We start from the raw sequence: 72089 nt of genomic DNA, 5'->3' as shown, positions 1-72089 counted from the left end.
AAATTTTCATCTTTAAACTGTTAATATAGTGAATCATCATATTGATTAATTTCCAAATGTTAAACTTACCTTAAAAATTCTTGGAGTAAGTCTCAATTAATTGTGATACATGACTTTATATATTTTATATAGTGCTGGACTTGATTATATTGGTAGTTTTCTTCTCTACTAATGTCTTTGTCTAGGTTTTTTTTTCTTAAGATTTTATTTATTTGACAGAGAGAAATCACAAGTAGACAGAGAGGCAGGCAGAGAGAGAGAGGGAAAGAGAGAGAGAGGCAGAGAGAGAGAGAGATGCAGGACTCGATCCCAGGACCCTGAGATCATGACCTGAGCTGAAGGCAGCGACTTAACCCACTGAGCCACCCAGGAGCTCCACACTTTTATTCTTGAGTTAATTTGTGTCTTCTCTGTTTTTCTCTGGATTAGTCTAGCTTAAGTTTTATCAATTATATTGATTTTTTTCTGAGAACGAGTTATTGGTTTTACTTATTTTCTCTATTATTTATCTCATTTCCACTTCATTATTTCTGTACTTATCTTTATTATTTTCTTTCTTTTGCTTATCTTGGGTTACTTTGTGTATGTGTATGTGTTTTCCAGTTTCTTACATTAAAACCTGAGATCACTTCCTGAGACTTTTAACAATCTTTTCTGATATAAATGTTCCATTTTATAAATTTCACACAGATATTGATAACTATGTGTTCTGAATTTCGATATTTTGTGTTTTCATTTACATTTTATTCAAAATATGTTCTGCCTTCTCTTGTGATTTTATTTTTTACCAGTTATTTAGAAGTGTGCCATTTACAAAGAAGAAGTCAAACTCTCTCTATTCACAGATGAGATGATACTTTATATGGAAAACCCAAAAGACTCCATCCCCAAACTACTAGAACTTATACAGCAATTAAGTAATGTGGCAGGATACAAAGTCAATGTACAGAAATCGGTTGCTTTCTTATACACTAACAATGAAAATATAGAAAGGGAAATGAGAGAATTGATTCCATTTACTATAGCACCAAGAACCGTAAGATACCTTGGAACAAACCTAACCAAAGAGGTAAAGGATCTGTACTCAAGGAACTACAAAACACTCATGAAAGAGATTGAAGAAGACACAGAAAGATGGAAAACCATTCCATGTTCATGGATCAGAAGAATAAACATTGTTAAAATGTCAATACTTCCCAGAGAAATCTACACTTTCAATGCCATTCCAATCAAAATTCCACCAGTATTTTTCAAAGTACTGGAACAAACAATCCTAAAATTTGTATGGAACCAGAAAAGACCTCGAATTGCCAAGGAAATGTTGAAAAAGAAAAACAAAACTGGGGACAGTCATATTGCCTGATTTCAAGCTTTACTACAAAGCTGTGATCACTAAAACAGCATGGTACTGGCACAAAACCAGACATAGACCAGTGGAACAGAGTAGAGAGTGCAGATATGGACCCACAACTCTATGGTCAAATAATCTTTGACAAAGCAGGAAAAAATATCCAGTGGAAAAAGACAGTATCTTCAATAAATGGTGGTGGTAAAATTGGACAGTTATGTATGGAAGAATGAAAGTCAACCATTCTCTTGCACCATACACAAAGATAAACTTAAAATGGGTAAAAGACCTCAACATGAGGTAGGACTCTATCAAAATCCTAAAAGAGAACATAGGCAGTAAACTCTTCGACATTAGCTGCAACAACTTCTTTCAAGACATGTCCCCAAAGGTGAAGGAAATGAAAGCAAAAATGAAATTTTGGGACTTCATCAAGATCAAAAGCTTCTGCACAGCAAAGAAAACAGTCAACAAAACAAAGAGGCAACCCACAGAATGGGAGAAGATATTAGCAAATGACACTACAAAGGGCTGATATCCAAGATGTATAAAGAACTCCTCAAACTCAACAACCAAAAAACAGATAATCACATCAAAAAATGGGCAGAAGACATGAACAGTTGCTTCTCCAAAGAAGACATACAAATGGCTAACAAGTTAAAAAATGTTCATCATCATTAGCCATCAGCGAAATAAAAATCAAAACTACACTGAGATACCACTTTACACCAAATAAAATGGCAAAAAAATTAAGAAGTCAGGAAACAACAAATGTTGGTGAGGATATGGAGAAAGGGGAAACCTCTTACACTGTTGGTGGGAATTCAAGCTGGCATAGCCACTTCAGAAAACACACATTGAAAAATACAATTGGGAAGATCTCAAAGATCTCCCTCAAGAAAACAAAATAACTAAGAGATTTAAAAAATATTTAAAAAGAGGCACCTGGATGGCTCAGTCAGTTGAGCTTCTGATTCTTGGTTTCAGCTCAGGTCAATCTCAGAGTCATGAAACTGAGGCCCATGTCAAGCTCTGTGTGGCTGGGCATGAAGCCTGCTTGGGATTCTTTCTTCCCTCCTACACTTTGCCCTTCTCTCCTGCTTGTGCATATTCACTCTCAATAAATAAATAAATAAATAAATAACCTGGGTAATTCAAATACTAGAAAGTACAGGAAAAATGGAGAGGGGAGCAATATTATGGTCCATATATACAATGGAATATTATGCAGCCATCAAAAGGATGAATACCCAAATTTTGTATCAACATGGATGGGACTGGAGGAGATTATGCTGAGTGAAACAAGTCAAGCAGAGAGAGTCAATTATCATACGGTCTCACTTACTTGTGGAGTATAAGGAATAACAGAGTGGACATTAGGAGAAGGAAAGGAATAGTGAATTTGGGGTAAATTGGAGGGAGAGACAAACCATGAGAGACTTCGGACTGAAAAAATAAAATAAAAAAGTTTTTAAAAGTGTACCATTTAATTTCCAAACATTTAGTGATACTTATGCTGTTTTTCTATTGTTGATTTCTAATTTAATTAATTTTTGTCAAAGACCATATTCTTTGATTTCAATCCTTTTAAATTTATTAATGAGTTGTTGATTTATGGTCCAGAATTGGATTTTGCTTTTTTTTTTTTTTAATAGAATTGATCCTAACATGCAATTGCTATGTTAAAGACTATGATTGTTTTTATCTGTAACAGATATTGGCTAATTACTTTCTGTAAAAACATAACAATTTATACTGTCATTTTCCCATATTGTCTTTATTATAAGATCTTACCAATCTACTCTATTTTTCCCCAAATATTTGTTTTGTATCTCCCAGGCAGCATGTGAGATTAAGGGATATCTCATAAGTATGTAGTCCATTTTTTTATATGACTTGCTTGTTAATATTCTTTGTCCAATGTTTAATTCTATATATGTAATTTTTCTTTTTTTAATTGAATTTTATTTTTTTTCAGTGTTCCAAAATTCATTGTTTATGTACCACACCCAGTGCTCCATGCAATATGTGCCTCCATAATACCCAGCACCAGGCTCACCCAACCCTTCACCCTCCTCCCCTCCAAAACCCTCAGTTTGTTTCTTAGAGACCACAGTCTTTCTGGTTTGTTTCCCCTTCTGATTTCCCCCAGCTCACTTCTCCTCTCCATCTCCCAACATCTCCCATGTTATTCCTTATGCTCCACAAGTAAGTGATTTTTCAAGGATTTTTTTGACTCGTTTGAATTTGGAAATATTATTTATGGAAATGATACAATTTTATCCTTAATGTTTCTTTTATATTGTGTGTATATGTGTGTGTGTGTGTGTATGTGTGTGTAATATACTATTTATAGAATGTCTATAATGGATCAGGTACTTCACATATTTTTTTTCTTTAATCTTAAAACAACCATCAAAGAACAAATACATTTACTTATATACCATTAGTATGTGCCTGGTACTAGTATTTCAGCTTTCAAATTGTTTTTTGGGGAAACTGAACTAATTGTAGTTACTTGCTAAAGTCTATACAGGAAGTGACTTGGAGAGCTGGGTTTGAACTCAGGTCTATCTCCAAAACCCATGTCCTTATCACTACAACATACAGCCAGCCTTCTCTTGAATAAAGAAGAAAGGTCAAGTGCCAGTGATCTTTTTTGTTGCTACTGAATTATATGTTCATGGAAAATAATGAGTCATTTATATATAAATTTTGAAGTTATTTCACTAAAGAAGTCATGGAATACTATCATCAAGAAATAAGGTCATGAAGTCTCAGACATTCAGAGCCAAATTCTATCCTCCTATCATTGGCCAGAGATCACATCTACTCTGTCCCATCCATAGTGTATACTTTTTCCGTAGACTCAATCTTACCAAATACTATGCCAACCTTTTTCCTCTCATACTAGCTACGGCTTCAGTGGAAAAATTCCAGAGTTATCTATACAAGGTCAAGGTCCAAGAGCCTGGGCTGATTCATGAAACATTCAATCACAGTTTCCACCACAGGCCATGATCTGTGCCCATTTAGATGAGCCACAGAAGTCAGAGAGTTGAGGAATCCCATTTGGCAGAATGGCAATAAGTAGCCCTTCAAAATGTTTTGCATGCAATCATTATTATCTTAAAATCTGGAAACCGAGGGAGTGAAAGAGATGCTTTCCCATTATCCTTTTATTTTCATACAAGCAATTTGTGCTGCTTTGTCATTTCCTAACACCATGCATTGCAAATGCATCAAAGCTACTGCTATCACTCCTCCATTATATGATGGCTGCTGACCTCCTCTCATACTGACATCCTTCTACCACATTCTGTCCCTTCATTAACATGGGCTTGGGAAGATATACTAACAGCCTCTCTGGTTGTTTGGGTCTGTCCAGATAATTCATCCTAGTGAAGAGTTTTATATCTCCCTTCATGTTATTGCTACCAATAAGAGTATTTAATGGTTTCAAATGAAACAAAAACAAAAACAAAACTGGCAACTCCGTTATTCTTGGCTCTACAGAGCAAACAAAATAACATGGCTTGGCCCTATTAAGATCTGTTGAGTGACAGAAACCAGACTCTAAGTGCTTAATTGTAAATCCTTGCCAGGCACTATTCTGGGCTCTAGGACACAGCAGTGATCAAAACAGGGAAAAATAAATAAATAAATAAAATCCCTACTCTCATGGAGCTTATATTCTAGAGGGAAATAAAGGTGTCCATTTAAAAAATATGGCTCCCAGCTCTGTCACCTACAAGCTATAGTGTTTGTAAATTTCTTAAGCTGGAAGTTACATCAACTCTCATCTTCCTCAGTAGGGGAATGATTATAGTTAGGGTAGTTTTGTAAGTAAAGTGATAATATAAAGTGTTTTAGCATAGGGCCTAGCATATAATAAGCCCTTTATATAAGTGGGGAGATTATTATTATCATTATTACATTTCTATTTGCCCCTATTTTCTGTGACTTTATACACATTATTTTAAAATTGCATTTTAATACTCTTAACCTAACCAGATAGCCTCAGTCTGATTTTCTGTATATATCTGACAAAATTCCAACCATATTCCCCCTCACATTATCTCTTTCAACCACACTGTATTTTCCTTATTTTGTTTAAATCCTTATTAAGTTAAAATGGATCACAGATGTCCTCCCAAAACCAATTTGTTCAGCCCAAAGTTAACCTCCTTCTGCATATAATGCTGGTCCCACAAGAGAAGGATGTTATATCTTGGGTGATTCATGCAGATGGAAGCAGTCATGAGAAACAAGAGAGTTGTAGATGCTCTTGCAGACAAATAGACAGTCGTATGCATCACAAGGCAGGATGCTAAGGGACAAATCAGCTCAGAAACACTGACTCTCTGTCACTTCTACTACTTGGAGGAAATGAATGGAAAAAAAAAAGGACTGATAAAAGGTGCTTATTTAAAACACTATGTGGGGTGGGGAGAGGTGAGGGAGATGAGTGGAGAGTGTTCACCTGAAATTAAGAAACCTGAGGTTCTAACCTTCCCTGTATCCCTAACCTAATGCATAACACTGAAAAAGCCCCATTCTCTCTGAGCTTGTTTTCTTATTTGTAAGAATAACAGGCTAGGCCTATCTAAGGGACCTGACGCCTTCTAAATTGCTGTGTTGATTTCTGCTGCATATTTATTTTTGAATGAGAAGCCTATAAGAATAGAACTTTTAAACCACAATTTCCTTTCATCAATAGTATTTTTTTTTAAGATTTTATTTATTTATTTGAGAGAGAGAGACAGTGAGAGAGAGCATGAGCGAGGAGAAGGTCAGAGAGCAAAGCAGACTCCCCATGGAACTGGGAGCCTGATGTGGGACTCGATCCCGGGACTCCAGGATCACGCCCTGAGCCGAAGGCAGTCGTCCAACCAACTGAGCCACCCAGGCGTCCCCCTTTCATCAATAGTATTCATCAATAAGATGGAAAACACGTAAGAACCACCTGACAGGATTGCTATGAAGGTCAAGTCGGAAAATATATGTAGAGTATTTAGCATAACGGCTGGGATGTTCATATATTACCAATATACACTGTCCTTTTACCTTGAAATCTTGAAATCAGAGTGTGATCCTGACAATGTATAATAATCAAATAAAAAAATTAAAATGATCTATATTTTTAAAATATTTTATTTATTTATTTGAGAGAGAGAGAGTGTATGTGTGCAGGGAGAGGGTGGCGGGGGAAGAGGGGAGAGGAACAGAGGGTGAGGGGGAGGGAGAAGGAGACTCTTTGCAGAACCCAGAGCCCTATACTGGCTCAATCCCAGGGGACCCTGAGATCATGACCTGAGCTGAAGTCAAGAGCGTGGCTCTTAACTGAGCTACCCCAGTCCTCCAAAATGATCTATTGTTAAAATAAACTACCGTAGAGGGAGGGAAAAAAGTAAACAAATGTAGATGCAAAATTAAAATCTCTGGGTATTTGGGCTTATGAATATTTTTGGTTCATCTTTTTACTTGAGAGATAACCTGGCTTTTCTTGGCATTGAATCCTAGTTCTGACACCAACTGTGTGACTTTAGACCAGTTTTATAACCTCTCTGTAAACAGAAGTGTCAAAACACCTCCTTACTGAGAAATGAGTTTTTAATCATGAAGCACATATTAAGCACTATTTGTTAATAAAAATATTTTCCAAATCTGTAATAATGGACATATGCAGTCCTAAAGTTGAATGAACTTTCTTTTATAAAGCTATGATACTACCCCTAATTTAGTAATTTAGTACATTTTTACAAAGTGCTTTAAACTGACTGACCGTCACAATAACTCTGTGAGGTGGGTACTATTTTCATCAGAGGGGATAAGCGCTAGAAGAGAACTGTCCTAGTCTCCCCAATCTCACCAAGGAACAGGGTGGAAACTTGCCCATCCTTAAGGGCCTCCCCTAGTTTTTTGGCCTCAGCAGATAGCACACCATGAATCTCCTTTGCCCAAGGGCTAAGGCTGCTCTGGATGATCACGGTCAAAACTGGACTAATCACCCCTTCTCACCTTTTTCTCTTTCTGGCATCCGCGCAAGAATCCAGCCCATGTGCTCCTCTTGCGTGCTCCTCTTGCGTGTCCTCTTCTTAGAACTAACTCTCCTTTTAGGTTCTCATGTAGGGCAAAGGGATGGGCTGGTGGTCCAAAGACTCCATTGGAGTCTTGGCTCTGTCTTAAATTCCACGAAACTTTGCATATATTACTTGATTCTCGTTTCAAACTTACATTTAAACCTCAATCCACTCAGAGTTTCTGAGAATTTTTGTCAAAGTGAGAGTGACAAACCCATTAAGACATTGAATGCACGTTGTCTGGGAAAAGTTAAAGGAGGTGAGGGGTTAAAATTCCATCATTCCCTCCAGACCATCAAGCTGGACACCAAAGAGTTGAGATCACTCAGAACTTGCCACCTCTCCATCTCCCAGCCTGCTCCATGATCCTCTGACAGACCAATGTAGGGAAATGCCCTTCTGAGGGTCCAAAAAAAGTTCTAAAATTCAAGAGTAGAGTTTTTTATTCTTTCGATTTCCTGTAGTTGGATACAACTATTTGCATTAGGCGGAGTCCCCAATGCTTTTTCACCTCAATAAAAGCCAGCAAGAGGATTTTTCAGTGTGTTCTGTATATTTTCTGCTATCAAGGAATAAGAGGGGAGAAAGAGAACTCATCTACAGAATGATGTTTGTGTGTTTTCACTTATTCTTACTATCCAGAGTAATCTCAGTTTGGAATTGTTCAGCCAGAAGACTATCAAATGTAATAAGAAAATGCTTGCAACGTTTCTTTTTGCCTTTTTCAGAAATTGCCTGTTCTGACACTATTTAGAGCAATATTAGTGTTTTCAGAAAAATGTTACTTGGTGGCATGCATATTATTTGGCCACCACTTTAAAAATTACTCTAACTTCTAGCTCATGACCAGTTAAATTTATGGCATGACTACTTTTTTTTTAAAAAAGGAATGAATAAAAAGTCTCACTGGAAAGCTACACATTTATTTTTACCCTAAGCATTTTAAACTTGAGAAAGAAAAGGAATGCATTTGTTATTTTGACCTTTTACCCACCTATTTGCCTTGTAGGTTGCATTAGTAATTCCTTAACATCTACTAAAACTGCTAGTAGTTATTTATATGAAGAAACCATTTCTCAGCCGGTGGTTTTCCTTGATTCCTTCTGAAGGAGACATTCCAATTTTCTGGCTCAAAATATTAGCATCAACTGGAGCAACTGTTTTCAGTATCACCAAGTAAAGTTCTACTTAGCATAAGAAGAAAAACGGCTGTCTTCTATTGAGCGACTCACCAGTTACTCCCCTGGAAAGAGTCCTATGTATTGTTTGTAAAAATCACAACTTTGTAACGTAGATATTATTATAATTCCCACTTTACAGATAAGAAAATGAAGATGCTTGTTTGAGATCACACAGCCAGCAAGTTACAGAGCCTAAATTAAAGAATTCTCTGCGATTCGCCATAAGTCACCAATTCCTCTTATAATTGAATAGCGATCTCTGCAGGCCAATATGACTGATTTGGGGGTTTCTGATTTTTAATCAACTCTACTTATAAGTTTCTATAGTTAGAGTCAGAGGAGTAGACGGAAGTAGTTTGGGCTCTGAAATCTAGTAGACTTGAGTACAAACCTAGCTCCACCACTTGGCAGGTACCCGGCTTTGGAGAAGTTACTTAATATCTATAACATCACCTCATAAAGTTGGGAAGATTAAGTAAAGTCAATCTCCTAAATACTGAACATTCCCTGCATGGGGTATGGGCTTAATAAATGGTATGTCTCTTCAGTCTATTTTTAACAACAGTATGCATTTTAAACTGCCTGAAAATATAAATATTCAAAAGCAGTTGTTTTAAGACTTGCTAATGCTTCCATTACTATATTTCTTTTGTTTTGTTCCTTATCGCCAGGGACATAAACCACATTCTTACAGAGGATTTGCAGGATTTGTAAGAGGAGCTGCTTCCTTTGATGTATGGGCAAGGAGGAACAATTCTTTTTCATCGCCAGAAAAATAAAGGTACTTTCCTTCCTCAGATGCACAAGGTTTCTATTATGTGAAAGCAAATTGAATGCAGGTCCGACAAGATTTGGCACAGGGTCTAATAACAAATGAAACAGAACTGGGATCCAATGTGATTTATCACTGTAATTTTTATACATATCAAAATGGAAAACTTTTTTGGTGTTGGAATGAAAAGGTGAATTGACTGTCCTGTTAAGAATCAGCCAGTACTTTTCCTAGGTCATTTTAACTGAACCAAAGAGATATTAACAGGACGTGAAATGCTAGCTATAAACAAAATCTAACCAACACCCATAAACGTAATGGGATTAGGCAGTAGTTGCTTTGAATGGTGGGCAATGTTGCTTTTCTACAATATCATGGAGAACTGTGTTTAGTAGGTCTGGGAAGAAGTGACAGTTGATTTAACCCAAGGATTTCATGAAAAGGAAATCTCAGCAGACCTGAAGAGCGTGCAGATCAAGACCAATATGCTATCTGTAGGGAGGGTCCTCCAAGGAGTCGTCATTGGTCTTACCCTAATGGAAAAGTCCACAGAAAACCTGTCACGGGAAGAATTTTCTTTTTTGTTTTTTTCTTTTCCCCCACTATATTTTGTGGCCCACTTGCAATGTGCCACTGGATGGGGCTTTTAATCTTCTCCATTCCATAACTTTTGTCCTAAATAAGTTTTGTAATCACATCGTTCTCATGTGAATCCCACTGGAATAGTCTTTCACTGACAGTTGCAGATTTTAAGAAACTTGGTGACACTAGGAAGGGAAATCTATCTGCATCCTTCCTAGGTATTTATGTATTTATACATCTCTGAAGCCATATAAATACAGTGTTGCTCAGGCCAGCAGCTCTGTCAGAATGATGATGATACATAACTCTTCCAAATGACTTACAGTTTCTAGAGGACTTTTCATACAAGCAAAGAAGGGGAGACTGTTTTCCTGGGCGCATAAGTTATGTGGGGTTTTATGCTGTGCGTTTCATTCAGCTCTCAGCATTGCCTAGAAGATACTTGCATCCACATTTTTAAATTGAGAAAACTAAAGTTCAGAGAGGTTCAGCAACCTGTTCAAACCACACAGCTGATAAATGGTAAATTCTGGGCTGGAACCTAGGTTTTTGTAATCTAAAGAAATTGCTGCAGGAAGGTAAAGTTAGAAAGAGTAACAAATATACAAGATATTGAAGTCCAGGCAAGAAATTTAGGCTTCAGTATTTATTTTATAGGTGAAAGAAAATTATTCAAGGCCCCACGCAACGGAATGTCATGAGTCTTTGTTGTTCTCTAACCCAGCTTTGGGTGCCTTTCCTTTTTTGTTACTCTGCTCATCCCTATCTACATTCCTTCCATTCACTTGTATTCTTCCATCACATGAGGAAGATTCTCAGATTAACGCCATTTAATAGATGAGAACATCAGGAATCAGAGAGATAAGGGAGAATGCCGAGGGCCAGAGCCAGGCAGAGATGGGATTAGAACTCAGGTCTCTCTGGACTCACTTTTTTAAAAGGTTTTATTTATTTATTTATTTGAGAGAGAGAGAGAGACAGAGACAGAGACAGAGATAGTGACAATGGGCACGAGGAAGCAGAGGGAGCACAAGTGAGCAGAGGGAACAGAGGGAGCAACAGACTCACCTGCTGAGCAGGGAGTCTGGGGCAGGGCTCCATCTCAGGACACTGGGATCATGACCTGAACCAAAGGCAGACGCTTAAGCGACTGAGGCATCCAGGCGCCCCTTCTGGGCTCACTCTTAATTGCAGTACTTAGCTTCATGTATCCACATGCATAAATATGTATGGTAATAAGTATTTGAATACATAAGGTCATACAAAATTTCAGCTTCCTGTAAACCCACTGTTAAAAAAAGATTTCCAAACACTATACATTGCAGGCAGAGAATATGCAAAACACCATAATGACCTATATAACATGAGGAAAACAGCAAAAACTAAGGAATACAAATAATGTCTGAAATAACCAAGCTGAAGTCATGGACTGCTTAAGGTTATTGGACTCTCTCACAGATATCTTAAAAGGAGTGCCTCCATGTGGATGCTGACTAGTCATCATTTTTCTAAGCTAATATCATTGCTGCGTGGAATGTCATAAAGTTTATGAATAAAGAAAATAATTCTAGAATCCTCTACAGGAAAAAAAAAAGTACATTCAAGGAGAAGTGGATTTTTTTTCCACTTGTTTTTGCTTTATCATGGCACATTAACTTGATGAAAATTTCCCTTGTGAATATGAGGAATTGTTTTGACCCTCTGTACTTGTATGTTTATTTTGATGGTTCTAAATTTAGCAAAGCATTATTGTCATCATTGATCCTAGAGAATTATTCACCTGTTAGTGAGTCAATAGTTGCATGGGTTTATGGTATCATGAGAGATATTGACTGTCAAGTTTATTTATAGTAATTGATGATTTTTTAATTGTTCTCTGTTCCTGTTCCTAAAATAACTAAGCAGTAATGATCACTTCACTGGATAAGAAAAGGCTCATAAGTCAGAGAGGAAAGAGCTTCGGGTTGTGTGTACTCGAGGAGAAATAGGACATGCTTAGCAAGCTCCTGGAATTATTCAAACCCTGGCAAAAGCCGAGGCAGCCGTCAGGAGCCAAGCTGACTGCTCTGTCCCATGCGATGTCCCTGCCTTTCCTGTGTGAAATCATTTCCCCCTTTTCTATGTCTCCATCCTGATTTAGCCTGTACCACCTTTCACAATGGATGAACTTCTTCCTCTACCACAACATCCAATACATAGTCAGTCACTCAATTAGTACATCAGATTACCTAATTCGTGCATGAAACTACTTCCCCTGTCATACCCTGAGCTCCTTAAGTGTGGAAGACTGTGTGTTTATGGACTTTGCATTCCCAGAGACTTGCTTTTGCATGGACCTTCCCATGTGCTCAGAAGAAATTTGCTGAGAGACAGTATAAGCAATGGTAAGACTTTGAAGCTAATCGACCTCTGTTCAAATCCTGGCTCTGCTATTGACTCGTCCTATAACCTTAAGCAAGTTGCTAATTTCTCCATGCCTCACTTACTTTATCTTCAAAATGGGATAGCAGAGAACTTACAAGGTAGTCATGAGAACTAAATGAGTTTCCACAGGTAAAGTGCTTTAAACAGAGGAATATTAAGGCTATTAGTCATGGTAATTACCAGTAGCTGCCATAACAAGCAAACCTCAATCTCCGTGGCCCAATAAAACAGAACATAGTTTCTCCAGTGTAGCTGGTCCATGCCAGCTGGCTGTTCTCCAGGTAACAATTCTGTGTTCTAAATCCCTCTTTCATGTAATGCCATCATCTTTAACTCATGGTGTCCAAGATCCCACGGAAGGGGAAAAAAGAGGATAATTACATTTGGAATGGTTTCTGGAGGACTAGACCTCATAATGACATGCATCACTCACACCAAAACCAGTCTTAAGGTCCTACCTAGATGCCAATGGTCTGGTCAACATAGCCTTCATTATGTGCACAGTCACAGAGTGAACCAGTTTAGTGAAGGCACAGCATTCTCTCTGCCACTGAAAAGGGTTCAATAGATGCCAGCCACTATTTAAAAACTTCAAAGCTTGGAATGCCTGGGTAACTCAGCCGGTTGGGCATCTGCCTTTGGCTCAGGTCATGATCCCAGGGCCCTGAGATAGAGTCCCATGTCCGGCTCTCTGCTCAGTGGGGAGTCCGCTTCTCCCTCTGCCTGACGCTCCCCCTGCTTGTGAACTCTCTCTCTCTGAGAAATAAATAAATAAACAAACAAACAAATAAATAAAATCTTTTAAAAAATATTTCAAAGCTCTAAAATCATACAAATAGATGTATATAGCTGGGGAGTTAAGTTTCAGTTGGTTAAGTGCCATGGTCATAATTTTAAATTCAATTGTTTTCTGCATATCTCTTTGTAGGATCCTGACACCATTCTGCTATACTTGATGCTATCAGCTCATCTGGGACCTTTAAACCAGGGGTCACAAAGTCCTACTGAGGGAAGACAAGTGACATAAATAAACAGCACAACAGAGGTGGGTCAGGACTGCAGGGTTCTAGGGACCATCACGTGCTCTGTCAGACACCCTGGCAGTAGTTAACAAGAACACCATCCTGAACTTCCCCGTCCTCCAATGTCTCAAGAAAGTCAGAAATCAGGATTTTTTTTTAATTTTTAAAAGATTTTATTTATTTATTTGACAGACAAAGATCACAAGTAGGCACAGAGGCAGGCAGAGAGAGAGGGGAAAGCAGGCTTGCTGCTGAGCAGAAAGTCCAATGCAGGGCTCAATTCCAGGACCCTGAGATCATGACTTGAGCTGAAGGAAGAGGCTTAATAGTTTGCCAACAAAAGGACAGTCCCTTTCTAAGAAATGTGAAGATAATAGGTTAAACATATTATTTTAAAACAATCTGTTAAGATGGTATGTTGATGACAGTTAAGGCAGATGAAGAGATGCTCAGGAAAGTAGTGTGAGAACAAGACCAAGAGATGTATAAAGAAAGTAGTCAAAGGCTAGAAGCTGTTTTTGTTTTTGTTTTTGCCTGGAAGTTAGGTTTAAGTGACTACCGTCTCACCAGCCCAGGGTATGGGCCTCACTATGCAAGCCTTGAGTGTGTTCTCCCTAATATTGGGATATGGTCCCATTGATAGGATGGCCGGTAATTGTATGGACTCTGGAACCAGTGTGCCTATGTTTAAAGCCCAATGCTACAACTTAAAAGGCTGTTAACCCAGTTCCTCCATTTGTAAACTGAGGATACTATTGGTATCCACCTCAAGGCTTGTTTAGCGGTTCCCATGAGCTAATAAATGTAAGAACATATACTTAGAACACATCTCTTGTATAGTAAGTGTTTAGTAAGTGCTAGTCATTACTTTTCTTACCATTATTACCTCTGGTATGTGGGCTGAACTTGATCTGTGGGCCCCAAGTTTGCAATTTCTGCTTTAAACCATGGCAACTGAGATTCAAATCAGAAAGCACTTAGCCTGTGATAAAAACAAGCATTACAGATAGCCAATGCTTCCTGGAAAATGCCTGGCCCCTTTTGCTTTGCCTTGCCTCATCTTTACTTTTTTCTTCCTACTCCAATTCTGCTTCTACCTGGCTCTTGACCTCTGTAGTTATATCTCCAATTTTCAACTCCATTCTTGCTTTTTGCCTTGACAATGTTATTTTTCCTGGCACTTTATTTCCCCTAGATAAAGCTTATCACTCACCATGACTTCTCACTCTGGTCTGCTACTACCCTTCACTGGTCTGCTACTACCCTTCACTGGCCTGCACTACCCTTCTCCTGGCTAACTCCAGGAGAAACAAAGTTTGGAGAAGTTAGGCAATTCAACCCAACCAGGATCTGAATCGGGTCCTAGGACTATAGCCAAGGATCCCCAAATTTCAGCCATACTACACTCAGTCTTTCTTTTGCTGCAGCAGAAAATTGAGTCTCAGCTGATTTTGAAGTTAGCTTATGAGAACAAACCCCTTAGCTAGGAGGTCAGTCCAATCCCAGGATTATCTCAATAGGCCTTTGCTGTTCTCAGCTCATTACTGAGATATGCAAAATTCCCATGAGGTGATAGAGTCTTTGTCTCTTTATGACAAATGGCCATACACTGAAAGATCTAATTTTACTGAAAGTTAAAAAAAAGAGTTAAAAATTTTAGTGATAGTAAGCTATCAGCAATAGAAGTTGGTACATCTCAACAAAATTAAGAGGATACTCATAAAGAGCTGAAGATTTCATTCAACAGCACTGAGGGTCTATGCACAGTCACAAAATGATGGCCCACTAGCTAAATCTGTTGAGTTGAGGAAGGAGGGAACATAGTGTTGAAAGCATTTGGATCCTCTTAAGTACAAGATGGATTCTCCAGTGGGCCTGAACTATCAGCACTCTTTTCTGGAGTTGGAGCTCTCTGGTCTATTATATAGAATAAATGAGTATGAAGACTTAAGCTCTTATACATAACATTTTGTGTTCCTTCTTAGAGATGCTTATGAATTTTGCTACCCTATGGCTTAAACAGCACATAATAGCCATTTGAAACATTCCAACAAAATGCCTCTTTTCCACAAATCTATAAACTCATTTTAAACAGCCATGACCCTGAAAGAATGTTGTCTGAGGATCAATGAAACATCTTGTTAGTTCAGATTTAGGCTTACTTCATATGTTTACCCAGCATCTGCCAGACAGTGCTAAGAACTTTCACATACATTTCATTTATTCTTCACAATAATCCAATGTTCTTTAAGAACACCATTCCCATTTTACAGTCTGGGAAACTCTGGTCCAAAGAGAGTTAGTTATTTGCACAATATCATACCACTAGGAAATGGTGAATTGGGAATTCAGACTTAAATTCGGTGCTCTTCATCATTTCGTGCTGCCTATCACTGGTGTGATTCAGCCCTTGGACATAATTTTCAAAAAGACAAAAGAAGCCTAGGAAATCATCCATCCATTAAAAATGATTCCACTGTCCCTCTATATACCTTGCCATGACTGTGATGGAGGAGAGCATCAGTTGTTTGAAATATTCAATAACGGTTCCTTGGATGGTAGTTCTAATTTTAGCTTCCTGTGGACCCTGTTTCTTCAGGCAATGAATAATTTGCATGGCAAGTTTACTTCTGAGAAAGACATTAGAGTTGAAACCAAGGACACTTAGAATAGTTTCATAGGAAAGCTGGGTTTAAGAACTGCATTAAAACTTGCTAAAAATTCTACATTGATGGCTCACTATTGATTATGTACTTAACCTTTTTATAAGTTTTCAAGTGTCTATTAAATCCTACTTCAACGCAATAACCATTTATAGTTCCATAATGATAATGGTAAGACAATGACTTTTTAAAGCTCATTTGAAACTGTATTTTTATTCCTAGTAATAACCTTTGTTATTCCTTGGCCATTCTCATTGCAGGCTTTCTACATATATTAAAAAAGTAGGGGGAGCAAGGAATGAGGCTTTACTCTCATGTCATCAGACTGTTCCATCCACTACCTTCCTTGGTGCAGTCAACTAATAACCCTTGTCCATTTTCCCTAATTTTTGAGGATTTTCACCCCTGTTTCACTGTTACCCTCTTCAGTACTAATTTATCAGAATTCTTGCTGAGTTCTGTAGATCATAGCCTTGCCAGGTAGTAAATATTTTAGGCTTTTGGGGCCAAAAGACAGCAACAAGAATATTATGTAGGTACTTCTATAACAAAGCAGAAAACTCCTGCCCCATCCCACTCACTCCATTTGCCCAAGTCTTTCATCATAGTCGGTTTCACCCTCTCATCTGGATCATCTCTGTGATCCAGATCTCAGAAAACTCTTTCCCTCTGGAAAGCCTAGCCATTTCTGTTTGGGCAGTTGACCAAAGGTGATTCTATCACTTGGTACCCTGCATTTGCCAAGCATGAGTCTTGAGCAGCAATGAAGTATGGCCATCAAGCTGGATGGGTTGGCACTGGAAGTAGAGGTAAGCACAATATGGGGATGCACCAGTTCATCTCTGTGGCTTACAATGCTAGCCAGGTCCATCTGAGCCAGGGCCATATGAAACCATTTGGTGGGCCAGAATGTGACAGATTGGGCTATGCTTTTCTAACCCCTGATGTAGATTATCAATCCAATACATTGGTCTCTCAATCTCTGAACCTCTTTTCTTGTGATGATCTTGTCCTCACCCCACCTTTGACATTCATTCCCATGGAAATGTCTTCTCATCACCAAAAGTTGCAACCACTCCCCAGAAATTCAATTTTAAGTTCCCCCTCTGTTATACCACCTCCTATCTTTCCAGCACATTCCCTCTAGTCCTCCAACTGCAACAATCCTTCAACCCATCAATTTGGACAATCCAAAGGTCCTTACCTTCTTTTCATTGTATTTTAGTGTCTTCAGGTTTTTCCAATCTGGCTTAAAATCTCAAGGATCCAGATCCATTACTTCCTTCCACACATCTCTAACTCTCTTGCCGTGTTCTGACTTCATCATCACAGTGGGCACAACCTCAGCTCTGCCTAAATACCATTTTCTGTCTACTCTAAACTGTACACACACACACACACACACACACACACACACACACAGCTGAACAGAGCTAAAGAAAAACACAATCATGCTGGCTGATTTCACTTTAAATTCATAACCTCTCCCCACCAGTGGCCTGTGGGTTGCCTGACAGCCCCACATTCTTTCATCCTTCTAGGTTAGTATTACATGCCTCCTCCCCTTTCCTCCAAGTTCTAATATCTGCTCATTCTCAGTTGATAAACATGCTTCCTACTTTACTGAAAAAAATCAGAAGATATGATTCCCACAAGCTCACACCACTACAACTATCCACCCACTCACATATGTGCTCAGAAAGTTTCTTTTGTCTCCTAAGTATGCTCTGCCTATGTTTCTCCCTAAGGCCAGACTATCCACTTGTGCATGAAATCCCTTCTACTTTGCCTGCTCAAAAACATCACATCCAGAAATTAGTTTCTGTCTCTGTTGTATCATCAACTTTTTCTCTTTACTGGGTCATTCTTGCAAATGCACAAGAATGCTGTCACTTTTATTGGCTTCAAAAAGACCTCTTAACTCCATAAGTCCTAAAGCTACTTCCCCATTTCTCTGTCTACAGTGATTTGTATTGATGCTTATTGGTAGATTCTGTCTCCAATTTCCTCTCTTTTTTATTCTGCCTTCAACCCATTCAAATCGGGCTTCACCTCTTGTACTCCACCAGAACTATTCTAGTCAAGGTCATTGGCTTCCGAATTGCTGAAGCCAAAGAGCCCATTGACTATTACTCACCTTAGTTCCTCATCTTAATTGACCTTTCAGCAGTATTTGGTACAACTAATCATGCTGTCCTCCTTGAAACTCTTCCCTCACTTATGTTCCAGGAGACCACACTTTCCCAGTTTCTGCCCACCTCACTAATGTGTCCTTCTTACTCTTTATTGGTTCCTCATCTACCCAAAATAAGAAGTGACCAGGAGTCCTTAGACCATTTCTCCAACTAATGTCACTTTTATGGGGATCTAATCAGACTTATGACTTTAAATACTATCTTTACACCAACAACATCTGGAGTTATATCTCTAGCATAGACCTCTTCCTTGACTTTAGATGCACAAAACCAATTTTCTATTCATTGTTTCTTGGATTTCTTAAAATGTGCCTCAAACTTAACATGTGCAGGGGACTTTCATTTCTAACAATAGTTACCTGGGCATCTTGATAAATTTTATTGCTGAAAAATAACTAAAAGTCCATTTTTTTCTTAAAAACAATATCAAGGAGCATCTGGGTGGCACAGTCAGTTACGCATCCCACTCTTGGTTTTGGCTGAGGTCATGCCTGCCTCAGGCTCTGAACTCAGCAGAGTCTGCTTAGGACTCTCCCTCTTCATTTGCCTCTCCCCACCCCGCCATGCTCTCTCACACACTCTCTCTAAAATAAATAAATAAATAGGTTTTTTTTTAAAGTATCAATAAACTGATAATAAACTAAGTTCGAAGACTGAGAGAAAGCAGGAATTCTGAAAAATTAACAGAGCACTGAAACTTTAATGTTCGGGTACTCTGCCCAGAAGCACAACTATAAAGTACAATATTCATAGTTGACATGGTGCATGGAAAAGTTAAAAAACAAAAACAAAAATCTAAGCTTGCCTGAGATGAAAACTCTAATAGGCAATCTTTTCTCCATAAAACTGAAACCCCAAAAGGCCACATCATTGGTTTATGGGTGATATATCACCATATATATTAATATATGGAATACACACACACACACACACACACACACACACTGTTCTTGGCTGTCCTAGGCTCTTAGCATTTAATATAAAGTTTAGGATCCACTTGAAAATTTCTACCCCCCAAAACAGCTAACCTGCTGGATTTTAATTGGAATTCTGTTGAATCTATAGATCAACTTGAGGACAGCCGCATCTTAGAAATACTGTTACGCATAAACATGATATAATTCTCCATTTATTTAAGACATCTTTAATATTTCTCAGCTATGTGCTTAATTTTCCAGTTTTCAATATAGACGTTTTAAATCTCTTTCAGTAAATGTATTTTTTTTTAAAGATTTTATTTATTTACTTGACAGCCAGAGATCACAAGCAGGCAGAGAAGCAGGCAGAGAGAGAGGAGGAAGCAGGTTCCCGGCTCAGCAGAAAGCCCGATGTGGGGCTCGATCCCAGGACCTTGGAATCATGACCTGAGCCAAAGGCAGAGGCTTTAACCCACTGAGCCACCCAGGTGCCCCTCGGTAAATGTATTCTTAAGCATTTGATACTTTTAAAGTCTAATGTAAATGATAATTTTTAGATTATTTTAATGTTTTTATTCCTCTAATATAAAAATGTAATTGATTTTTGTATATTAACCTTTTATCCAGTAATCTTGCTAAATCAACCAGTTTTTGGAATTTGTTTGAACATTCCTTTGGATTTTCTGATCACATGTGTTTTTAACTTTATTAGTCCTACTAATTTGACATTAGTCCTATGAAGAGTTCATTTCTACTCCAGATTTTACTTTTGTTTTGCTGGGGAGAAATTAGAGTAATGTGAGAAAACAATCTGGAAGAAGAGTAACACAGTAGAAAAAAGGTATTCTAGATGAGTTTTCTTTTTCTACTCTTACCTTTTTCACTTCTCATTTAGAATCCACTTCAAGGTTTGAAATCTTCTGGCATATTAAAAAAAAAAGTAGAAAAAAAAAGTAGAAATTCCCAATAACATCCCTGGAAATTGTTCTAAAAATCTCCTTCATCTATTTTTTCCCTCTACTGTCTATTATGCTTGTATTCCGAGGGCTAGCAGATTAAAGCATATCTTCTATCAAATTTTTCTTTCTTTCATAAAATCAGGAATTACCTAGATGGCAATGTGAATATAATGGAAGATACAAGTTATAAGATGTTTTTCAGGTCTCACTGAAGAATAACACAAAAAAGTGAAGAGTCCAAGTTTTGGCATTCTAAGCCTTAGGTTCAAATCCTCTCTCTTCCAGTGACCTGCACTAGAATGCCTTTGTAAATCTCGTTTTTTGGACCTCATAAGGGAGATATTAGTTGCCTCCTCTCAGGGGTGCTGTGAAAGTTCAATAAGACAACACATATTAACCCCCTAGCCCAGAGTCTTGTATGCCAGAGACATTCAATAAGTATTAATTCTGTTGTCAGCCCTATTGTTTTGAGATATGTCACATGTAACCTTTCCCAAGAAAACTTGAAATGTGAGTCACTGGAAATTAATTTGAGATCTTATTAAGTTTATTTCATGTTTTGCTATTTTTAAACTGTAACCACACCTCAAAATGTTATTAATTTCAAGAAAACTTAAAATCTGAGTAATTTGCTATCACCTCAAAGAAAAGTGGTGATAGCAGCTGCTATAAACTCACATCATTCCACTTCTGTTAGATCCTGATACTTTACTGCATCCCTAAATAGCTCCTTCCTATTCCTTATAGCAGCTCTTTTAGGCTGTCTCCATTCTTCTCAAAACCCTAAGAACATCACAGTCACATAAATCTCAGCAGATCTGAAAAAATAAAACCTATCAGCCATGAAACTCCCTTAGAACCTCTCCCTCCCCATTTTTATATGTCTGTCTCTTTTCTTCTTCTGGCTTATTTTCTTTCTCATTGCAAGGATATTTTGTACTTCTTCCTAAGAAAATCCCTTCAACTGTATCCTTTACCTCACACTCTTTATCTCCCCACAAACTTACTCAATCATTTATTTCTCCCATATTTCACACTCCTGATTTCTTCGTCTGAAGAGGCTCTTCCCCCGTCTTGCCAACAAACCATGAGTTTGATCTTTGCCTCATTTCCCATTCTACATTAGTTCTTTGGGATACTTTCATATTCTAGCCATTCTCTTTTTCTGGTAACTCAAATTCTCAGCTCTGGCTATGACTCCATTTGTAAGCTCAAGATCAGTATTTCCTACCACTGCTCACTTGGCATTTTTACTCAACTATTCCACCCTAGTTCAAATTCAAATAGACCAAGATGGAATTTCGTTTATATTCTTCCATCCGTCCACCCTCATTTGGGCTTGAGTCTAAGGAACACTAGGCTCTTTGTGCTGGGCTAGTGGAAAAGGGAGGAATTAGAACTGGGAGTCCTAGAACTATTGGAGAGAACTCAACTATCAAGCCTACCCAAATGTGAAAGGCAAAACTGCACTGGAATGGCACATATAAGAAAAACCAATATAGTGGGAACAGGAGTCAGCAGGCTAGAACAATGTAGGAGTTAGGCAGGTGGGAATGTGTTGCTCCTGAGTCATCCTCCTGGTAGGGAATGCAGTTCCAGTCAATGGTTGAGGGTACAAGAGAAGAGCTTGAAGTAATAAAAAGCTGGCAAAAGCTTATAGATTTCCAATGCCCAGTTCAACAAAAAGGTTGGAGCTCATGGTATTTTTTTTAGTCCAATGATAGAATTGGGTGCAAGATAAAAAGTATGGCAGGTCCAGCAATCCCACTTCCGGGTATATATCTGAAGGAAATAAAAACACTCTCTCAAAGAAATAGCAGCATCTCCATTGCAGCATTATTCATAATAGCCAAGACACAGAAATGACCTTAGTGTCTGATGATAAATGAATGGATATGTGGTCTAGATCAATATACAATGGAATTATATCCAGCCACTAAAAGAAGGAAATACTAACATTTGCAACAACATGGGTGACTCTGGAGGGTATTATGGTAAGTGAAATAAGTCAGACAGACATAAAGAAAAATACTGCATGGTCTTACTAATATGTGGAATTTAAAAAATCTAATAGAAACAGAGAGTGAATTGGTGGTTACCAGGGGCTGGGGATCAGGGAAAATGTGGAGATGTTTATCAAAGAATATGAACTTCTAGTTATAGGATAAATAAGTTCTTGGGTTCTAATGTACAGCATGGTGACTATAGTTAACAATATCGTGTTGTATATTTGAAATTGGCTGAGAGTATATCTTATGTGTTCTCACAACTAAAAAACAAAAGGTAACTATATGAGGTGATGAACGTGTTAACCACCCTCACTGTGGTTATCATTTCACAGTACCAAATCATCATACCATACACTTTAACCTTACACAATGTTATCCGTTGATTATACCTCAATAAAGCTGGGGTGGGGGAGGAAGATTGGGTTTGAATCATAAAGGGAAAAAATACAGAAGCTGTAGATGAATATTCTTTCGATGCCAGCCTTATGAAGTCCAGACTAGGGGAGCCAAATGTATTCTCTCAACAGATCTTTATTAAGCACTTACTGTGTGCAAAGCAATGTAAGCCAGGGACTGGGAATGTAATTGTGAATAAAAAGAAATGGATGATGCAACAGTCCTTTCTCTCAGAGGCAGCTTGGAAAAAGTTATAAAATAATAAAGAGCTGATTCCTATATGGAGTTGGGGGTAAGATGCCAAGAAGGGAAGTGCATTGAGAAGCACCTAACCCAGAGTTACAAAATCAGAAAATAAGTGGGGAGCATGTGTTAGGTTAGCTGCTAGCCTAGCATCTTTGAATGTTTTGGAATCCTCAGGAAACTTTCAGCCTTTTGTATCCCTATTCCCTGAGATAGGACCCAGAAAACTTGCCACCCCAGCCTCTTTTGTTACTGAGGCACAGGTGTGTTCCCTAGGCTACAGTGATTAGACTCATCTCCGAGAGGTTTTTATTTAGATTTGAGAAAGATGAATACTAATTCTTCCCTCCACGGAACCATTTGGCCTTCAAGGCTCCCAAGCCGTAGCAGGTACACTGGTTGGAAAGTCAGGTTCCTGAATCAGGTGTAGCATCATTGCTGGCAGGCAGCTGCAGCTCTAGTCAAGTCGGGTTCCAAAGTCAAGCCAATGCTCCAAAACTTTATGAGCCACATAATAACCTTTCCCATTTAAAAACAGATTTGTTTTCTACCACTTGCAACTAAAACCAAAATGAAACAACAACAAAAAATCAACTCTAAAAAATATACAAGTCAAGTGACATCCAAACTGAGAGGTGAAGGAAAATGAGGCTGCTGTATGATCTACATGAAAGTTGTTAAAATAGTAAATCCTAAGAGTTCTCGTTTATAAGAAGAAAGGGTCTTTTTCTTCTTTTTTTTAAGATTGTATCTTAATCTCACAAAACAAACTGAGGGTTGCCAAGGGAAGGGGGGCAGGGAGAGGGTGGTTGGGTTATGGACATTGCAGAGGGCATATGCTCTGGTGAGTTCTGTGAAGTGTGTAAGCCTGATGATTCATAGACCTGTACCCCTGGGGCAAATAATACAATTTGTGTTAATAAAAATAACAAATTTTAAAAAGATTGTATTTTACAAGATGATGGTAGAGGTTAACTAACCTTATTGTGGTAATCATTTCAGAATATAGATAAGTCAGACTATTGTGCTGGACACCTGAAAGGCATTCAGTGCTATCTATCAATTATGTCCCAATAAAACTGGGGAAACAAGGGGAGTGAGGAAGGAAGGTGTTTGCCGCTGAAGGAATAAGGCCCAGGGAAGAGAGAAAGAGAACATGGGATACTTAAGGGACTGAAGAAGTTCAGTGTTATGGAAGATGGTAAGTTGTGAGAAGTAAGACTGAACAGGTCAGCAGGGGCCTGGCCATGAAGGATCTCACGAACCAAGTGAAGAAACCTTTTAGCAAAACTTACTCAACAAGTGAGCTGCATTGAGGTTATGGCTGAAGATCTCATTGACAAGCACCAAGAGGTAGGGACCAGCTTAACCATCCTCCTAGTCCTGTTTGCTGCCTCCAGGAATGATGTTCTCCCCAAAACTCCTTAGCCAAGGCTAAGTCTTATCACCTTCTTCTCCAAGGTAGACATTGCAAAAAAGAGAAAATCCAGAGCAAGGCATCTATCATGAAATATTTTCCAAAATTGAGCAGCAAACCACGTATGAGAATTTCATCCAGCAGAGGTGTCCAGCACCTCTGGACTTTCAACCCAGCATGAAAGTGTTAAGAAAAAAATTTGGTCATAGCATTTCCTCAATATTTGTGTCAGTGTTTTTGACTAGGGAACCCAGTTCATATTTCGTTTACCACACCTGAAGACCCACTGTCTATTCTAAACATGGTGAACCAGAACAGCACCAATCACAAAGATCAATTTATGAGTTGAATACTAAAGACTATCACAAAGTCAGCCCAATGAACCTGAATAGTACTTGAAAACTTTAGATCAGTGTGTTCTCAGGATATTAACAGATACTCTCATAAAATGGTTCTAAAATCAAATAACATTGGAAAACACTTACTGAAGCAGTTTATGTGCAGAGAGTATGTTTAATATACACCAAACCCCCATGACAGAGAAAGGGTATGTAGCATGTTCCAAATTCACTTGATTACTACCTTGCCTGGGTCAGGATAGGTGACCCACAGAACCCATCCTTATGTTATTCTTTCTCTTTAATATGACTTGTAAGTCATTTAATGCTGAGTCTCAGAGCAGTTTTTACTTGCAGAGAAAAAAACTAACCAAAAAGCATAACTCAGGTCATGTCACTTAAACCAGTATCTTCCCATTTCACTCCAATGTTGTTTCCCTTTTTATGAGAAAGACCTAATTCCACCTACCTAATATTTTCCTTTTCCCTGGGGCTTTTTATTTCCTTTGTTTTTATTAGTTACTTCTTCCCTGTGGTGTTGCTCTCCCTCTGTCTTGGGGAAGAGTTCCTTCATTAAGTTCACCTAGAAAATCTACACTTCCCAGGATCCAATCAGATTTTTCACATTCTAACTTGGGTCTCCCAAATTTTCCAATTTAAGATACATACACTCAGATTTAAACAAAGCTAGGACCTTGAGGGGGCAGGGAAAGTTTCTTAATGAGGTCATTTGTTTTAAAAGGCAGACACTATGGATTAAAAATAAAGCTTAAGGACCAAAGATCAATTATAAATCAATGTGGGGTAGGCAGTAAAGAGAGAAATCTCAGACCCTGAATATGCTTCAAATCTGCATCTTGAATGAAAAATTTGCTTCCTGGTTCTGGCTGTTCCAACATAAGGAAAGGAATCAGATTCACCTTGTTGCCTGAAATGGGCAGACCCTAAACAAACATAAAGATGTTGCAGGACCTTCCATTGTTGCCTAGACCAGCAATTCTCAGACTTGAACTGGCATCACAATCCCCCTACGACCCAAATTGCTCCTACCTAAGAGTTTCAGATTCAGTAGCTCAAGCATTTCTATCAGGTTTCTAGGTGATATTGAAAATGAGGACCACGCGTTAGAAACCAGTCCTAGAGAGTGGGAGCAAATCCCCTCCTGACAAAGCACTTGTGCTTCTACTCTTCCCCCCTCCCTTTTTTTAAACAGGTGAAAGGCTTGATAGCAAATGTTAAAGAGTGGATGTTTGGGTCAGAGAGATGCTGGCTTCATTCCCAGATGAGCCACTCACTCTCTGGGGTCCTGAAACCATTTTATTTATCTTGGGTACCCCAATTGTCCCATGTGCTCAGTAAGGTAAGAGTAGCCCTCACCACATAAACTGTTGGGAAGACTGAGGAGGACAAAACTCTCAACAGAGATGTTGGCTCACAGTAAAACACTGAATAAATGGTGATTGTACGAGTATTGTTTTGTCAATTTTCAAAAAATGCTGGTGATATCCAGCCCCTAAACTCCAAGTACTAAGGAAAGAGAATTTGGGTGTTTAAACGTTAATCAAAAATCCAACCGACATATGAAGTCACCAGTCCTGCAGGATGCAAACCGAGAATTATTATAGAAATCACCCCCAAATTACTGTGGTGGTGGGTGTCGTTGTTGTTTGAAGGTTCTTTTTGGACAGAGGAATATTTTCTCTAACTGGTTTTGCCTTTAGATGGTTTCCACCAAAAACGGGAGTTGGAATTTTGAGCTTCTAGTCAAAAAATTCTGGAAGGTTTCCCTTATAAGCCCTTTACTAATCATAAAACAAGTTATGAATCCTGTATTTCTTGGGTGTCTTCAGGTCTCGGTGTAAATATAGATCATCAGTTTCCTTCTCCCTGGTCTACTCCATTCCCTCACCAGACTTTGTTAGAACTCCCTGCTGTGTGCCTATATGGAGCCTTGCACCCTTATCTCTTGATATTTTACACATTGATTATCATGTCATGCATTATTTGGGATAATTTGCTTAAAGTTGGTTTGTTCTCATCTAACACACTTTTCAAGAGAGAATTGTGTCTACTAAGTTCCCCACTGTACCCCCTAGAATAGAACCTGGCAGGTAGAAAGCCCATAGTCAATATTTGATGAGAGTCAGACCAAATAACCAAATTCCCAAGAAGTGTGAACAGCAGAGTGAGAAAGGCAATTTATTTTTTGTTTGTGTGCCTATTCTAATCAGCATACTTCAGGAATATATTTGAGAAGGAAAAATAAGCTGTAACTCCTCCAACATGTTTTTGATGATTGGGTATTAGAATTTCCCACTAAATTAATGACTTTATTAATCCATTTTAATAGCCTGAATCAAGAAACAGTAATATAGAAACTTTCTTACCCATAGTAAGAAAGAACTGGGCTTTTAGGTTTTATATACATTAGAAAGTGAAATAGTGGTAAGGCATCTACATAGTACTTGGCAAACCTTCGCTCAACTCAGTTTTGGTTGTGTTTTGTTTTGTTTTGTTTTCTGTTGAAAACACTGGCCTTTTTCTTTATTACTTTGCTTGTATATTCCTTCCACTATGGATATAAATGTAAATACATTTCTGGGCCCTTGCTTTTCTTTTCTCATTTTAAATTACCTCTCCACTTCACCATAAATTGTATATTTGGAGTTCCATTTGTGGCCAAAATGCAATTGTTTAATTGTGCAATATGTAATTTGTAATATAATTATGCTGGCCAAATTATTTCCTGGGCTGCTCAATTACTGTGATTACATTTGTTAAGTTTATAAGCCACATGCTGTTATTCTCCTTTCTCTGTGGCTGGTAAATAGTTTTATTTTGCTTTTAGTTCTTGGGTTCAGGGCTTCAAGTGGGTGTCATAAGGGGGAGTGAAATTTGATATCTTGTTTTCTACCATTACAGCCCCACTTGTGTTAATGAAGATGGAAGCTGAAGCTGAAAACCACAAACGACTTTTACTGTTATGCATCCACTCAACACTTAGAAAGAGAGATTGATGATAGCACATTTCAAATTCATCTTCCAGAACATTCCATCTCATATGGGGAAAATGGCTAACATTTATTGAGAGCTTTCAAGGCGCCAAGCACTGGACTAAACACTTTACATGTGTTTAAATGTTCATCTTTGGAACAAACCTGTGAGGTCAATGCCATGATTTTCACTGTGTCTTAGCCTAGGTTCCCCAATAAGCAGAACCAATGCTGAGGGCTAGTGTGCAGGCAATTTAATTTGGGAAATGAATAAGGAAATGGAGAGTGAAACAGGGGAGTATGGGAAGCCAACCCAGTATTGTATTCTCTGGATGATTTACTCAGCAAGATACGGAGGTTCTAATAGGGGGGGAAGGCTGGGAGGAACTGTGCAGAAAACGTCCTAGAATTATATGCCTGAGACTCTGTGGAGGGAAATATTTTCTTCCTGGAATCTGTCCCTCTGGGTCAAGAGTTGTCCTGTAGGGTATTGGCATCCTAACATTTCCAGGGCTGCAATGCCTGAGAATAGTGAGTCCTGCAGGAACCCCATGTAGCTGCAGCACAGACGCTCTGGGGCAAAATGTAAATTCTGCCTGGGGCAGCCCACGCATTTTCATCTAGAGTAAGATGGTAAGCAATGCGAATCAGGGCACAGAGGTTTTCTATACATACTTTTTCTTTCATCCTTTTAAAATTTTTTTTAAAGGTCTCTTTTTAAAGAGAGAGAGAGAGCATAAGTGGAGGGGATGGGCAGAGGGAAAGAAAGAATCCCAAGCAGACTCCCCACTGAGTGTGGAGCCTGACACAGGGCTTGATCCCATGACCCTGAGATCATGACCTGGACTGAAATCAAGAGTTAGAGGCCTAATCAGGGAAATACAAATCAAAAACACAATGAGATACCACCTCACACCAGTCAGAAGGGCTAAAATTAACAAGTCAGGAAACGACAGATGTTGTCAAGGATGCAGAAAGAAGGGAGCCCTCCTACACTGTTGGTGGGAATGCAACCTGGTGCAGCCACTCTGGAAAACAGCATGAAGCTTCCTCAAAAAGTTGAAAATAGAGCTACCCTATGACCCAGCAATCATACTACTGGGTATTTACCCTAAAGATACAAATGTAGTGATCTGAAGGGGCACGTGCACCCAAATGTTTATAGCAGCAATGTCCACAATAGCCGAACTTTGGAAAGAACCTAGATGTCCATCAACAGATGAATGGATAAAGATGTGGTATGTATATATATAGATATATACAATGGAATACTACGCAGCCATCAAAAGAAATGAAATCATGGATGGAACTTGAGGGTATTACGCTGAGTGAAATAAGTCAATCAGAGAAAGATAATTATCATATGATCTCACTGATACGAGGACTTTGAGAGACAGGGTGGGGTTTTGGGGCGGTAGGGAAGGAAAAAAATGAAACAGGATGGAATTGGGAGGGAAACAAACCATAAAAGACTCTTAATCTCATGAAACAAACTGAGGGTTGCTGGGGGAGGTGGGTAGGGAGAGGATGGTTGGGTTATGGCCATTGGGGAGAGTATGTGCTATGGTGAGTGCTGTGAAGTGTGTAAGCCTGATGATTCACAGTCCTGTACCCCTGGGGCAAATAATACATTATATGTTAATAAAAATAATTAAAATAAATAAAAGAGTTGGAGGCCTAACTGACTGAACTACCCAGGTGCCCCTCTTTCTCTCTCTCTCTCTCTCTCTCTCTCTCTCTCTTTCTTTCTTACAACTTTATTGAGGAATAACTAATTCACAAAAGGAAACCTTTCATAGTTAATGTATACACTTTGAGAACTTTGGATGCATGACTGCTTCCATAATATCACTACAATCAATATAATAAGCATATCCATCATCTCCAAAGTTTCCCTTGAGTCCCTTGCTTTTTTGTCAGTTTGTTTTTGTATAAGAACACTTAAGATCTACCCTCTGAACAAATTTTGTGAGTGCACAACATCATATCATTAACTACAGACACCACGCTGCACAGCAGATCCTTGAACTTATTCATTTTGTATAACTGTAACTTAATACCCATTGAACAACTCCCCATTTTACCCTACCTCTATTCTCTGGAAACCACCACTCTATTTCCTGCTTCTACCATTTGACATATAGATACCTCACATAACTAGAATCATGCAGTATTTGTCCTTCTGTAGCTGACTTCTTTCACTTAGCACATCTTCAATATCCGTTCATATTGTTGCAAATGAACCATTCTTTCATCCTAGGGATTAATCCCACTTGATTATGGTGTATGATCCTTTTAATATGCTGTTGAATTCAATTTGCATGTATTTTGTTGAGGAGTTTTATATCTATGTTCATCAGGGAAATTGGTCTGTAATTTTTTTTCCTGTACTGTTTTTTGCCCGACTTTGGTGTCATACTCTTTTTCAAATAAGAAAACTGAGGCCTTGGAGAGGTTGCTCACGGATGTAGATGGAGCTAGTATCTGGCAGAGCTCAGAGTCTGGTACTTAAGACTTCAGACTGTATTTGTTTCCTAGGGCTGCTGTAACAAATAATCACAAACCAAGTGGCTTAAACAACAGAAATTTATTATCTCACAGCTCTGAAGGATTGAAGTCTGAAATCAAGGTTCCAGCATGGACATACTTCCTCTGAAGTATGTTCTGAAGTAACTGTTGTACTTCTTAGCATCCCATGTTTTGGGGAAACTTCATTCCAATTTCTGCCTCCATCTTTACATGATCATCTTCCCCTTATGTCTGTGTGCCTGTGTCCAAATTCCAGTCTTCCTATTAAAACAAAAACAAAAACAAAAAAACCACCAGCCTCATTAGACATAGAAACTACTCTGATCCAGTATGACTTCACCTTAAGTTGATGATACCTGCTTGCACATTAAATTGATGATTGATTAAATTATTTGGAACAATTTCCAAAGACCTATTTATATATTCTAGGTAGACATATCATTTTAGGGGGATACTATTCAATCCAGTACACAAACCAAGCTCCTCTCCTTTGAAAATATTCTTTTGAATTTTTTTTAGATATTTTTAAAATATGTTTTCAATAACTGAATATTGGCAATGTCTGAATACCCATTTCCTAGAAGAGTCAGGTGTTTATTGTTCTCTTTTAAAGAAAGCTTCAGCCAAAATCAACAAGACAGTAAACAGTAAGTGTTGGAGAGGATGTGGAGAAAGGGGAACCCTCTTACACTGTTGGTGGGAATGCAAGTTGGTGCAGCCATTTTGGAAAACAATGTGAAGATTCCTTAAGAAATTAAAAACAGAGCTACACTATGGCCCTGCAATTGCACTACGGGGTATTTACCTCAAAGATACAGATGTAGTGAAAAGAAGGGCCATCTGTACCCCAATGTTCATAGCAGCAATGTCCATGATAGCCAAACTGTGGAAAGAACCAAGTTGCCCTTCAATAGACGAATGGATAAGGAAGATGTGGTCCATATATACAATGGAGTATTATGCCTCCACCAGAAAGAATGAATACCCAACTTTTCTATCAACATGGATGGGACTGGAGGAGATTCTGCTGAGTGAAATAAGTCAATCAGAGAGAGTCAATTATCACATGGTTTCACTTACTTGTGGAGTGTAAGGAATAACACGGAAGACATTGGGAGAAGGAGAGGAGAGGAGAAGTGAGTTGGGGGGGAGTCAGAGAGGGAGACAAATCACGAGAGACTGTGAACACTGAGAAACAAATTGAGGGTTTGGGAGGAGAGGGGGTGGGGGGGATGGGTGAGCCTGGTGATTGGTATTAAGGAGGGCATGTATTGCATAAAGCACTGAGTATGGTACATAAACAATGAATCTTGGAACACTGAAAAAAAATAAATTTTAAAAAATTACATAAAAAAAGAAAGCTTTGTGTTTTATCTGCCTCAAATTTCTCAGATATCTCTCCAAAAAGATGAGCCTACCAGATGATCAGAAATCTTTGTAATGGGGCACCTGGATGGCTCAGTGGGTTAAGCCGCTGCCTTCGGCTCAGGTCATGATCTCAGGGTCCTGAGATGGAGGCCCACATCGGGCTCTCTGCTCAGCAGGGAGCCTGCTTCCTCCTCTCTCTCTGCCTGCCTCTCTGCCTGCTTGTGATCTCTCTCTGTCAAATAAATAAATGAAGTCTTAAAAAAAAAGAAAAAAAGAAATCTTTGTAACGGACCATGTTTTAGTGTTAATCCAGTCCCAGCCAGAGTTCACCTTGAACCCACAGCTGTTACAAGGATGGTTGAAGTCACTACCTAGGACAGATGGGCAGGCATTGGAGAAATGCCCAGACCTTTACATTGGATTCGTCAATTTGAGGAAATTATTTTTGGTCAGGTTCTGGTAAGTTTCGCTGCCTTAAGAAATTAACAGTAGTTCTACTAGCATTGTTAGTTATGTCAGATTTGATCATGTTGAGTTTGACCAAGTTTCTATCCTGGTTGAATGAAATAGATCAGTAATAAAGGTACTTTATGCATCTATGATTATACATTGTCCCTTGGCCCTTGCATACATTATATCTGTTGAGATAGTATGGACAATGCCCTTGTTGAGACAGTTAGTATCGTTCTAATTATATCAGGAAACTAAAACTTCAAAAGTACAAGATATATATACAAGGTCATGACTAATAAGTGGTAAATCTGAGGATTTAAAACCAGGTACTTATGGCTCCAGAACCTGAAATGTTCTCCAATATCAAGCTGCTTTTGACCTGATTCACAGCCATCAAATATCTTCAATCATGTTATCTAGGGATCACTATCTCCTACTTTCAAAACATTTATAAAATATATAAAAAATCATGAACCAATATAATGCCAGCTATCAACCATCATTGAGTCTCCCTCTATATTCCAAGCATCTTATTCAAATGAGGTTGAAAATAGTTTTCTGGGTGTAAGGAAATTTAAAGTCAGGTAGATTATATATATAGAATTTAAGAGACAAAACAAAGGAGCATAGGGGAAGGGAGGGAAAAATAAAACAAGACAAAAATCAGAGGGAGACAAACCATAAGAGATTCTCGACCATAGGAAACAAACAGAGGGTTGCTGGAGAGGCGATTGGTGGGGGTGATGGAATAACTGGGTGTTGGACATTAAGGAGGACACTTAAAGTAATGAGCATTGGGTGTTGTATGCAACTGATGAATCACTAAATTCTATCTCTGAAACTAATAATACAGTATGTGTTAACTAAATTGAAATTAAACTAAAAATTTTTTAAAGTCAAGGAGCTTAAATTACTCACCCAAGTAGATCACAAAAGTGAAAAATACTAGGTAATAATTCAACTCAACTCTTGGGGCACCTTGTGGCTCAGTTGGTTAATCATATGCCTTCAGCTCAGGTCATAATCTCAGGATCCTGAGATCAAGCCCCACATCAGGCTCCCCACTCAGTGGAGAGCCTGCTTCTCTCTCTCCCTCTGCTGCTCCCTCCCCCCACTTATGCATGTAGTCTCTCTCTCTTTCTATTGATCTCTGTGAAACAAATTGTTAAAAATCTTAAAAAAAAAAATAATTCAATTCAACTCTTACTTTAAAACCTGCTCTCTCAACTACTTCACATATTGCTTCTCAAGATCAAAGCTTTAAACAAATAATATGGAAACTCTAAGTTAGGGTTTGAGTAGGGGGATTGGAGAAGACTTTATGCAGAGCTGGCATTAGAGGTAAGTCTTAAAGCATGAGAGGGTTATGCCAGCCACTGAATGGCAAGATGAGTCTGAATACTTACTCACTTATCCATTCATTCAATATGTGTTTTATGGACCATATGGTCTGTATCAGGCACCGTGATGGTGACTGAATGAATCTGATAGTCATGCTATCCACCTTTGTGCTAATTAAAGCCCACTGGGAGAGTAGACAATAGTTGAACAAACACACCACTAACTGAACTCATGGCAAATTCTGGGAGTACTATGTAGAACACAAAATCTACTGTGGAAAGAGACCAAGAGGGGATCTCACTTAATGAGGGTCGAGGAAGGCTTCTCTGGGGAAATGACATAAAAACTGACTCCTACATTTGGGGAGGAATCAATCCTCCAGAACATTAGAAAGATGGTTCCAGTCAGAGGAGTCTGCAGAGCTCTGAGATGAAGAAAGCAGCTCAGTGTGAAGGAGCCTGGCATGTGATGGAGAAAGAAACCTGACAGGAGCTGGGAGACAGTCAGAATTTGACCCCATAGGGCCTCTTAGGCCATGCTCAGGAAATTTCAATTTCATTCAAAGGACAGTGGGAAGCCATTAAAATGTTTCACCAGAGGAGAGAAATTCTCCAATTTATGTTGCTATGTCTATCTGACCACTCTGTGGAGAACAGATATGGGAAGACCAATTAAGAAGCTACAGCCATAACCCAAGCAAGAGTTACTGGTGGGTGGTCACGGTGGTGACTGTGGAAATGACAAGGAAGGAAGGGAGATAACATGAAGAGAGAGTCGAGAGTTTGTGCTGAAAGATTGGATATGGCAGGAGGAGAACAAGAGAAGGGAACGCAACCAAGAATGATTCCAGCTTTCTGGGTTTTAAAGTCAGAGAGCTGTGGTGTATGTTGGAGGGGAAGCTGCTATTTACTAAGATGAAGACTGCCATGGGGGGACGCCTGGGTGGCTCAGTTGGTTGGACGACTGCCTTCGGCTCAGGGCATGATCCTGGAGTCCCGGGATCGAGTCCCGCATCGGGCTCCCAGCTCCATGGGGAGTCTGCTTCGCTCTCTGACCTTCTCCTCGCTCGTGCTCTCTCTCACTGTCTCTCTCTCTCTCAAATAAATAAATAAAATCTTTAAAAAAAAATAAAAAAAGACTGCCATGGGGATGGGGCGGATAGATGTTTGTGGCAAATGCATGCTGAGGGGTGAGGAGAATGAAAAGATCTGTTACTTCTAATGAACCATTTATCTAGTTGTAAAATGACATGTTACCCCTAAGCTATAAGCCAACGAATTTTAGTAAAGGAAGATAGTTCATAACAGTATTTATCAAATGAGAAAAATAGTTGAGAGATTCATATCTTGCAACAACTTCCCATTCTACTTCCAAGTCAACCTCACCAAGCTCAGGTGTCCATTTGGTGTGCTCTCCTTGAGTGTCCACTGAGTACGACACTGGAATCAATTCTGCAGATAAAAAGCAAAGCAAACAATAACATTGCAATGAATTCAAATCCTGTGTGGTAGATGAACATTTTGACAGCCAAGAGAGAAAACCAGAAGAAGCAGGAGTACCTTCCAAAGGGAGACAAGAATAATGAAAGAAAGCTTTCTACAGGCAATGGCCTATGTACTGGTCTTGAAAATGAGTCAGAATTTACCACAGGGAGAGGACATGGATCAGCATTCCAGGCAAAGGGAAGGTAAGGTCAAATGATGGAGACAAAGTACTGCCTAGCACATTTAGGGAACAGCACATGTGGTTCTAAGAGCCATGGGAGGGTGGGATTTGGGGTGAAAATTTATTGTTTTTAGGGTGAGGTTGTAAGAAACTATTGAGTGCCATACTACTCATCCTGTGTAACCAACACAGTGGACCAGGGCACATGCATAACACACACCTATATCCTATCATTCTCTCTCTTTCTGTTCTGTTTCCCTGTCTCTCTTTCTCTCTCTCTCTCTCTCTCTCTCTCTCTCACACACACACACACACACACAAACACACACACAGTCCTATAATGCTCTTTTCCTTTTTAACATCACAAATTCGCCCATACCTGTACCTGGAGACAAGATAAGTAAGGAAAAGAAAGGTTATATGGGTAAATTGTTCCTGAATGCAGCTAAACATAGTTCTGAACAGGTGGGTCTCAGTGACAGCAGCTTTTGTAATTCAGAGCATAATTTCTTTCCATTTTCATCAAAACCACACAGCCAACATTCTTTACCCCTTCAAATCATCCTAACATCATTGCCAGACTCATCTTCTGGGGAAAATCAAGTGTATATCACATTGTTCCCCTGTTAACAAATCTTTTCCTGGTTTTCTAAGCCCATCAAGGAGCTCCTGCTGTTCTCAATAACTACAGAGCCCACCAGTGGATAAATTGCTATAAGGGGGGAAATCCCTCTAAAACTTTTAAGAGATAATAGAAATATACAACAAAGGGAATGGAGTAAATATGTTCACCTGGGTATGACTCACGCGGCACTCATAGACAAGAACATGTTTGACAGTGTCTGTCCTAGTGATTTGGGATGTCGTCTTGGGAGAGAATTGTCTATCAATACTATCCTTATTATGTTTGTTGTTTAGGAAGATGGTATGTGGGAGGCTGCCTGAAACAGGTGGTTGTACTATATTTACACCTATCTGCTATTGTTCCTTCATAATCAGAAATGACACTTCCAGTGATAACTGCTACCTTCTGGTGCAGGTGTGAGTGGAAAGACAGATTTGAAGCCAACTGTCCCCCATGCATGTCACTTGTCCATAAAAATGAAACTGTGAGCTGGGGCTCTTTCAGCAACACTGTCCAGCAGAACGTTCTGCCACGACAGAAATGTGCTGTATCTGCGCTGTCCCCTTGGATAACCCTGAGCCACGTGCAGCGGCTGAGCTCTTGAATTGTGACTAACACAACTGAGGAACTGACTTGTTTATTTCATTGAATTTTCACAAAGTTAAATTTGAATAGCCCACTTCCGGACCTACCAATGTCCCCTTTTCTAATCCTGGGTCTCCTCTTCGCGTGGGTGCTTGGGTGGGTGGTTGTATTTGTTTCCTGAGACTGCTCTCACAAATTACCACAAACTGGGCAGAATAAAACAACAAAAATTTATTCTCCTACTATTATAGAGGCCAGAAGTCCAAAATCAAGTTGTCAGGATTGGTTCCTTCTGGAGACTCGGAGAGAAAATCTGTTCCAGGCCTGTTCCTTATTTCTGGTGGCTGGCAGGAGTCCTTACTGTTCCTTGGCTGGTAGCTGCATCCACCCAATCTCTGCTTCGGCTTCACATCACTGCCTTGTCTGTGTTCCCAATCCCCCTCTCCTTTCTCTTTCAAGGGCTGGGGTTGGATTTAGGGTCCATGCTAAACCACAACGATTTCAGCTCAAGATCTTTAATTTCGTGTGCAAAGACTCTATTTCCAAATAAGGTCACATTCAGAGAAACTAAGGGTTAGAACTTAGACATGGCTTTCGGGGGTGGGGGGGTCACAGTCCAACCTACAACAGCAGCATTCCAGCACCTTCTTCTGCAGGCAGGCCTTCCCGCAGTGTGCTTTCACAGGGACACAAATTACCTTCCCAACAGCAATTTGCACCCTTACTTTCATGACACCCAAAGCTACCTACATGTCTCTCTCTCCCAGCCCAACCCCTCTTCCTATCACAGCTCTTGTACCCTGAGCCATTTGAGTCCTTAACATTCAGTCAGTTATTAACATCTGCAGGTGCTTTCCAATATTAGCAATCGGAGCCAGACCAACCTTTGTCCTTTAAAAAGCAACAGAACAGAAGTCTCAGGACGTAAGGAGAGGCTTTAAAAGAGTTCTGTACTGCCCTTTTTGGATTTTTTACGTAAAAAAAAATTAATGCACAACTTTGTTTCAGCCATCTGCAGATGAGAGTTCTCCTTTTCTCAGGTGTATGAGGACATATGGATACTTCCTGCCACTTTTTGAGGAGAAGAACAGCTACAGAAACTGGGAAACTATCTGGTTCCAGGGAAGGCTGTACCTTGACCTCATTCCCACATCCATTGGGCCAGAAGTGATTGGTGGGGGAAGAGCCAGCATAACCCCATCATCTCATCTGAGGTGGGTTTAACAGGCCAATTGGCTCTGTTCTTTGTAACAACTCTATATTTAGCAAGCTGGCACAATTTTTAGACAGAGATTTCTCACAAGAACTTGGCAAACATTCCATGTTTCCTTTGCTGCAATATGTAGAATTGATATTTCTGACAAAATTGCTCACATATCTGAGTGTAACCTGTTTAGTAGTTGCATGTTGTTAATTTTATTTTTTCTTCCCCAGGGAAAAGGAAAAACTGATTTATGATATGGTATTGGTGGTTGGGGAGGGAAATTTGACCACAGGACTCCTGGAAAACCAAAGCCTGTCAAGTCCTTTTCTCTAGGGCTTCTTTTGCCCATACCTTCCCCCCTAGCCTCCTACCCATGTTTGAATCACAACCACATTACCTATCGGAATACTAGATAGAGATCCCCTGAGTAGCCTCTGGCCCAGAGGCTCCAACTTTTCATTCATTCTGTACCACCCTACCAACTTCATCTTCTCAAACACAAAGACATTTAAATACTAGCCTCTGGGTGAGAGGAAAGTCCTCCATGAAAAATGTTATTTTTTCTGCACTTCACTTTATACCTGAAATACTTACATATTTTTAAATTAAATTGATCAATATTATGATGAGTCTTAAATATTATTTTTAGAAACTAAAGCCACTTGCTCACACATGATTAAAAGATCAAATTGAGGGGCACCTGGGTGGCTCAGTGGGTTAAGCCTCTGCCTTCGGCTCAGGTCATGATCCGCTTGGGTCATGATCCCAGAGTCCTGGGATCAAGCCCCGCATTGGGCTCTCTGCTCAGCGGGGAGCCTGCTTCTCCCTCTCTGCCTGTGATCTCTCTCTCTCTGTCAAATAAATAAATAAATTCTTAAAAAAAACCAGCAATCATTTATTTACTTACAGTAGCTTTATATATATTATTTACTCTTCAAAACCATTCTATGAGGTGAGTGTTGTTTTTCCCATTTTACAAATAAGAAAACTGAGGCTCAGAAATGTAGAGAGGCTTTTTCCTCCAAATCATACAATTGCCAAGTGGTAAGGCAGGATTGGGAATCCATATTTTTTTTAACCTCAAAATCCACATTGTTAACCAAAGCACAGTGTGTGGCACAATTATAATGTTCAAAATCCAGCAGACATTCTTAGGTGGAACCAGGTATAATCACTGTCTTATCCTGCCTCCCTGCTTTGGAAGATCCTCTCTTGAGAATTTTATGAACACTGAATAAACTATACTCCTTAAAAGCCAAAGTAATGGCCGGGGTTCCATTTTCTGTTACTCCAAAACAAATTACAGGTATCTCTCCCTTCCCCAAACTTTGCATTATGTCACTTTGCTTTTACAAAAGACCCATATTAGTTTGGTACAGTTTTGTTTTGTTTTGTTTTTTGTAAGAGTGAAAAGCCTCTTCATATTTCTTTCACTTAGCAAAAAACAGGTACTAATGTAGGTCTTTCATAAAAGCGAAATGGCATAATGCAAACTTGACTTTGTTCCATTTTGGCTTACTGAAGTTTTCAGAGGAATGCTCTACCTTGAGGTAGCAGGGAAAACCTGTACTCCAAATCTACCAGCTTGAAACCACAGTATTAATATGCTCAGGAATTGTGTCAGAAATACAGACAGGATGCAGAAGGCAGGGCTTATCTCTGTTCCATGGCTTGTCTCTGCTCCAAGATATTTAGGCCTTAACTGGAAAGACTCAGAAGCTGTGGGAATGACTCTATGGCTGGGGGATAGAATCATCTGCAAGTACAAGTAGATACCCAGAATGGCTTACTAACAAGGCTGTCCAGTGATGCTCTGTCAGCTGGGGATTTAGCTGGGACTATTGGCTGGAGCCCCTACTCATGCATGGGCTCTTCAGCCTCTCTGCCCCTGAGTAGGGGAACTTCTTACACGAAGGCTCCCCCCCATCCCCCAGAATGAACATCTCAAGGTAATCAGGCAGAAGCTGCATGGTCTTCTCTAACCTAGCCTCTGATGTCACAGAGTGTCGCCTCCCACCGCATTCTATTGGTTAATAAGTAGTCACCCAGGCCACCTCAACTCAAAGAGAGAAAACATAGACACCCCCTCTTGATTGAAGGGGTGTCACAGAATTTGCTGGCATGTTTTGAAATCCCTGCATTGGTGTTATGCATAATGAAAGGTCTATTTCAGTAAGAGCCGAACACTTATTCCTAGAACTCAAGTATTGAAAAGGACATCTATATAAATGTTGAAGTCACCATGATGATGATAGTAGTTGGAGAGAGAGGAAGTCTGTAAACCAATTGTCAGAGGCTTCAGAAAAGGAACATGAACGAGTTCCTGATTTGGGGGTGGTGTAGGGGGAGTGTACATGGCAATGACATGCAGGGGTAGAGGATGTCTTAGCCAGATGGTAGTTATTATCAGGCATAATCAGGTATAATCACAATCTGTTTCCTCTTGCCTCCTCAAAAAAGGAGGATTTTTCTCATAATTGCAGAGAATTAATGGCCTACCAAGGTAATGGGCATCTAAGGTAATGGCATCCATATCACTGATCCCTGTGATATTTGGAGAATGGAGAATGACAGTCCTCTCATAGAGCTGCAACAGATTCAGTGCCCTCTTCAGTGACTAGGGTTCCAATTAGGCAAAGAGACAATGGAATCCAGGTTCCAGAGGTTCTAATATTATGAGTAAGGAAGAAAGACAGCAATAGAAGAGTGACGGAAAATAAAATTCACAATGTTTATGGTTGTGAATAAAAGTAAAATACACATAGAATCAAACCAAAAACATTTATTGCTATCTAACAAGAAGTTTAGATGGAGGTTGGTCCTGACTTCCTTTGATTCTATCAATCTGCCATCTACCATGTGTAGCAATGTCTCCCTCATGGTGCAGATATGTCTGTCCCAACTCCAAGTGTCACTTCCTTAAGACATTAGCACCTACACTTGAAGCAAAATAGAAAGAAGCAAGAAGAACCTTCTCCTCACCTGCCTTTTTTTTTTTTTAAATGAAAAAGAGAAGGTTTTTCAGAAACCTTCAGCTGATTTCCATTGTTGCACTGTCATCCTTGTATCAGTCATTGGCATAGAGGAAGGATAGTCATGGCTAAAACTAATCATGATTCATCCCTTAGAATGGGCACACTACTACCCAAACAACAAAATCAGGTCTGCAAGGAGAAGAAAATGGCTGCTGGGAAGGCAAGCTATAAAATCATCATGTTAAGGGATAGAGCTTCAAATAATGTGGATGTAGGAGTGTCAAGACAACAGGAGACTTGGGAAGACTTCAGTTAACCCAACTGTAAAAAGAAGAGTATGAATTCACTAATCTCCAAGGCCCTTCCCAAAGCTGTGAGACTAATATTCTATCCACAGCATTGATCATACTCATACCTTTTCTCTCATTATGGCTACTTTCTCATATTTTATCCTCCCAATTAAATTACTAGCACATTGATAGCAGGGATCTTGTTTGCTTTGTCTTTATGTTCCACATGGTCATTAAATATTTGAGAATGCAAGCAATGCCCAGCACTCCTCAAAGCTAAGTGGCTTTCTTTGTGAGAACAATCTGGTTTCTCTCAGTAGTGCCCCAAAATGAGAGATGAAAAGAAAAGGCAATCATTGTTTCCCTATTTATTGAGCACCCACCATGTGCTTTCTGCTATTGTGGAATCTGAGAAAAATGTAAGAGCCGTTGGCATAAATAACTCTTAAGGAGAACAGGCAAGCACATGGAACCCCATGTTGCATCTTTAAACAGGAGCAGCTGGGCTTCCTTCACTGTATTCCAGAGAGAGATATCCAGACAATGGCCTGGACACATTGGAACAGAGCTTGTTCTCTCTGTGGATTGAGCTGTAAAGAGTTAGTGGAAAACTGGGAGAAAGTGATTGACAGAGAGCAACAATGGAGGAGGGTGGGAGACAGGAGCAGCTGGGATACCTTTTTTTTCTTTTGAGGTATAAAACAAATCGCAAATTTAATTATCATTTGGACTTAGCTAAACTGTCATTATTCAAGAGATTTTTCAGTTACGGATTCATGACCTTAAAAGATTGTTGGAGTTTTTTTTCCACTTAGCTGGATTCCTCTGGGATTCAAATAGTCAGAAGTGATCAGATAGAGTAGACGCTTGTTACAGAGAGAATACATGTACTTTTAAATTTGACTCAGAGTGTTTGAGACTTAATATTACAGTTTCTACATAGTATGAGCACCACTGGACAGAGAGATTAGAGAATGCTATAGTCTCACAGACAGAACGAGCCTTCAAAACCATTGACTCTCCAATCAGAGAAAGACGATTATCATATGTTCTCTCTGATATGAGGAATTTGAGAGGCAAGGCAGGAGGTCACAGGGGTTCAGGAGGAAAAAAATGAAACAAGATGGGATCAGAAGGGAGACAAACCATAAGAGACTCTTAATCTCACAAAACAAACTGGGGGTTGCTGCGGGGTGGGATAGGAGAGAGGGTGGTTGGGTTTTGGACATTGGGGAGGGTATGTGCTACGGTAAGTGCTGTGAAATGTGTAAGCCTGATGATTCACAGAGCTGTACCCCTGGGGCAAATAATACATTATATGTTAATAAAAATAATTAAATATTTAAAAAGTCATTGACTCTCACCACCCCTCCTTTGAGCAACCTTTCTACACCATCATCTAATAAAACTTGTGCATCTCTTGTGACGCAAATCTCCTATGCCTCAAGGCAACCCATCTATCCGTGAGGCCCCATAACACTAAAGAAGTCTTCCTCATATTAAATATATGACTCTACGAATCTGCCACCCAGTTGATTTGGTAAATTCCTGAACAAGTTTAACCTTTCTTCCTCATGATAGTCCTTCAGTATGGGAAAATAGGATGTGATCCTTCTGAATCCTTCTACTGTCATGGTCATTTGATGTAAAGGGTTCCTTTCTGTGTTCCTCTTAATGTACAGTGCCTACAAAGGCTCAAAATTCTTTTGTGAGAAACTAAGATCAGATTTTTTTCTCTTGCATCTGATACTTCATGCTTATAGTTAGTAAACTGACAGGATACAATTTGTAGCATTATCAAAATGCAACATCATTTTTTTTCTCCTAACTTTCCTTTAAAATATGATCATATATGGTAAAGAAAAGCGTAATATTTTTCTTACTCTTAAGTAACAGACATTCCTAAGACTACTTTAAGTAAAACACATAGACTGCATTTAGTAATTAAAATTCCCACTTTATAAAAATCATCAATTTTATCTAACCATTCTATCTTTTCTACTTCTTTAGCTTGGGTCAGCTTCATGCTGGAAGCTTGTATGCAGTAGGAAAAGGGAGGGGACTTCATATACTTCTGGTGGGTGGTGGATGGCTTATCTGTTTCTACACCTGCTAGCTAATGTCTGTCCCTTCCAGAGTTCAAGTGAATAAGATAAAAGAAAAGATCTGAAATCAGAAACCTGGCTTTGCTGTCTCTGAGTTTGGCAGATGTTGAAAGCTTTCTCTTTTCTTCTGTGGGTGTTTTTGTGTACTTTGGGTGAGAATTCATCCCCGGGGATAATTTTCCTGAAAATCTCTGAACCTTCTCACAAATATTTCTACTTCACCTTATTGTCTCAATGATTGTTTTTCGAGCCACTTCCTAGAACTCAGCATTCTCCTCCATGTACTTGCTAGTGAGGTCCTTCCTCTCTTGCAGGTAGACAGATTAAACAGGATTCAAGAGAACGTCACATCAGTCCTCTTTTCTTTGTGGACCACCTATGGTCCACTCCTCATCTCAAGAAACTTTAGGTGCATCAGCAAGTTTTAGGCAGCCACCTCTAGCCTCAGGTATGAGTCAGCACCAATCTCCCCCATGCCCCTTGACTAACAGTTGCAATGAGTGTGCACTGAAGGTCTCCAAATGGCTTCATGGAAACTGTTAGAGAACTCTAAAAAAATAAGTAAAGAAGGGTCCACTCATGTATCCTGCCCATTTTTTGACGTGACTATCTGTTTTTGAGTGCTGAGTTTGAGTTCTTTATAGATCTTGGATATCAGTCCTTTGTCTGTAGTGTCATTTGCGAATCTTCTCCCATTCCATGGCTTGCCTCTTTGTTTTGCTGACTGTTTCCTTTGCTATACAGAAGCTTTTTATCTTGATTCCTGCCTCACATTAAGGTCTTTCATTCATTTTGAATTTATCTTTGTGTATGGTGTGAGAAAATGGTCAAGTTTCATTCTTCTGTACATAACTGCCCAATTTTCCCAGAACCATTTATTGAAGAGACTTTTTCTCCCACTGGATATTTTTTCTTGCTTTGTTGAAGATTATTTGACCATAGAATTGAGGGTCCTTATCTGGCATACAAATCACTAACAGAAACATGAAAAAATGTTCATCATCACTAGCCATCAGGGAAATTCAAATCAAGACCACATTGAGATACCACTTTATATCAGTCAGAATGGCCAAAGTCAACAGGACAGGAAACAATCAGTGTTGGAGAAGTTGTGGAGAAAGGGGAACCCTCTTACACTGTTGGTGGGAATGCAAGTTGGTGCAGCCACTTTGGAAAACAGTGTGGAGATTCCTCAAAAAATTAAAAATACAGCTACTCTATGACCCTGCAATTGCACTATTGGGTATTTGCCCCCAAAATATAGATGTAGTGAAAAGAAGGGCCATCTGTACCCCACTGTTCATAGTAGCATAGTAGTGATTAGTGTCCACAATCACTAAACTGTGGAAAGAGCCAAGATGCCCTTCAACAGACAGATGGATAAAGAAGATGTGTTACATATATAGAATGGAATATTACACAGCCATCAGAAAGGATAAGTACCTAACTTTTGTATCAACATGGACTGGACTGGAGGAGATTATGCTGAGTGAAATAAGTCAAGCAGAGAAAGTCAATTATCATATGGTTTCACTTACTTGTGGAACATAAGGAATAACATGGAGGACATTAGGAAAAGGAAAGGAAAATTGAATTGGGACACATTGGAGGGGGAGACAAAGCCTGAGAGACTGTGGACCCGGGAGCAAACTGAAGGTTTTGGAAGGGAGAGGAGTGGGGAGCCTGGTGGTGGTTATTAAGGAGGGCATTTATTGCATGGAGCACGGGGTGTGGTGCATAAACCATGAATCTTGGAACACTGAACAAAATATAATTAAATTAAGATGTTAAAAAAAACAGGTAATGATGTCCTAATTGGACATTTTAAAAAAAAAAAAGGAGGGAGTAGAAACAGGAGGGCTGAACAGGAAGTTGTGCTCGAAAAGCAACCCAGCAGTGTTGTTGTTGTTTTTGTTTTGTTTGTTTGTATAGGATGGCTTGGCCTCTGGGCAGTCCAAAAATGGAACTGAAAAGAGGAAACACCAAGAGAAGCCCATGATCTCTGCTCAGAGAACCAAGAGGCATGGTTACAAAAATCTATCTATCTATCATCTATCTATCAATCTATCATCATCTTAAAACGCATAGGACAATACACCACAAAAAAAGAATTTTACCACATGTAAACTAAAAATAACTTTAAAAAAGGAAATCACTTTCCCATGATATTCTTCTTCCCACAGTTTAGGACATTGACCTAAAATGGAGCCATTTTGCTCACCCAGGAAAGGACAACATTCTCCAAGGATGGCAGAGCCATGGCATGTGCAGCAAGCTGCCCCAGCAGTCTGGACTACCCTCTGTAGAACCTACTTTTTGTAGCAACTTCACTTCCACCCTACCACATCGAACCTCTATTGCTTTTCACACGGGCTCCTACTAAGCTATGTCTGCTCCATACATCATGGGTGCAGGCAACTTGTTTAGGCTTGGCAGGACCCTGCATACTCAGTCCTGTTAGGGGCAACTTGTCCTCCAAGTCAGTCTAGATTGGATCCAGAGTCTGCTCTCCAATTTATTTGGCATTCCCTCCAAGTGAGTTAAATCAGAAAATTTAATATTGAGAAAGGCACCAATAAATATGTTGATTAGGACTAGGAGAGAGCCACAGGACACCATTGATCTCTACTTCAATGAGAAAAGGAGAGGCTGGAGCATGTTTACCAAAGTATGGAGAACTAATTAAAATTTTGGGGTGGAATTTCTGTCCATGCTGATAGAAATCACCTTAGTTGTCAACCAAATTATCAATCTACCTATTTATGTCAGGTCTAGCTTATTTTCCCCCCCATTTACCCACAAAGAAAATGGGAGATTTTTTTGTTAGCGGCTTGCTAAAATGAAAATGTACTCAATCTCTTGTGCTTCTCTGGCATTCCAGTTTTCAACAAGGTGAATAAGAAATGAATTTAGCCAACATGATTTATTTTTCATATACTCTTATTTGGTCTTGGGACAAACTTCCTCTAGTGGCTAGGCACACAATATAATGATCATTTCCAAAATCTTGTTCAGAAGCAAGTGTACTAGTTGAGGTCTGTTAAGTCTATGCTTTACCCTGTTTTGAAAATAAGAATACTTTTTTTTTATTGTCCATAGTTCTCTGGCACATCCTTTTTCCTCTTTATTCCTCAACAATAATCAGGAGCATTTCAGTGACCCGACTTGCAAGTTCTCCACAGCTGTGAGAAATAATTAATCTGAGTTCATGTGGAAAAAAAAAATGTTATTTGAAGTACCTGAGTTATCTGTCTTTCAAACTCTTTGTCCAACTGAGGTTTCAGTTCCTTCATATTAGAGTTCATTTATTCATATCTCATTCATCCATTCAACACATATCTACTGAGAGCCTCCTCTGTGACTGGCATTAATGGAAGTGCTGAAGATTCAGCAGAGAACCAAACAGACCAAAATCCCTCAAGGAGTTTACATTTAATCAAATAAAAGTATAAAATTATAGAGTGTCAGATAAGAATGAGTTTTATGGAAATAAATATTTTAGGGAAAAAGAGGCTGTCCTAAGTGTGAAATTAAAATTTTTAAAAGGATGATTTTAAAAAAAAGTTGCCAAAATATATTCATTTGAGCAAAGCATTGGAGAAAGTGAAGGAGTAAATCATGCAGATCTTTGGGGTGGAAAGTTCCAAGTAAAGAAAGCAACAAACACTAAATCTTCAAGACAAGAACATGCCCAACACATTTGAGACAGTGTTGCTGGAAAGGAATGAATGAGTGGGAGAGAAGTAGGAAACAGGACAGAAAGGTGGTGAGCAAAAGACCACAAAGGGGAGAATCAGTTGCAAGAAACTTTACAAGTAATTTACCCTGTGGGGAGTTTCTGAGCAAATCTAAGCTATTATTGCCATATAGTATTACTCTGCCTCCCTTTCTGATGAGCCTATTTTTTATTTATTGAATTATTAAATTTTATTAAGTACCCACAATGTGCCAGATGCCATTGTAGGCAGTGTATGAAGCTCCCAGGAACCTTACAGTGTACTGGGAAGTTATCTTTTACTCTGACCAAGAAGGCAAAGAGTGCTTTGAGCAGAGTACTGACTTTGGATGACTTAGGTTTTAAAAGGATCTTTCAGACTGCCATGCTAAAAATAGATTCTAATAGGACAGAGAGAAAACAGGGAAAACAATTAGAAGGATGTTGAAATAATTAAGGCAAAACACGATGCTTCAACCAGGACCGTAATGGAGAGACACTGCCAGATTCTGGGTTCATTTTAAAAGTAGCATTTCCAGGATGGAGGAAGGAGTTTCCAGCATGGATCCAAGTTTCCAAATTTTTGTGTCCTCCTCTGGGGGATCATAAAGAGTCACCATTTACTAAGCAGGAAACAACAGAGGAAGAGGAGATTTGAGTGAGAAAAGGATCAGGGTTTTTTTTGTTTGTTTGTTTGTTTTTAGACATTTTAATGTTGTGGGTTTATTATATATGTGAGTGGAGATGATGAAAAGACAAGACTTGGGAAATGTCCAGGTTAGAGATAGAAATCTGGGATTCATAAGCATATAGATGAAAGTTGAAAGTGTGAAGCTCTATAAAGTCACCAAGGAAGTGAGCAAAGAGAAAAAGAAGCTGCCTGAGCTCTGAGTCTTGGGGCACTTGAATACTAACAGCTGTGGGAGATGAGGAGAAACCAGCAAAGAAGACTGAGAGGAAGCCATCAGGGAGGGGAAAAAAGTAGTCAAGAGAATGATGTGTATGAAGTCAAGTGAAAAATCAAGGACAGAGTGAGAGTTACTGATAGGAAAATTCAGGCATGGACTAAAGCCTGCATCCATGGAGGTCACCTGTGGCCACACACACCTTGGTAGTATGCTGGCTGTGCAAATCTGTTTGGAGGCAGTTCTAAAAAGAATCAGAAGAGAAGGACTGGAGCAGGAGGAATAGGCATCCCTTTCTGTAAACTGTGCTAACAGGGAGCAGAGAAATAGGATGAGGAAGATAAGGCATCAAGGTGGGTTTTGGGTTTGTTTCTTTGTTGTTTATTGTTTTTAAGAAAGAAAAAAAATCACATCTTTGCATGATGCTGGAAATGAACTTATAGAACCTCCCCCCTAAAAAGTGTAATTTTTATATAGAAAAAGAGAAATTTCTGGAATATTGTCCTTGCATAGGTAAGGAAAGGGATCAAATGGGCATAAGGAAAGATTACTTTAGATGGAGCTTCCAGCTCCCATTCCAAGTATATCACAGGGTCCCTCGTCTTGTAGTTTTCTTATTCTCACATTTCAGACATGCTGCTGCTCTCCCTAAACAAGCTTCAAGGTTTTCACCCCTCCCACTGATCAGACTCCTGGATGATTGTGCATTTATTCATACTCTTTGAGCCTCTTCATTGTTTCAGGGTAACCTAAGCATCTGAGATGAAGCAAACAGGACAAAAAAGGCTCCTATCCTCCAGGACCTTGCACTAACAGTAGGTAGAGATGCCATAGCATATGCACATGAAGAAGTTGAGTCCAGATAGTGGTGAGTGCAGAGACAGAACCATCCTGGAGTAAAAGGAGTGAGAGCTTATTTAGAATGAGCTGAGAATGGAAATCCTGCAACACAACACATGAGCTGCAACTTGAATTTTGAGGAAAAAAAAAAATCTGTTGTTGGTGGGGGACAGGGGTGGAAGATGGGAAGAGCAACAATGCAAGGGGAACAAATGGGAAAAACAAAAGAAGGCTGATGTAATTGGAGTGTAGTGAACAAGAGATAGGATGTGTGGAGGAGGTGCGGTGGGGAAAGGTTTGGGCTTTGTTCTTCATGGGAAGTTGACTTAGCCTGAGTGTTTGTGTCCCCCTACAAAATATATATGTTGAAATTTTAATTCCCAGTGGGATTGTATTAGGAAGTGGAGCTTTGAGGGGTGATTAATTAGATCACGAGTCTTCATGAATGGGATTAGTGCCCTAACAAAGAGACCTTAGATATCTTCCTTGCCCCTTCTGCCGTATGAAGACTCATTAAGAAGACAACTGTATATGAACCAGGAAGTGGGTTCTCACCAGACACCAAATCTGCCAGTATCTTGATCTTGGACTTCCAGCCCCAGAACTGTTTGTTATTCAAGCCACCCCATCTACAGTAGTTTTGTTACTGCAGCTCCAATGGACTAGAACAGAGGGAGACTGAATTGTATGCTAAGTCATTGGTGAATCATAAGCCTGACCACATACATGTTTTAAAGAGATCCTTCTGGATACTGTGTAGGAAATGACCATAATAGAAGACTGGAAGCAAAAAGAATACGTAAAAGGTTTCTGTAGTCCTCTAGGCAAGAGACAGGGGAGGCTTGTTCAAGAAGAGTGACCGTAAAGATGGAGAGGGGTGGACGGACTCGTTTTCTATTTCAGGGGTTTAACCGAAATGACTTGCTGAGGAATTGGATGTGAGGAGTAAGAGAAAAAGAGGAATCCACAATGGTTACTAAGCATTTGGCCTGAGTCACTGGGTCAAGCTGTTATTACAGAGATGGGAAAACAACCCAAGGGAGATTGGTTTGGGGAAACAGTAAAACCTGCAATTCCATTTTGGACTTAATTTGGAAATACCTATCAAACATCCAAATGGAAATAGTTAGTAGGCAATTAGCTATAATAAATAAAGATAGCTGACCCTTCTACTGTGTTTACTATGAACTAGGCATGGCTCCCATCACTTCACAAACATTAAATCAGCATAAATTGCATTTACATAGCCAGGACTGGGTGAATTTGTCCAGGGAGAAAAAAGACAGATGAAGAAGGAGGCTCAGGAATAAGCCCAGAATCACCAGCATTTAGAGGTCAGTTAGATGCCCGTCTTCCCAAGATCCTCAGGTAAAAGTTGCTGGTTATGGGCTTTTGCATAATAGATCAGAATTCCAAATCCTATTTGTTGACAACATCTGCACAGACAGCTGCTTCCCTCCCATCTCCTGGTCTGTCTTCCAAAGTCCCAGGCATCAGTGGGAGGAATTCATGTAAATACCAGCTGTATACATAAGACTTTCTGTTTTCTGTCTAAAAAATTATTGTCTCTAAGGATGCTTCCCCAGTCTTAGATTGCTGTTTATCTCTATTTGAACTTCCCCCCACGTCCCCAATGTACTTCAGTGCGAAAACGTATTAAGTTTTTTTCAGCAGGCTCTCCACCACATGTTGGCTGCATACTTCAGGTTATGCATCTAAATTGGCCTTTCTGGGGAAAAATTCAGCCACCTTCATCACCAAATATATAGCTAATTTTTTCTTCCCAGGATAAGTTTTGGTCTTCATCAAAACTCTGTTGTCTAGTAAGTTACCTGCTTAACTGAGTACTAGCACTAACATATATAGTTCACATTTCTTCCACTTGAAAAGTAAGGTTGTCAGTTTCCCTTTAGAGGAAAAACCATAGCCTATAGCATCAGTCCCAAGGGAAACTGGGTTAGGGAAGGTTAGTGGTCTGCTCAGTGGATGCCAGGACCATTCTCAGGAAAGCAACCATAAAGAGTTTCCCTCTTACTACTCCCTAATCAGCAGTTGCTTCTATACAGAAAAACAGCTCCTACTACACAAATGCCAATGCACTGCATTCTTAGGACTAATTTAATAGCACTTACTTGAACCACACTTAATGATGTGGTCCAAATGCTTAAATGGTAGGGTGCATTATCTTTTTTCCCACTATTTTATTATTTGAGGAGATCAGACTTGGCTTCTATTTATGATCAGCTCCAAGAGACTTAAAAGGGGCTTTGATTCCAAAGTATATACATAAATCGTGTGGGTTATTTTTTTTTCTCTTGGAGATGATGAAAGGCCAATATTTTTCTTTTATGTTTCAACACTAAACAGAAGCCCTTCTGAAATTTTTTAATAGCAGTTCTTATTAATTACAAGTGAAGGCTTAAATAGGGTTTAAATAAGAGGAACCAAAATGATCATGTTAGTGGCAGTACTCCATGTATATTTCTTACATTGTTCTTCCTGCTTGCAAATTCTCTCTCCATATAGATATATTAGATGATACAGATATAGATATAGATGTATAGTCCTCTCTCTCTCTCTCTCTTTCTTCCTCCTTCCCTCTCTCATTGTTTCCAATTTTTAGTCCTTGTCCCATGACATTTCTCTCTCTGATAGCATCGTTTCTGACCTCTTCCCTGGAGTTTTCCTGCCAGCTTCTCACCATGGCATCCAGGACGTATCCAACAGGGAAATCATACTGAAAATGAATCTGAAAGCAAGGCTTTGGTTCATCAAGGAGATAATACAAGTCAGAAAATGTCTCATCTAATTCTCTGGATTCTGCCTATAATCTGCCATAACATATCGAACTCCTGACTTTAAATCAGAACCTGAAATGGATCCAGGATGTACATATTTAAATGGAAATCTCTAGGGGTTTTCTTCTTTCATATAAATTAATATCTTGATTTTCTGCCAGTTTGGTATATGGATTTCAGATGCCTGATGAATTGATTTTTTTTTTAAAGGACTATAGAAATAACCTACTGTGGCATGTCTTTATTTGGGAAAACAACATCTAATTAGAAAACTGCTTCATTATTACTTACAGCATGTGATAAATTAGGTTTGTGCTATATCTCTTAGCCTAAATATTTTACAAATCCTTCGGTATATTTTTAGGTGGAAATTTAATATGCAGAGCTACAACATTTTATGGGGAAACAACTGATCCCCCGGGGTTAAGTATTTTAACATCTTAAGTAAATGTAAATTTTTAAAACGGATCTAGGACAATAAACTGGCATAGTTGTATGTTGGAAGAAAGCCCTCAAGGGCATAAAGCCTGAGTTTTGAAGGAACAATCTAGGATTTGGGAACAGCTGCGGGGGCAAAAGGCCTCTAATGAATATACACAAAGTATCTCTTCAATCCCTAAATTTATGAGGATAAGGCAGCTAGAGTAGACTGGATGAAATTTCACATGAAGGGGGTGGAGGGTTGGTATTTCCAAAGCAGAAGGAAACTCCTGTGAAGAAAACTACTAAGAAACTTCATCATATGGGGCCCCTGGGTGGCTCAGTTGGTTAAGCATCTGACTCTTGATTTCAGCTCAGGTCATGATCTCAGGGTCATGAGACTGGGCCCTGCATTAGGCTTTGCACTGGATGTGGAGCCTGCTTAAGAGTCTCTTTTCTCCCTCTCCCTCTCTCTATCTCTAATTTAAAAAAAAAATATATATATATTATATTATATATATATGTATACATATATATACACACACACATATGAAAATATATATATGAAAAAAATATATATATGAACATATATATATCATATGTTCATATTTAACCTACTTCAATAACTCTGTTTTTCCTAATGGTCTATTTATGATTTTTAAACCCATGAATTATTTTGATTTTTTTAAATAAAAAAGTTAGCATAAAAATTATTCTGACAGTCTGTTCTGGATCTCCTCAAAAAACAAAAAAAACAAACAAACAAACAAAAACCCCCAAAACAAAAATTAAAAACCCTAACATTCCTCCCCTAGAGGCTTCTAGGAAAGAGGAAGAGAATTCTTCTAACCCAAGAGGCCTTCCTGGCACCCTGTAGCTGCCAGGGTTAGAGCTCCCCTGTTTTCAGCTTTACTAACTCTCTTGAATTCTTCTTTATTAATTCATTATTTGGCACATTTTGTACAATGTATCTTCCCCACTGGACTATTCCAGGAATTCAGGAATCATGTCTGTCTGGTTTACTTGTCTTAGGTGAGACTCTATATGGCACAGAATCTGTGTTTTTAGGAATATCTGTTGAATGAAAAAAGAAAAAGCAAAGGAGCATTCTCTTATATAGACACAGACCCCAAGGAAGTTGGAAAGTTGAGAAGGGAGCCATATAAGAAGGATAAAACAGTAAAATCATCATCAAAGGTGACAACACAGTCACCTCCTATTAACTACTCTGAGCATTATTGGCTAATGATTAAGAACATGGGCTCTATAACAAATAGCATGGAGGACAAGGGGAGTTAGAGAGGAGAAGGGAGTTGAGGGAAATTGGAAGGGGAGGTGAACCATGAGAGACTATGGACTCTGAAAAACAATCTGAGGGGTTTGAACGGTGGGGGGTGGGAGGTTGGGGTACTAGGTGATGGGTATTATAGAGGGCACGGATTGCATGGAGCACTGGGTGTGGTGAAAAAATAATGAATACTGTTACACTGAAAATAAATATTTGAAAAATGGAAAAATAAATAAATAAATAAATATTTATCAACAGGGAAAAAAAAAAAAGAACACAGGCTCTGCAGTTCATCTGCTTGGGTTTGAAACCTGTTGCTACTATCTCCTGGCTACGTGACAGCAAGCCTGTTATGTAAGCACTCGCTCACTCTCTCTTTTTCTCTCTCTGACCCACTTTCCCTATCTATAAAATGAAGACTTTAATGTTATTTTACCTCTCAGGGCCATTGTGAGCGTTAACTGAAGTGACCCTTAGGAAGGGGTTAGCACAGCATCAAGCGCTCAGTGAGGAGTGTGTGTTAAGCACTGGGCTGGAGCTCAGTGAGCTCTTAAAAGAAATACTATAGCACAGGTGTTCCTATCCCCAGTTTGCGGAGAATCGCCCTAGGTCATTCAGGGGGTAAATCCTGGAACTAGGATTATATCAGGGCATGGCTGGTATAACCCAAGGTATGGTCTTTGCACTGGTTTCACTGACTCAGAACGTTACTCATCAACTAAGTACTAATTACTACCATAGATCAGAAATGATACGCTGGCTGGTAAGAGGGAGATATGGCCAGCCACACAGCAAGAACTGAGTCCAGTGTTAAAAGACAAAATCTTTCAAGGAGCTCCAGATCACTGGCCTATAGCTGGCAAGATGGTGGAAGCCTTTGTCTGTTGCTGAGGTGGTCACCAGGAGCGTTCCCACCCAGCCACAGAGGACACTTCCAAAAGAGTTCACTCATCTCTCCCCAGACTTTAGAACTAACTAGGGACAAATGAACTGTAGTACCAGCAAGGTGCCAATGAACTAATAATTCACTTAAGGTATCAACAAACTTGGGTTGGATTAAATAAAACAGGAGCAGAAAATCTAAAAGGCAGCTATCTCCCACTGAGTTAGGAAAAGGCTGGAGTAAATTAATGAAGTATCTATCCATGCAGTTGAATCGTTAATCAAGACAGCTCATGGTTCAAACTAAGCTAGAGTGTTGTTGTTTCTATCTTGTTATCAGTTTGACATTTTTCCTCCATTATGAGTCACTGTCTCTTCTGAGTGTGCCGGGCTGGAGACGTAAGTGTTGATTTTTAATGATTCCGCATGTGTAGGCCTAGCTCTGTGTTAATCAGGAATAAGTTAATCAGGAATACAGAGTTTTGGAGATAGCCAACCAGAAATGGGTTTGCATTCTAATTCTGCATTCACTAGCTTTAAAAAAAGGTCCTCAATCTTCTTGAGTTTCAGTTCCTGATAAATTGAGGATGTGACTTCATAGTGGTATGGTACAAATTAAATTAGATAGCATATATAATTGTCGATACAAAGAAACAAGCATCCCCTGACAATGTTCCCAACATTTTCAATAACCTTATCTGCCAGTTATTTTATGGAATCATTACGGTGACCCAATATGGTCACTAGTCACTTAGCAGTATTCCTGACCTCTACCTGTGATGTACCAACAGCATACCCTTCTCCAGTTCTGATGATCCAAAACGTCTCCAGACAGCAGAAGGCATGAACAAATATTTCTCAAAGAAGACATATAGATAGCCAACAGATTCATGGAAAGGTGCTCAGCATCACTCATCATCAAGAAATGCAACTCAAAACTACAATGAGATATCACCTCTCACCTATCAGAATGGTTAAAATAAAAAATAACAACAACAACAAATGTTGGCAAGGACGTGGAAAAAGACGAACCCTTTTGCACTGTTGGTAGGAATGTAAACTGAGGCAACCACTGTGGAAAACAATATGGAGTTCCCTCAAAAAGTTAAAAATAGAGCTACCCTATGATGCAGTAATCACACTACTGGGTATTTACCCAAAGACTACAAAAACACCGATTCAAAAAAATACATGCACCTGTATGTTTATTGCAACATTATTTACAATAGCTAAGAAGCAGCCCAAGTGTCCACCAATAGGTGAATAGATAAAGAAGTTGTGTTCTAGGGGCGCCTGGGTGGCTCAGTGGGTTAAAGCCTCTGCCTTCGGCTCCGGTCATGATCCCAGGGTCCTGGGATCGAGCTTCACGTCAGGCTCTCTGCTCAGCAGGGAGCCTGCTTCCTCCTCTCTCTCTGCCTCTCTCTCTGCCTGTCTCTCTGCCTCCTTGTGATCTCTGTCTGTCAAATAAATAAATAAAATCTTAAAAAAAAAAAAGAAGTTGTGGTCTACATATACAATATTATTATTCAGCCATAAAAAAGAATGAAATCTTACCATTTGCAACAAAGTGGTTGGAGTTGATCAGAGAAAGACAAATATCATATGATTTCACTCAAGTATATGTGGAATTTAACAAGCAAAACAAAAAAGAGAAAAGGAGACAAACCAAAAAATAAACTCCTAACTATAGAGAACAAACTAATGGTTACCAGATGGGTGGTGGGTGGGGGGATAGGTGAAATAGGGGAAGGGGATTAGGAGTACATTTATCTTGAAGAGCACTGAATATTATATAGAATTGTTGAATGACTACATTTTATACCTGAAACCAATATAATGCTGTATGTTAACTATATGGAACTAAAATTCAAAAACAAGTCTCCAGACATTCCAAGTATCCGCTGAGGGAGTAAAATCAACCTTGGCTAAGAACCACTATTGTAGGAAAATAAGTATCCAAGTAGATTAAGAAAATGTGGTAAGAACAATGAGCATCATTAAGGATCTGCTTGATGCTTATGGATTTATATTATGATTGGGTTGTTTTCTCTAGTCATATTCAACTATACAGGTGGAGGTATGGAACAGAGAGTAGGATTTGGCCAGAATTGGGTGTTTCCAGTTGAATGCCAGAGGAATATATGGGCTAGGGGCTAAACCATAAAAGTGAATATGCTAAATGTCCTACAGCGATTAGGACAGCCCCTCACAATAAATAATTATGGTGACAGTACCAACATTAAGAAACCTCATCCTAGAGACTTGTTGCTCAAAGTGTGGTCCATGAAACAATGACGTCTGTGTCACCTGAGATCTTATTTGAAATGTAACATTTCAGCCCCCACTCTAGATTTACTGAATCAGAATCTGCATTTTAACAAGATCCTTGGGTGATCTCCAAGCACACTGAAGTTTGAGAAACTCCTTTCAGGCCATCATGGCTCCTCTCGTATATACAACACCTGCTCCCTTCCTTTACTCTCACCTGAGCCTTCTTTGCTACTGAGAACACTGAGGCATTCAAAGATATCTAAAAAATGCTTCCACCATCTAAGAGCACCATGCAATGATGTCTGTCTACCTAGGAAAGATTTCAGGGAGGAGTATAGCGATGAACTGTGGTAAAGAGGACTGTTCGAACATGAGAGGGTGAGGGATACTGAGAATATGATGAGGTTAACCCAATATAGATCTTAGGGGTATTAAAGTAGTATTGGAGTTCAGACACTAAAAGGAGAGAGCTAGAGAGATGGTGGACAGCAAAGATGAAAGATAGAAATGAAGATTATGGAGTACATGCAATTATTGGTAATGAAACATCTGGCCATGATACCGGTGACTGAGATATGTTCAAAGATATAACCATCAGAGAAGAGGTCAAAGAGCGAAGAGGCCAGAATTTAGGAACTATCATCTATGTGAATTTTGAAGTTTCCAAGAATTTTGTCAGGAGGGGCATTAAGGAAAAGGAGTGATAAGTCAAAACCTTCAAGGAACAAAGTGAGAGTGTTCTGGGGTGAGGGGTCCCTTCCATCATATCAATAAGGGGGAGGAGAAAGTGATATAGTGGGATGACATGAGTTGGGTCAAAAGTGGGTGTTCCAATACTGTTTTTCTGAAAATAAATAAATTAGAAAAAAAAAGTGGGTGTTCCTAGGAAGAAGAAAGGATCGTGGTCTGAGGGCTGCAATGTGGAGCAAGGAGGACACCATCACACCCCACCCCCACCACGAGGCCCAAATGAGAAGCAGAATCCTCAGAAAAGAGTCAGATTTCAGTTAGAACAGGAGGTTGAAAAGAACATACAGGGGGAAAAAATGGGATACAGGGAGATCATGAGCTTCAGATAGCACAAAGGACAGATTTTGGATGTTGAGAAAGGATGGAAAATGGCATCAAACATAGAGTATGTGAGGAAAAGAATCCATAGGAAAGGCAGTAACCCGGGAGTCTTCAGTTTCTATAATGCTTGATATATAAAGATGGATAGATGAGATGGCCATACACATTATCACCCAAACTGGAACATTTTGAGGAGTGGGGGAGGGTGGTCATACTAGGCAAACCAGGATATATATATTCCTTCTTGCTTAAAAGGTCATAATAGGATTGATTATGACAATCTCTTTGGCAGATTGTGATGGTAAGAATGTAAGTGTTGGCAATTGAAAATGGGTGTTCCAGAAACACGAAGCTTTCTGCAACCTTAAATGTATTTCTTCAAGTCCAGAAGGAGGCTATTATTATTATTGAGGTTCCCTGAGCTCCAAGTGGCCAGTTTCACCTACAGATTAAGAAATGCCAACAGAAGAGACTTTTTTTTGTTGTTAACTGTTTTCAGCATAAAACTACTAAATGATAATAAAAATATTTTCAAAACATTTTCAGCAAAATAGTCAAAATGTTTGCATGGGTCACACACCCAGAAGCAGCTGGAGCCCACTGAATATTTGTAGCTCTTATCTACTATTTGAGCGCCTTTCAAGGGGAAAAAAACAATGAGGTCCTCTAGTGGCCAGAATTCCCAGAATATTTCCAGATAGTCCGTTACAACATCACAGAACGAGATGGAAAGAAATACAGCTATGTACTGAAGAATGAAACTTCACCATTCCTTTACACCATACACAAAGATAAACTCAAAATGGATGAAAGACCTCAATGTGTGGCATGAATCCATCAAAATCATAGAGGAGAACATAAGCAAAAACCTCTTCAACATTGACCACAGCAACTTCTTTCAAGACATGTCTCCAAAGGCAAGGGAAACAAAAGCAAAAATGAACTTCTGGGACTTCATCAAGATCAAAAGCTTCCGCACAGCAAAGGAAACAGTCAACAAAACAAAGAAGCAACCCACGGAATGGGAGAAGATATTTGCAAATGATACTACAGACAAAGGGCTGATATCCAAGATCTATAAAGAATTTCTCAAACTCAACAACCAAAAAACAAATAATCAGGTCAAAAAATGGGCAGAAGACATGATCAGATGTTTCTCCGTAGAAGACACACAAATGACTAACAGACACATGAAAAAATGTTCATCCTCATTAGCCATCAGGGAAATTCAAATCAAAACCACATTGAGATACCACCTTACACTGTTAGATTGGCAAAAATTGACAAGACAAGAAATAACAAGTGTTGGAGAGGATGTGGAGAAAGGGGAATCCTCTTACACTGCAGCGGGAATGCAAGTTGGTACAGCCACTTTGGAAAACAGTGTGGAGATTCCTCAAAAAATTAAAAATTGAGGTACCCTATGACCCTGCAATTACCCTACTGGGTGTTTACCCCAAAGATACAAATGTAGTAAAAAGAATGGCCATATGCATCCCAATGTTTATAGCGGCAATATCCAAAATAGCCAAAGTGTGGAAGGAGCCAAGATGTCCTTCTACAGATGAATGGATAAAGAAGATGTGGTCCATATACACAATGGAATATTACTCAGCCATCAGGAAGGATGAATACCCACCTTTTCCATCAATGTGGTTGGGATCGGAAGAGATTATGCTAAGTGAAAGAAGTCAAACAGAGAAACACAATTATCACAGGTTTCACTTATTTGTGGAACATAACGAATAGTATGGAAGACATTAGGAGAATGAAGGGAAGAATGAAGGGGGGTGAATCGGAGAGGGAGACAAACCATAAAAGACTATGGACTCCAAGAAACAAACCAAGGGTTTTCGAAGGGAGGTGCTGAAAGGATGGGTTAGGTCAGTAATGGGTATTAAGAAGGGCATAGGTTGCACGGAGCACTGGGGGTTATACACAAGCAATGAATCACGGACCACTACATCAAAAAAACTAATGATGTACTGTGACTAATATAACACAATAGAAAAAAATCCACCCCCTCAAAAAATTTCCTAATCAAAAAAAAAGAAAGAAAGAAAGAAAAGGAATATGGGCCATCATCTGGTCAAGACACTTGCCTCTAGTTAAGTAAACATGTGTAAAGGATCAGGACTGTACATATCATAGGGGCTCTATGAAGGCTATAATTAACTCTAAGACTAGAGGTTGATTCTTATCCAACAGACACTCTTGCTGTGGATGCTGCCACTGGAAACCACTCAACCACAAACACACTACCACACATCCTCACCCCCTACCCCAGATATGGAGTTTGGAGAGGACTATCTAGGCATCAGACCATTTAAAACCATGTAGGCTAAATTTAAGATCTCCATCTTTTTCTAGGTGCAATGGAAAGCCACTGAAATATTCCAAACTGAGAGATGCTGGGGGTGGGGGTAGTGTCATGTTCAAATTTTCATTTCAGGAAGATTCCTCTGGATGCAGGGTGGAGAGCAGTCTGGGTAGTGGGGAACAGTCTGGGTAGTGGGGGCACAGAGTAGATTCAGAGAGCTCAGTGATGTGGTTTTTGTAGTAGTAAACATGAGGAGTAGGATTAGAATGGGTTAGGCTAGTGGAGGTGAGGAGATGGAAGGAACAGATTCAAGAGATGTTAAAGAGTAAACTCAACGGGACCTGGAGGTATATTTCTTATGAAGAATGAAAGAGTGGGAAGGATAAAGATGACACCAGATTTGGAATATGCAGTGTTCACAGAGAAGACACAGTCTGGAGGTAGGGCTGGGGAAGAGCCCGAGTTCGATTCTGGATAGAGTTTGTTGGCATTGCTTCAGCTCAGACATACTATCCGAGTACTGAGTAGACACACATACTGGCTAGCAGCAACGATGAGAGGCCTGGGCTGAAGACAGCATAGAGTGAGTCTCTGCATATGACTCTATTCTAATCTTTGCATGGGGGAATATTATGTTTGTTTCCTTGCTTACTTGGCAAATAATGGGTTGACTGACTCATTGATTTTGATTGATTTTTTGGTTGTCTAGAATAAAAGCCCCTTCCTAATTGTACCCTGATCCCTTTGTGAGACTGTGTGGAGGGTTCCACCATGGAGATCAAAGGGTTTGACCAAAGTTCCCCTCCATTCAACACTGCCTTGAGGTGGGATGGTCTGTGACTTAGTCTCAGCCAGAGGGTTACTCTTTGCCAGAGCCCACCTATGACCCAAGGCTGTGGGGCCAGGTGGAGGTCACTCACCAGCCTGACAACAACCCAAATGGCTTTGAGCCCAGTTTGTTTCTACCTCAGAGCCTTTGCTCTTGTGAGGAATCATTCCTTGTGAGGAACTTGCCCAGTGAGAGGCCAATTCCTGGTGCCCAGACCTGGATTCTGGCCTAGTATCCAAACGTCCCATTGGATCTGTAAGCCTCTCATATCTTCACATATTGTTCTGTTTTTGTTTTTGCGTAAATGGAGCGGTGAGCTGAAATTGAAAACTCCAACTGATACCTCTCCTTTCTATTTATGTTTCTTTCTTTCTCTTTCTCCAGTTTCCCTAAAACCTTTTGTATGCTGAGTCCTTATTTCTGACTGCCTATCTCCCTACTCCCAACATCCTTTCTATACTCCATATTCTCTTTACCTTTCCCTCCATGGACCTCCACTCTCCTGCCCTATCTGGTCACCATATCAAACTAGGGATTCAAGGTTGAGAAGTAGAGTGAGTACTGACTTCATAACATCAAGATTTAAAACTTCTGACAAGTTGGAAAGAGAAGCTGAAATTAATGCAATGAAATTTAATTGAGATAAATGCAAATTCCTGAGCTTAGTTTCTAAAATAAGGTACAGAAGATGATCAAGCATTGGTTCCACAGCCAATTCTATTAAAAAAATAAAAAACCAGTAAGTGGGATTGCCAGATAAAATATGTGGGGCATACTTACACTAAATAATTACTCATTGTTTGTCTGAAATTTAAATGTAACTGAGTGTTGTGTATTTTATGAGTAAATCTGGAAGCCTTACTCTTGAGGTTTTAATTGATTGAAACCTCAGTATAGGCCTCCAGACATGGGTCCCTTGGCAAGTAAATCAATATTGCAGTATGACTGGAAGGATGATAACTACATGAAAGAATTCCAGGATTTGGGCCCCTGGGTGTCTCAGTCAGTTGGGTGTCTGCCTTTGGCTCAGGTCATGATCTCAGGGTCCTGGGATCAAGGCCCACATCTGGGCTCCCTACTCAGCAGGGAGTCTGCTTCTCCCTCTCTCTCTGTTGCTTCCCCTGTTTGTGCTCTCTCTCTCTTTCCTCAAATAAATAAATAACATGTTAAAAAAAAAAAAAAAGGATCCCAAGATTCACTGAGCTCAGGGGAGCACATGCTGAGTGCTCTGGGCTTCTCCAGGCCCCACTGTTGGAGAGAGGCTGGTGAACTGATGGGCAGGGAGAGTAGGAACCACATGTTTGGTGGAATAACTGAAAGAACATGGGAAAGGAAGACCAAAGTGGGTCATGTCACCAAAAACTCCAGAGGGACCCAGACTCTTGCCTTTTCTTCTCTGCCTGGTTCTCCAACTTCTCTTCAATTCTGTGAGCAGCCCAATGGCTCATCAAGAAATTTGTCTTCTTTTTAGGCTTGCCAGAGTCAATTTCTGCCTCTAGCAACTGAAGATCTCAAAGAACATAATTGTTTGTTCACTTTCCAATATCTAAAGGGACCTTTTCAGGAAAGAAGTTGGCCATATTTAGAGAGCAAAACTAGACCCTGAGTGTGAAATCAGGTGAGGCAATATGGAAAAGACATTTCTAATCATCGGAACAACCCTCAGTTGTAAAGGTCTATGCGTTGGTAAAAGCCCATTATCTGCAGAAGTTCAAGAAGAGACAGGATGACTGACAGATAAGGACAAGATTCCTGAATTAACCGGGAAAACAGACCGGATCACAGATGCCTTCTAATGCTTGTTTTGTTTTGTTTTAATGTAGAGGATTTTGCTCAAATAAAATGGCTAACAGAAATTAAAACAAAATATACAAAAGCTGAGCAACTATGGTGATTGCAGATGGGAACCAAATTTTCTCTGCTTATCCTTCCCTTAAACTTACAGATGTTCCAGAATGAGACTTACAGAACCTTAGGACTCTTTGACACATAGTTTGAAAAATCACTGGGTTAAAATTGCTAAATATTGGGGCGCCTGGGTGGCTCAGTGGGTTAAGCCGCTGCCTTCAGCTCAGGTCATGATCTCAGGGTCCTGGGATCGAGTCCCGCATCGGGCTCTCTGCTCAGCAGGGAGCCTGCTTCCCTCTCTCTCTCTCTTCCTGCCTCTCCATCTACTTGTGATTTCTCTCTGTCGAATAAATAAAATCTTTAAAAAAAAAATTGCTAAATATTTAGGGAACATTTTCCATCTCTCCGGCACACTGTTAAGGACTTTTTATGTGTTATCTCATTTAAGCCTCTTGAAAATTATGTGAACTGAGTACTATGATTAGCCCCATTTGTAAATGAGGGACTGGAAGCACAGAGAGGGTAATTAACTTCCCAAGCTCACACAGCTAGAAGACAGGAGGCCTAAAATTCAAACACAGGTGGTCTGACTACCTGATGCCGGACTCTGCACTGCTATGCTATTTTTGCTTTTAAGATCTTATCATTGAACAAATTTTGATTTTCAGTGCTTATCATTCCTTTTGAGTTCTATGTTCCTTTCACTCATTTATCATCAGATTAATTTAAGCCTTTCTAGGCTTCTCTAAAATAGCACCGACTCAGATGAATTTAATTTGTTTTTCATGACCCTCAGTTCACAGTTTTCCCTGTAGCTGGTTTTCCTTAATTAGTATTTTTTTTTTTTAACGATTTCACATACCTCTCTAAATTAGGTGCTTTAAGTTATCAGCTCCTAGGGTCAGCTGGCAAAGACTGTGTTGCCTACCAGGGTCAGCCTTCATTCCATCAGTTTGGATGTTCCCCGTGCCTCCTTTATCTTTTCACAGCAAGCAAAGTGGGGGGAGAGAGGCTTCGTTTGTTTGCCAGGCTTCGTTTGACCAAATGAGGATGGAAGTTTCTCTGGTGATCACAGCCCAGAGAGGAAGACAGGCAGTGAAAAAAGCAACAGCGCCCACTAATTGTCCTGGCGTTCGCCACGACCTCTCTTCTCCCTGTCACAGAGCATCAGACAGGTAGGTTTGAGGCAGCAGAAGCAGCCTGACCTCATCAAATGCTGTCCTGACCATTCCTAGGAAAGCCACAAGCTGCGGCTCTCAGGGTCAGCGGCCAGGGAGAGCAATGCTGCTGTCCCCCGCTCTCGACTCAGTGACTCTTCCATGCTGTAAACTGCATCTTCCCATGTGAGAAAGCACATGCCTAAAAGGCACAGGCCAGTAGGACCGCCAGTAGGACCAGGCTGTAAGGTGAAGGCCCTGGGCTCAGGAGAAGGGGTGCAGAGGAGCGGCCTCCCCTCCCTCTTGTGTCTGTGCCCCCCCTTGCACAGATGGATGCACTGTCGCCCTGAACCTTTCCCCCTTGATCCCGTTACTCACCACCACTAACAGGCTGTCAGGGGCTCGAGTTTCTCTTTGTGAGGTGCTCTCCAATACTGTTTGCCTAACGTCACCTGTGAACCCCTGAGGCATGGACCGTTACTTCATATTTTATAAAGGACGGTGTAAGTTCAGCACTCCATAAATATAAAATGGTGAATAGCAAATTTCCCCCATACCGAAGCCATTTCATTTTCTCCAGCAAAACGGTTCCTTTTATTTCCATGCAGAAAGCCCAACGAGGGAAATTTCTTCATTGCTCAGACAGCTACAAAATGTGATCACATTTTTTCCCCACAGCTAATGTGCTCTTATGTATAAAATTTAAATTTGAAAGTCTGAGCAGATGGCCTATAAAGTTCTTGTTTTCCCTCTGAATTTAATTTCTTCCTGCTTATAGTGGGATTTTTAAAAATCATTTGAAAAGGAACAATAAAATGTTTCTATAAATTGTAATAATCATTATCTTGATGATGGTGCTCTCCCAAAGGTGTCTCAGAGGAAAAACTGGATGCTTGACATTGGGTCTGGAATCTTACCTGCCGGGTCATGTGCTCAGACACTAATCAGCACCGTAAAACTCTGCCAGTTGAGTCCTGCTCATCTTGGAATCTGGTCATTATTCTTACTTGAAAGAGGCACAAGTTCACCTTCTCTTAGAAAACAAAAGGTCAGGGATGAAATGACCTAAGTAAATAAGCTCTGTACAAAAATACAAATGAAACATTTAGTCTCTTTTAGAAAATCTTGTTTTCAAGTGATTTCCGAGTTATATCATTTCATTCAGAGCCATTAATGAGCTCATCATCTTTTTACTAAAGGAGACCCAGAGGACTTCAACTTTGCAATATTTAGTTGGTCATCATTCGGGCGATTATACATAACAAAGTTGTATTGTTCTTCCAACTACTCTGCCATTCAGGTTCTTCCCTAACTTCCCGATATTGAAAGAAGAGGGATTGACTCAATGTGGTTTCAGGTTCATATAAGGAAAGTATCCCTGATAAAATCTGCATAAAGTGGAGGTCTTTTACCTTTGTTTCTCTGTCATTTGCTACATTCAAAGATACCTATCTAGAGGAAGGTGAAACAAGTTGATAAAATGTAGGGACTGACATCACCTTTCCATCCCAATACTGTTCTGCAAGTTGAATTCATTGACATGAGCCTGCCCTCAAAATTTGCAGGGCTTGGGAGTGAGAATACGGGTGGAAGACGGAAGCCTACTACTCTACGTCCATATATTTAAAAGTTATAAATCAGGCTAACACATGTGAAATAAAGTACATTCTATCTGTCTGCTTGGAAAAATATACCTTGTCATACAGTTCTATCTCAGTATGAAAAATTGAAGGCCAGCTTCAGATTTAAACTCTTGGATCACCATGAGCTGTACAGAAACATGGCAGCCTGGGGAACATCAGCTCCCACCTCCTATTCACCACCCTCTCTTCCAGGCCCCAACCCCACCTGCCATCACCTCCTCAGGCATGTTTCCAGGCTTCAGCTCTACATTTTTCCTCCTCTCCCAAAACAGCTGTTCCTATGGTTACCCCTCAGGCCTAAGGATACAAACACTAGGATCATCTTCTCTTCGGAGAACAGGGAAGGTCCCCTTAGAAGAGGCCCATGCAGGTTCTGGAAGTGGGCTCAGAGCCATTGGCAAAAGAAATTCGAGAGTCACATGTATGAAGAATATGGTCTAGCAGATGCAGCGAAGAGAGGCATCCAAGTAGGATCTTTCCTAGCTATCACATCATGTTCACAGTCATCTATTGAGATAATAAAACTTCGGGCTCTTTACCCCAATAGCAGGGGGTACTAGGCACTGAGAAGTACCATTGACAAGATATCCTATTACATGCCATAAGCAAGACAAACATATATGAGATTTGGTCTCTGTCCTCAAGGAACTGATAGTCTAGTTGGGAAGATCTCAAACAGAAATAATTGTGCTACAGAGACAAAAAACCTAAGGGCCAAAGAAAAGGTCCAAGCCAAGTCAATGGTTTGTTCTTCCCCAAAAGTAGTTAGGGACAAAGATGTATTAAGTAACCGTCTTTTTTAACCACTTAGATAAAATGTTCTATCTTCTAAATCAGCCTTTACGACACTTCTTGAAAGCAGCTCAGTATTATCTGATGGAGCACTCTGGAAGTGAACAGGTTAAGATTTGGCTTCCATTCCTGAGCAAATCTGATGCAGGCAGGATTAGAAGTAGAAAGATTTAGCTCCCAGTTCAGCACACTGTGTGCCAACCCATCTGCCCACATCAGTGTCTATTTAAAAGTGAAGCCAATCAGACTAGCCCCATCTTCACCTGTCCTACTGATTGCCCATAGCAAGGGAGGAGCAGAAAGCCCACAAGTTGGTCTGGAAAATTGAGTCTCTGTGCAATTTCCAGTCATGTCTCTGCTTGGAGGCACAAAGCCAACAAAGCCATCAATCTGGCAGTTTTTTAACACTGACCCAGTATATATTTGCTAGGCCATTTGCGCCATCTGCCATGCAAATGTCAGTTAAGGAAATAGCATAGAGTGGTGGGAATACCAGGGTTAAAATGCCATTTAGCAGGAATGCACCAGTTCCAGCAGCAATTGCCCACAGGAGAACAAAGAGCTGGGAGAGCCAAGGGCAATAAAAAGAGAACAGAAGTATAACAGACCGACCGAGGCGCTCAGCCTTCCTTTCTCTCTGCTCCTGAGTCATTTCATCATGACACCTTCAGAAACACCAGCCTTCGTTACTGACGAAGATGCTCTGTGTGATTCCATCAATTTAAAATGTTCTTATAGCAATTGTATATTTGTGTATATAACTTATAAAATGTATATATAGACATGTATTATATGTGTAAATATTTGCAGTTTATATTCTCTGCATATGTAAAAATTTCTAAGGGCCACAGGAGCACTCATGGTTCCAGGTCCCTAACGTAGCTCCCCCACCCTCCTGAATATGGTCCACATGTTAGCAATGCTTATAACCGTCTATTGAGCCCTTACAGTAATATGCCGGGTACTATCTTAGCTGCCAATCATATGTTTCTCTAATGTTTACACCAACACTAAAAAGTTCATATTTTCCACAGTTTTATAGATGCAACAAACAAGTCTCAGCAAAGTATTTTTTTAAAGCCCAAGGAACACTTGTAAATGAAAGACCTAGAATTCAAATCAGTTCATCCTTTTCCAACACCCATGTCCCTTGTACCGTAGCCACTCATGTATGTGTACTTGTTCATGCATGATTAAAATCGGAGAATATATACTACTTTATGTTCAACTTTGTTCAGTCAACAGGATGTCATAAATATGTTTCATGTTTTCATAAAACCTTCATGTTTATCACTTTTAATAGGTAGAAAGTAATCCATCCAGTGATTCATGCTAATGTATGAAGCTCTGTACTTACACTGGCCGCGCACATGTGTGTGTGTGTGTGTGTGTGTCTTGTTCTCTTTCTCTCTTATAAATAATGCTACAATGAACATGTTGGTACACACAGGTTTTTGCTTCTGTTATATTATTTCCTTAGGATAAGATTCCAGGAGTGGACTATTGGGTCAAATAATATCACCACTTTCCTGGCACTTGGTACATATTGTCATATCGATTTTCAAAAATGTTCCATCAAAAACATGAGAGTTTCAACTTACGACAACCACCAGCACTGTGTGTGTTTCCTTAAACTTTCTCTTTGCTAATATATTAAATTTCAAATGGTACCTCCAGCTTGCTTTAGTTTTCATATTTAATTCCAAGATGGTGATGCATATTTCCCCCAAACGCTTGCTTACCACTCTTCATTGTCTCAGGTCATTATTCTCTTTCCCTACCTACTCCATGATCTCAAGGTGCTTTGTACAAATCTGTAGGTACTTTCTATGTGGAGGAACTATTACCCTTTTGCCTTATTTTCTTTATTCTTGAGGAAATGTCTGAAAAGGAAATGCTAACTTGACATATAAAATGCCAGTGACAAATCCTTCTCCAGAATGATGTCTAAAACTGAAATCATCAAGAGGTAGCAGTATGAGCAAGTTATTTGAAAGTATGTAGGTAAATATCAAGAGAGATTGCTGAAAAGGCTTCGAAGAGCTTGCCTGGTGGGGGGTGGGCAGGAAGGAGTAGGAACAGGGCAGGAGGGGATCTTTTTCAGAAGTCTTGCAGAACTATTTGACTTTTTATGTGGCAATTACAACTGATGAAAAAATAAGATAAAAATTTATAAATTCTTCTCAACAAATGAACTGGAGGCTCTCACATAATGCTCCATGCCCCTGCCTGAGAAAATCTTCCAATTAAGCTTTCTTCTCTCAAAAATTAACTATTTTTGCATCTCTCTCCCATCGCTCACAGCCATAGGAAGCTAAAAAGAAGGGACAAAATCTGGCCAAATTGTGTGCAAGGTTGCTACCAGAGTCATGTCTTTCTGAATTGCAGATTCTCATTATTTCCTTTTTTTATGTACTTTGCATAGACTTAATTAGAGCTCCTACATTGCAGTGGGGATCTATAACAGGAGGGGTCCTCTCTCCAGAGAAAAACTGATGCTCATTAACAAAAGAGAAATGGATCTCCAAATTAATTTTGTCTTGGGAACCTAGGATTCCAATACATGTGAACAGTGCTCTGTCACTCTACTCTCTTGCAGGAACAAGTCAAAATTACCTGAGATGAGTCATGTCCCCTAAAACCAGGCTGATTACCAGACCTGGAGCACCTGAGTTGAATCCTCGCTCTGCCACTGAAGCGTATGACCTTGGGAACTTACTTAACCTTTTCTTGTCTCAGTTTTCTTGTCTTGAAATGGAAAAGAGATGCAAAACATAGGTTGATTTTTGAGAGAAGAAAGCTTAATTGGAAGATTTTCTTAAGCAGGAGCACAGAGCATTATGGGAGCCTCCAGTTCATTTGTTGAGAAGAATTTATAAACTTTATTTTATTTTTTCATCAGTTATAATTGCCACATATCTTAAAATACCTACCTCATAGGTTTTGCAAGAATTTCACAAGTAAACACATTTAAAGGACTTAGAATAATTCCTGTTATAGAACAAGAACTCAACAACTGTTTTTAAATAGCATTTATCTTTGTTATTATTCTCATTTTGCCAGTTTACCCTAGTGGTTAGGAAACTTTGTCCAGGATCATGTAGCATGGCATAACTGTGAATAGAGATTTGCTTTGAATTAAAAATCAGACGCAGTTTGATAGTAACTTTGACTCTGCTACTCAACAGCTGTGCAACTCTATACAGAACATTAATTTCCTCCTTATACTGATACCTCACTCATAAGATTGACTGAAAGATCAAAGACAATGTATCTCAAATCTGCTCTTCCCAGTTTTGCCCTGATATGTTGCTCAAAGGGACAAACAGAACAGAGGCACAGGAAGAATTACAGCAGTTACCTGAGATGACTGTCGTTGAACCATCTTCTCTTGCCCTAATGGCACCAATTGCAGGTGATTGGTGGGAGAACAGTGGGAGGAGAGAGGGCTATTGAATATATGTTCATTACTTAACACACAATTATTGTTGAACCAGGTGCTGTGCTAGGAGATAAATCAGGTCACTGCCCTCAATGAGCTCGGTGCAGAGCAGGAAACAAAGACAAACATAATTAGAATACCATGTTCTAAGTACAAGAATAGAGCTATACAGATGGCTGTTGAAAGGAGAGGTGCCTAGGGTGTAGGGAAGCTCCTTGGAAGGGAGATGTTAATTTATTGCTATGCAACAAATTACTCCAAAACTTAGTGGGCTTAAAACAGCCCACATATATAATAACATCACTTCAGTGGGTCAGAAATCTGAGCATAGTTTAGCTGGGTTCTCTGTTTCATGGTTTCTCGCAAGTCTGCAATCAAACTGTTTGTCCAGGTATGCAGTCTCATCTGAAAGCTCTACTGGGGGAAATATCCACTTCCAATCTCTGCAGTTGTTGGCAGAATTCATTTCTGTGGGCACTATTGGACCAACTAATGGACCAAAGGCATTAATTCTTTACCATTGGCTGGAAGCTGTCCTTGGTTCCTTGCCATATAGATCTCTCCAGCATAGCAGTTTGCTTCATCAAAACACGCAAGCCAAGAAGACAAAAGAGAGAGCCTACTTACAAGATGACATCACAATTACCATGGAAGTGACATGCCATCATTTTTACCACACTAATAGCCCCAATACTTTTGCCAATGCTGGGAATACTAGGATTCATGGGCCATGGAGGGCCTTCTAGAAGTCAGTCCAACCCAAAAGAACTCCTGAACCAATTCTTAAAGCAGAAGAAGTTGATATCTTCTTGTGTGGAAAGGTAGTAGAAGGTTGTAGAGGAGACAGAGCAAGCAAACAAGAAAAAAGGGGGTGGAAGTTAAATAAGTTACTTTATTTCTCACGATGTTATCTTAGAGTAAAAGAACATGGAAAAAAGATGCTCTTCAAATAATGGAAGGAAATTAGACAATTGATACAGATTAAGGGAAGAATAAGGGTGAATTTTGAAAGGAAAAACAGAGACTGTTAGTCTTACCTGTAGAGTAGTTTGAAAGCCTGCTGATGAGGGTTATTTTCTTAAATTTATTTTGAATTAGTAAGTGGATAAGAGGTCAGAGTGACAGAAGTGCGCATATGCCTAAAGCAAGGGTGGCAGTCACAGTCTGTTCCCCTTGCTTTTTATTTTTAATCTATTTATTCAATAAATAGACCTCTTCTTTAAACTACACTCTGATGGTCATTTAATTAGTTAATTAATCACTTAATGTCAGTTTTGATACTTTCTTGTGTTCTTTTAGTTTTAGCATACCCCATGTACTCATGTCCTTATTGAGTCCCTGATGTACTTGTAAAAAGAAAAATTGCAAAGAATCACTACCATTATATTAAGTATTTCAGCTGAGAATTTGACATTCTTACTGTCCCCATTATTCCCATGAAGATTTAAGTTATGATGAAGACTTGAACTTTGGGGTTCTATTTGGTGACTCTTTTCTGGCTTGGTGTCCATGGCTATAAAATAGGAATAACAGGACCCACTGCTATCTGCTCTGCTTTATGTCAGTTTTCAATGAAATAATATAGTAAATGCATTTTAAAAATTATAAATTTTATATTATATATATATATATATATATATATATATATGTATATATTATACAAGAAAGCAATTCACTCCACAAATGGTTATTGAGGGCATTGCACAAGACACAGTGGAAATGTCTAGAATAGAACCCAGCCCTTATGTGTGAGCAACTAATGAGTAGTAGGAGAGAAAGATATTTCAACATATCTTTAGAATACAGTTTCCTAAATGTGGTAATGGAGACTTATACAAAGGCCATTTAGGCTACTGACAAATTTATCACATCGTATTTTAAATATTTGTTCTACATTCATGAAGTCACAAAACAACATTTAATAAATATTACTGAGCATCTGTTTTGGATATGACATACTGCCGTAGTTAAGTGCCTGGACTCTGAACAGAGCCCACCTGAGCTCGAGTCTTGGCTATGATACTTACCAGCAGTGTAAAATTGGTCAAGTTGCTTAACCATGGTATACCTCAATTTCCCCTTTTATAAAATGTGGATAATAGTAGTGTATCTATAGAGGTGTTGTAAGGATTAAACAAGTTAATATAAGCAAGTTCTCAGAACATTATAGTAAGCACCATGCAATGTTTGCTGTTATAATCATAGGCAAAGGTCTATGCTGGGCCCAACAAATGTGACACTGAACAAGAAGAATAAATTTTGGAACACTGAAAAAAAATTAAATTAAATTTTTAAAAAATTTAAAAAAAAGAAGAAGAAGAAGAATATAGTCCTTGCTTCCAGTAACTTTGAGCTTGATAGATGAGTCTCGTGCTCCATCACATGCCATATCATTCAGGCCAGGAACCTGGAAGTTATCTGAGGCACACTCCTCTTCTTCAATTCAGCCACTGCACACCCAGCCCTCACAATTGGTCGCCGAGTCAGAGCATGTACATTTTCCAAAGATCTCTTCTCTATTCCCTCCTCCCCAACCCCATATCCATTCATCCCAGGACTCATCCAATAACTCACCTTCCCTCACCTGCACTGGTGCTTCTTCTGTGCCGTTGGCAGTGTGTCAGTCTGAACATCCATCCCCTTGATTCAAAACTCAACAGTGTTTCCTCACTGCTTCCTGGAAAAAATTCACTTTCCTTAACAAGACCTTTTGTAGCCTTCTCCTTTCACCCGTCAGTACTTGCCCAGAGACCAGGTTGTGTAGTGGTTAAAGATACACACTTAGTCAAAATCAAAAGCTTCTGCACAGCAAAGGAAACAGTCAAAAAAACAAAGAGGCAACCCATGGAATGGGAGAAGATATTTGCAAATGACAGTACAGACAAAAGGTTGATATCCAGGATCTATAAAGAACTCCTCAAACTCAACACACACAAAACAGACAATCATATCAAAAAATGGGCAGAAGATATGAACAGACACTTCTCCAATGAAGACATACAAATGGCTATCAGACACATGAAAAAATGTTCATCATCACTAGCCATCAGGGAGATTCAAATTAAAACCACATTGAGATATCACCTTACGCCAGTTAGAATGGCCAAAATTAACAAGACAGGAAACAACATGTATTGGAGGGGATGTGGAGAAAGGGGAACCCTCTTACACTGTTGGTGGGAATGC

Source organism: Neovison vison, chromosome 12 (genome assembly GCF_020171115.1).
Source record: "Neovison vison isolate M4711 chromosome 12, ASM_NN_V1, whole genome shotgun sequence".
Taxonomy (NCBI): domain Eukaryota; kingdom Metazoa; phylum Chordata; class Mammalia; order Carnivora; family Mustelidae; genus Neogale; species Neogale vison.
This window is presented reverse-complemented; position numbering follows the sequence as displayed.